The sequence below is a fragment of the Pelobates fuscus genome, unplaced genomic scaffold (assembly GCF_036172605.1).
Source record: "Pelobates fuscus isolate aPelFus1 unplaced genomic scaffold, aPelFus1.pri H_4, whole genome shotgun sequence".
Classification (NCBI taxonomy): Eukaryota; Metazoa; Chordata; class Amphibia; order Anura; family Pelobatidae; genus Pelobates; species Pelobates fuscus.
Genome location: NW_026961993.1, coordinates 197577 through 269665, shown reverse-complemented (window position 1 = coordinate 269665; position 72089 = coordinate 197577). Strand labels below are relative to the sequence as shown.

At 42.7% G+C, this 72089-nt stretch overlaps 1 protein-coding gene across 1 annotated transcript; it reads right to left on the bottom strand.

Annotated features, from left to right (window-relative positions):
* Positions 1 to 12077: 12077 nt before the first annotated feature.
* On the bottom strand, positions 12078 to 44459 carry LOC134585326 (probable G-protein coupled receptor 142). Its single transcript, XM_063440736.1, has 2 exons — positions 44321 to 44459; positions 12078 to 12955 (listed from the first exon to the last, which is right to left on the bottom strand). Exons 1-2 carry the CDS (start codon positions 44457 to 44459, stop codon positions 12078 to 12080), a joined length of 1017 nt encoding a protein of 338 aa, XP_063296806.1.
* Positions 44460 to 72089: the final 27630 nt, after the last annotated feature.

The following is a 72089-nucleotide window of genomic DNA, read 5'->3' as shown; positions in this document are numbered from 1 at the left end:
ACTGCGCTGTGCAGCGGGCACTAGGACCATGCAGAGAGTGAAGCGCTTTCTCATGGTCCTCTATATAGGGGGCTTTCTGTGAGACTGGCATATTTGACTCCAGGCTCACATTGTTCCTTCAGGTCATTATGTGCGACGCCCCCTAGAAAGACTCACCCCCTGCTCTGTTATTAGGGGACACAGTATATGCCCCTGTAAGGTATTTAAAGCAACAAGCAGGTGTTTTATTTACACCAACTCATACAATGGCTACAGTTTACATTCATATTACTGTGAGTTTCATTTCTGTGGAGCTCTGTGATACACTCATACATTCAGCACAGTGCTGTGAGTTTTCTTGCTGTGGAGCTCTGTAATACACCCATACATACTGCACAATGCTGTGAGTTACACCAACCATTCCAAGCTTTTACAAAGCTCTCAAGCAATTTGAATGTTGAGGAGAGATGGTCCGTCTGTCTATCTACGTGTCTGTCTGTCTGTATTAGTCGTACGATGCTTTCTGCGTGTCATTCACCATCAGCAGTTTCCAGGAATTGATAGCAGTGAGCCCTCACTGGGATTGGTTACCAGGCTACCACAACTAGGTTTCATAGTTACATGGTGTCAAAGGAACACTCCGACTGAAAATACATTCTAGATATATTAATTGGAGGGATTCATCTTATGGTTAGATTTCTTAACTTCTGCTAAGTTCTGCATTGAAAGGGTTAATGTGAGATAACCTCACTGTGATTCCATCGCTCAGAGAATCTCCTCACTGCAGCTTCGGTCTGTGAATTTATCATTACGGATGGCGTGTTGTACAGCGCTACAGAATGTGATGGCGCTATATAAATACACTCAGACACATTACTGGGAGTATTATTGCTGTGGAGCTCTGTTATACACTCAGACACATTACTGGGAGTATTATTGCTGTGGAGCTCTGTTATACACTCAGACACATTACTGGGAGTATTATTGCTGTGGGGCTCTGTTATACACTCAGACACATTACTGGGAGTATTATTGCTGTGGGGCTCTGTTATACACTCAGACACATTACTGGGAGTATTATTGCTGTGGGGCTCTGTTATACACTCAGACACATTACTGGGAGTATTATTACTGTGGAGCTGTTATACACTCAGACACATTACTGGGAGTATTATTGCTGTGGAGCTCTGTTATACACTCAGACACATTACTGGGAGTATTATTGCTGTGGAGCTCTGTTACACTCTCAGACACATTACTGGGAGTATTATTGCTGTGGAGCTCTGTTATACACTCAGACATTATTGCTGGGTGTATTATTGCTGTGGAGCTCTGTTATACACTCGGACACATTACTGGGAGTATTATTGCTGTGGGGCTCTGTTATACACTCAGACACATTACTGGGAGTATTATTGCTGTGGAGCTCTGTTATACACTCAGACACATTACTGGGAGTATTGTTGCTGTGGAGCTCTGTTATACACTCAGACACATTACTGGGAGTACTATTACTGTGGAGCTCTGTTATACACTCAGACACATTACTGGGAGTATTATTGCTGTGGAGCTCTGTTATACACTCAGACACATTACTGGGAGTATTATTGCTGTGGGGCTCTGTTATACGCGCAGACAAATTACTGGGAGTATTATTGCTGTGGAGCTCTGTTATACACTCAGACACATTACTGGGAGTATTATTGCTGTGGAGCTCTGTTATACACTCAGACACATTACTGGTAGTATTATTACTGTGGAGCTCTGTTATACACTCAGACACATTACTGGGAGTATTATTGCTGTGGAGCTCTGTTATACACTCGGACACATTACTGAGAGTATTACTGCTGTGGAGCTCTGTTATACACTCAGACACATTACTGGGAGTATTATTGCTGTGGAGCTCTGTTATACCCTCAGACACATTACTGGGAGTATTATTGCTGTGGAGCTCTGTTATACCCTCAGACACATTACTGGGAGTATTATTGCTTTGGAGCTCTGTTATACACTCAGACACATTACTGGGAGTATTATTGCTGTGGAGCTCTGTTATACACTCAGACACATTACTGGGAGTATTATTGCTGTGGAGCTCTGTTATACACTCAGACACATTACTGGGAGTATTGTTGCTGTGGAGCTCTGTTATACACTCAGACACATTACTGGGAGTACTATTACTGTGGAGCTCTGTTATACACTCAGACACATTACTGGGAGTATTATTGCTGTGGAGCTCTGTTATACACTCAGACACATTACTGCGAGTATTATTGCTGTGGGGCTCTGTTATACGCGCAGACAAATTACTGGGAGTATTATTGATGTGGAGCTGTTATACACTCAGACACATTACTGGGAGTATTATTGCTGTGGAGCTCTGTTATACACTCAGACACATTTCTGGGAGTATTATTGCTGTGGAGCTCTGTTATACACTCAGACACATTACTGGGAGTATTATTGCTGTGGAGCTCTGTTATACACTCGGACACATTACTGGGAGTATTACTGCTGTGGAGCTCTGTTATACACTCAGACACATTACTGGGAGTATTATTGCTGTGGAGCTCTGTTATACCCTCAGACACATTACTGGGAGTATTATTGCTGTGGAGCTCTGTTATACCCTCAGACACATTACTGGGAGTATTATTGCTTTGGAGCTCTGTTATACACTCAGACACATTACTGGGAGTATTATTGCTGTGGAGCTCTGTTATACACTCAGACACATTACTGGGAGTATTATTGCTGTGGAGCTCTGTTATACCCTCAGACAAATTACTGGGAGTATTATTGCTGTGGAGCTCTGTTATACACACAGACAGATTACTGGGAGTATTATTGCTGTGGAGCTCTGTTATAGACTCAGACACATTACTGGGAGTATTATTGCTTTGGAGCTCTGTTATACACTCAGACACATTACTGGGAGTATTATCGCTGTGGAGCTCTGTTATACACTCAGACACATTACTGGCAGTATTATTGCTGTGGAGCTCTGTTATACACTCAGACACATTACTGGGAGTATTATTGCTGTGGAGCTCTGTTATACACTCAGACACATTACTCTGAGTATTATTGCTGTGGGGCTTTGTTATACACTCAGACACATTACTCAGAGTATTATTGCTGTGGATCTCTGTTATACATAATTGCATAATGTCCAGTATTTGTGTTTTATCTCACCGTACCTTTTATTTCATGCTTAGTAAGTGGCTATAATACCGAGGTCAGAGAACTCCCTACTTTACATGAGATGTTTAATGCCCCTGTATGTGTAAGAGAAGGAGGGGCCGCTAAACACCAGTCTAGTAACAGTTCGAAGTGAAAACAATGGCTGATATATTTCTGTATTTTTTCAGTTGTGTTTATTCAAGGGACGGGAAATGTTAAGAGAAAAACTCAATGAAAGACATTGGATACCAAATCCTATTAACACTGTAAATATCTATACAGTATGTAACTCGATGGCCCACACCGCCAACGCGTTTTACTTCCTGTTTGCCAGCGAAACATCCCAGAAATCAACCACTTCGTCCACAAAGTCCCCTTAGCAATGCGGGCCCGGGGAATAAATGGTTAATCATGTATTACTTATAACATGCTAAGGTGCACATTGGTGTGTTAACATGTCACACATTAACATTCCTTTATTTGTACGAATATGTATGTCTTTCGATAAATCCGTTTAAGTAAATATTAGCTATCTGATATTAGAATCTTTAAATAGATTTTGATTGTTCCTTATGAGTTGTAAATTCTGCAGCTAAGGTTTGAAATGTCTAGGTTTGAGGAGGATTCATATAACGCAAACGTATTAATATTAGGTGATTTTTAATTTTTTTCCCATCAGTTGAGGTTAGTTTGTTATGTTGCTGAAGATGAATATCATGAAAATTTACTTTTTTGCATATACTGTATCTGGTTATTGTCAGTTCCAAAAAAATAAAAAAATAAAAAAAGTCATTGAGTTTGTTTTGGTGCATCCTCCTTCATATTGTGGTTTAAAACTGGTTTAATTTGTAAAAAAACAAAACAAAAAAAATCTCCCACAGCTTTATGTGAGCCCTCTTGGATGTCAGGAGTTAAAGTCACAAAGTGTTACGTATTGGTTTGCAATCCGCGATCTGTCCAGCTTGTGAGTGCTGTGTGGCCCATGGTCAGTGTGCGAGCAATAAACGTATGTGTGCATATCATGGAGGCTGCAAGCAGTGCACTATGGCGGCTACCTGTCTGTGTCTGTGCTGCCATTTTGGGATCAGTTTTAATGGTATTTTTATTTTATTATTATACATTTTTTCGGCATGATTGCTTTATTCATTATTTATATAAAATCTTAAAATGGAATGAACACCTGTCAAACGTGTCCTTTTTACCTCATATTGTAACGTTAATTTAAAATGAAAAAATAGGTCACGCATTTGTTTAACCAGTAAAACAGGTTTTCGCGCAAAAACAGGATTATTTACTAAAGTGAGAATTTTTGGAAATTCAAATTTAACACCAAAACACCCAAAAAAAAAACTATACTTAAAGTTTGGCTATTTTTGGAATAAAATGTAAAATTCACTTTGAATTCCTGACACGTATCACTTTTGTAAATAGCCCTGTAAGTTTTTGCTATAAAACTAACAATCCCTAGGCGCGAGACTAGAGATCGGTCCATTTAATGTGCTCATTCGAAGCCTCCAAGCAATTAATTCATTAACGAGCTCCAGTTTCCGATATTATCGCGGCTGAAGTGCTGCTGAATTGGTTTAAGATAAGAAGTTGTGTGTAACCTAAAACGCACTCTCTAACCCTAAAACCACACGAAAGGACGTGATATTTGTCCTGCAGCCTCAGATATGACTACGAAGGGACTTTTATCACTGGGTGCAGTCGGAATTCAGAGCGACCTTTCCAAATGCTTATTTTACTGGGGGCAGCCATCTTGAAATGGCCTGCAAGATTGTCCCACCTCTGCCTTATACCATCATCATCGACGTAAAGGCATGGCCTGGCATCTTCGGGAAGAGTTAGCATAAGGCAAAGCTAAAGAGTGCGAAAGAATTACAGCAAGATAATGACATCTCCAAAATAAATTAATTAGTCTTAAAACTAATAGCACAAATGAGAGGCAGTTTCTTAAATAAATTTGATTACACAAATATAAAAAAAAAATATACACAACTACAACCCGATTTAAAGAAATACCTTTACTTTCAGTGCCTTAGCTGTTCTTTAATAACTGGAACAGAACATTTCATACATTTCATCAAGTCGCCCCAGGGGACTTCTGACCTGGATATCCAAACCGTGCTGGAGGGGTGGCATGCCATAACCCTGTGATCAGATTTACAAAAAGCATAAAGAAACAAGCAAACAAACGACACACACAGCATTGTCGCACTGTCCCCGTCCCGCTGGGGAAATTAAAAAACAACAACATTTATTTAGAGAGTTTCTTTCCTTGTGTGCAGCATTAACCTTCTCATATTTACCAAAATGGACCAACGAGCGTAGCAGGGGAGCCGACCTTGGGTTCTGATCATATGGGAGCGAGTCAGTGAGCTATGCCTTCCACTGCCCGGAAAAAAAGCTTTCTGGCTCTTATTTCTGAGATATAAATACTGGTGAAAGGGATGTGATGGGATTTTTTGGTTCCACCAGCTCCTATTCCCCTCTTCACTAAACCGATTCCCCTCTTCACTAAACCGATTCCCCTCTTCATTAAACCGATTCCCCTCTTCACTAAACCGATTCCCCTCTTCACTAAACCGATTCCCCTCTTCACTAAACCGATTCCCCTCTTCACTAAACTTATTTCACTCTTCATTGAAACCGATTCCTCTCTTCATTAAACCGATTCCCCTCTTCATTGAAACCGATTCCTCTCTTCACTAAACCGATTCCCCTCTTCATTTAACCGATTCCCCTCTTCATTTAACCGATTCCCCTCTTCATTTAACCAATTCCCCTCTTCATTTAACCAATTCCCCTCTTCATTTAACCGATTCCTCTATTCATGTAACCGATTCCTCTCTTCATTAAACCGATTCCCCTCTTCATTTAACCGATTCCTCTCTTCATTAAACCGATTCCCCTCTTCACTAAACCGATTCCCCTCTTCACTAAACTTATTCCACTCCACTAAACCGATTCCCATCTTCATTAAACCGATTCCCCTCTTCATTTAACAGATTCCTCTCTTCATTTAACCGATTCCTCTCTTCATTAAACCGATTCCCTTCTTCACTAAACCGATTCCCCTCTTCACTAAACTTATTCCACTCTTCACTAAACTGATTCCCCTCTTCATTAAACCGATTCCCCTCTTCATTTAACCGATTCCTCTCTTCATTTAACCAATTCCTCTCTTCATTAAACCGATTCCCTTCTTCACTAAACCGATTCCCCTCTTCACTAAACTTATTCCACTCTTCACTAAACCGATTCCCCTCTTCATTTAATCAATTCCTCTCTTCATTAAACCGATCCCCCTCGTCACTAAACTTATTCCACTCCACTAAACCGCTTACCTTCTTCATTAAACCGATTCCCCTCTTCATTTAACCGATTCCTCTCTTCATTAAACTGATTCCCCTCTTCACTAAACCGATTCCCCTCTTCACTAAACCGATTCCCTTCTTCATTTAACCGATTCCCCTCTTCACTAAACCGATTCCCTTCTTCATTTAACCGATTCCCCTCTTCATTTAACCAATTCCTCTCTTCATTAAACCGATTTCCCTCTTCATTTAACCGATTCCTCTCTTCACTAAACTTATTCCACTCCACTAAACCGATTCCCCTCTTCATTAAACCGATTCCCCTCTTCATTTAACCGATTCCTCTCTTCATTAAACCGATTCCCCTCTTCACTAAACCGATTCCCCTCTTCACTAAATTGATTTGCCTCTTCATTTAACCGATTCCCATTATACTATGCCAATCTGCCAACTGCCATCTATGCCAGTTTGTGCCATTATTATGTAACAGTCTGTGCCATTATACTATGCCAGACTGTGCCATTATACTATGCCAGTCTTTGCCATTATTCTGTGCCAGTCTGTGCCATTATACTGTGCCAGTCTGTGCCATTCATCTGTGCCATTATATTATGCCAGTCTGTGCCATTATTCTGTGCCAGTCTGTGCCATTATACTATGCCAGTCTGTGTCATTATTCTGTGCCAGTCTGTGCCATTATTCTGTGCCAGTCTGTGCCATTATACTATGCCAGTCTGTGTCATTATTCTGTGCCAGTCTGTGCCATTATTCTTTGTCAGTCTGTGCCATTATACTATGCCAGTCTGTGTCATTATTCTGTGCCAGTCTGTGTCATTATTCCGTGCCAGTCTGTGCCATTATACCATGCCAGTCTGTGCCATTATTCTGTGCCAGTCTGTGCCATTATACTATGCCAGTTGGTGCCAGTCTGTGCCATTATACTATGCCATTCTGTGCCATTATTCTGTGCCAGTCTGTGCCATTATACTATGCCAGTTGGTGCCAGTCTGTGCCATTATACTATGCCATTCTGTGCCATTATACTATGCCCTTCTGTGCCATTATTCTGTGCCAGTCTGTGCCATTATACTATGCCAGTCGGTGCCAGTCTGTGCCATTATACTATGCCAGTCTGTGCCATTATACTATGCCATTCTGTGCCATTATTCTGTGCCAGTCTGTAGGTTGGTTTAGAGGCCAGAGTAGTTGGTTTAGAGAATTTTCCCAGTTCACTAATTTGACCTTAAAATGTAATTTACTTTGAATTCTCCCTTTAGTGAATAGCCCTGTAATGTATGTAATATCTGCCCGTTTACTGGAATGGGACTTTTATTATAAAATAACGTTAAACTAACATTTCCATCTATTCTGTTCCAGCTCTGGTATACCAACAGACGGTAAACTGACCAGACGTGTGCTTAGTGCTCCCCCTAGTGGTTATTACACTAACAATAGTAAATAACTACAAATAGCGCAAATTCAGTGGGGCACGATATGTATTTTCACTATGAATAACATTTTAACGGGCATTCCAGTACAAATTGCTCTGAAAAGAGATCATTCAACAATGGCGGAACAATGTGCACAGTTTAAGAAACAGCAGCTGTAGGAAGTAAGTAACACATCGCTCGCAATAATGCAGCAACTGGTAATAAAACCTACTAAAACCACTTCAAGGGCTACAGCGGAGCTGGGTCTAAGGGTATCACGCATGTTAAAGCTTAGTGCACACACTGCGTTGGAGGCGGAGACACAGAAACTCCGCTGATTGGCTGACCTTAGAACAATGACACAATGGAAGTCTAGGTCACGGCTCAGACATCCGTGATGGAAGAGAATGAGTAACAAAAGTAAAAAGCGGAAAGATTCAGGTTATTTTTTATTATTAATAATAATTATATGAATGCATGACAGGTGTATAGTCGCCATTTTGGGCAGTTGGAATCCAGAACAAACCAAACCCATATCCTAACCCAATAACACGCAGACACTAAGAATATGGGGAAATTTGTCCACAGCTTTATTAACCAATAATAATAATAATATTAATAATAATAATAATAATAACGATAATAAATTAACAGATAAACATGCGTCATTGCCCCCCATACTCCGCCCCCTCGCATCCTGTTCCTTCGGCTACCATACAAAAGGCAATGACCCCCATATAATAACACCTATACATATTCATAACATATTTATAACATACACCAACATTCCAAAGTGCCAACCAACCATTAACCACGGCAGGGGTATACCCGGATACCCCTGCCCCACCAGGTTCTGAGCCACCTCCAGGACTCGAAACCTCTCAACCACCGATGACCACAATCTGTTTATTCCACCGCACATTCATCCAGGGGAGCCTATTTCCTCTCCTTCAGCTCCCCGTCCCGCCGCTGTGAAAGAAACGGGTAAATAAACACATAACAAACAAAGGGAGGGTGGGTGGGACAAACTCAACCAGGTAGAAAGTTAGAATGACTCACCTAAAATGGCTGCTCATTTAAATAGCCAATCCTACTTACCCATAATTCCAACCCTTGCTTACTTCCTCCTAAGCCCGCCTCCTAACCCCTGTCAAGGCCTTTTTCCGCTTAGCTGCGCTCTAGCTACATGGGGCTACATTATTTCTGTATTCCTACAATGCACGGTTACTTCCTCCCCCGCCGTATACAGGGGGGACATGAGATTTCGGGACAATCTCTTGTATTTGAATTTATTAGATTTCCGAATGGATTCGCTTTTTATCTCTCTCTGTCCTCTACGACCGTTTTATCACATTCTTCATAATCCAATCAATGAATTCACTACACTTTTTAATCAGCTGATGGAGCAGAAATGCTTTATCAAATGAGCAAAAAGATTAGGCTACACCAGTGGATCCCAAACCTTTTAGGTTCGAGACGCCCTTAATATTCGAATATTTCTCCAAGGCGCCTCAAGTTAAAACAATTTCGAGGTTGTATATATGTGCAGCGCAGCGACATATACTGGGCCCCTGTTCGGTAGAAATGCTTGCCGTTCAAGCACAGATCCAGAACCTAATCTTGGGAGGGGCACTGGTAGATTATTTAAAGAAACAATACAGGCACAATAACCACTACAGCACTTTTTAGTGGTTATGGTGTCAGTAGTAGTGTAGTGTCCTCCCAGAGTAAGTAGTCAAACTGTTTAAGGACAATTTGCCAACTTACCTCGGATCTGCCGGGAGAGGGGCTTTAGTAGGGGGTAGAGGCAGTAGTGTGTCTGAGGGGTGCAATATGTGTGTGTGTGCGTGAGTGGTGGAGTGTGTGTGTGTGAAGGTGTGCAGTGTGCATGTGTGTGAGGGGTGCAGTATGTGTGTGTGTGAGGGGTACGGTGAGTGTGTGGGGGTGCATTGTGTTTGTAAAGGATGTAGTGTGTGTGAGGTGTGCAGTGTGTGTATGTGGGGCAGTTTGTGCGTGAGGGGTACAGTGTGTGTGTGGGAGCAGGTTGTATGAGGAGTATAGTGTGTGTGTGAGGGGTACAGTGTGTGGTTGGGGCAGGTTGTGTGTGTGGGGGGCAGTGTGTGTGTAGGGGGAGTTATTGTGGGTCTGTTGGGGTAGGAGTACAGTGTGTGTGTATGGGAGGGTAATGTGTGTGTATGGGGGGCAGTGTGTGTATGGAGGGGCAGTGTGTGTATTGGAGGGTAATGGGGGGCAGTGTATGTTTTTCGGGGGCAGTGTATGTGTAGGGGGAGTTCTTGTGGGTCTGTTGGGGTAGGAGGGCAGATAAATATATACTTTTATATTTTTTTAATTAAAAAAATTATATATTATTTTCATATCCTCCCTCCCTGCTTACCTTTGTCTAGGAGAGGGGTCAGTACAAGGCAATCCCTGGTGGTCCGATGGAGAAGCCCCGGTGGTCCCTGTGGTAAGAGTGAACTCCAGCAGCCTCATGAGCTTAAAGTGATTCGAAGTATTGCTGTTGTAACCGTGGCAACGCTCCGGGCTCACGAGAGGAGAACCCGGTGGAGCTGCAGGTTAGAGCCAGCATCACACTGCGAGCGGGCAGGAGAGGGAGATCTGCAGAGCCGGCAGGTGAGAGGGAGGCACGGTTCATAGCACCGGGATGATCATAGCACCAGGAAAATATTTTGCAGCGCTCCTTTGTTCCCATCGCGGTGCCCCAGGGTGCCGTGGCACACAGTTTGGGAACCGCTGGGCTACATGATAACCAAAACTGATAGCATTAGGAATATAATCCTGTATTCCTAATGTTATAGTTTCCCTCTCTGTAGCTCTAAATAGGTGCCCACACCGTTCTTTGGCATAAAAAAATAAAAAATGACTTATCTTGTTTCCAGCACTGAGGCACCCTGCTCCCCTCGATGAATCAATCAATAAAACATCAAAAACTGCAATATTTTACGTAGTAGGGTTAAGGGTTCATTAAGATCAAGTGGTCTGGGTGCCTGTAGTGTCCCTTTAATATTGGGAAAATTCACCTGCTCTATAACGTTGAATGCGTAAATTGCAGGGAAGGATTTGGCGAGTCCATGGAGCTATTTAGCTACCTGTTAATGGTAAAAGCTAGTTTATTGGTGGAGGATTCGTGCATCTTACAGCCTTGCGTTTTGTCATTGCGTTTTGTTACGGGTCTCGGCAGATGGTGATGTATCTGGTGTTACATGGGGCACTCACTAAGAAGCTCAGCAATGCTATGTTAGACATTGGATCAGTGTTTTATGTGAACAGCCAGCACCACAACTACTAAGAAATAATTCTAAAGACCAATACAAATCAAGAAACCCCTTTAAAATGTATTGTTTAATAATTGTTGAACATGGATTGTGCTGTGGATTATTCATCACAGAGGAGACACTGCTCTGGACTGTAATAGCTGAAGGTGAGGTGTTAATGTGGCCAGAACAAGGACCCAACGCACTGGACAAATTGCTCTCCATAAATTCTCCTGTTATTCACTAACGTTCCCATCTGAGTAAGTGCTTTTAGATGTGCCTGACACAGGTGTATGCATTGTATCTTGTGTTGCGTTCTGCCAATTTTATGAAGTTGTATACTGGCAGAGATTGTAAGCTCAGTTGCCAAAATGAATATAGATACACACATAGCATAACTGCCTTCGTTCTTCCACACTGTGTGTGTACTAAACATAGACAAGCATTTTTTTGTTTTAATTAGGCACACATGACAAACGGATACTGAATAACACTATTACACATAGAATCTTCTTCACATTTACTTGTCCAATCTCATTCTTCTCACCAAAATTGCTTTGCCCATCTTGTCATCATTCTCCTATAATAAATTAACTATACACCTTTCTCTACTTCTGTATTTTCTGCAGAATTCCAACAGTTTAACACAATTCCAAAGGAGAAAGGAGGGACCCAACTGGGCTTTCGGATTCAATTTCAGTTCTGGGAGACTTTGCTGTATTATCCTTACATGCAACAATCCCATACAGTGTCACCATGGATGGTAGATTTGTTTCTGGAGATGTATGGACTGTGCTTTTCTCTCTTAAACATGTTTTATCATGCACTGCTCAAAGTGTTCTGAGATACATAACTCCATTTGCTATAGGCGATAACATGCGTGTTCCTCAGTCTACTGTACCAAGTGGGATTTCCAGAGGTTTTAAAGAGTTACTATAGCTCTCAATCTGACCCTTTTCTCCCTCCTTGGTGTAGCAGCATTTAGGTATCCAAATAATTCCCCTTAAAGTATCTCGGAATCTTATACTCACAAAACAGTAAAGGAAGAAATTTACTGCTGTGTTGAGGAGGGCCAGCATGTTCCCAATGTCCATAGCCAGGTGGACCCTCCAGTCTTTATTGACCGAGGACACGTACATGTGGATGATGATCACAATGGTTCTCGGGGCCCAGAGCACAGCAAAGACGGTGGTGATGGACATAAGGATGGCTGTGGTTTTTCCAATGCGGAATTTGAACCTTTTGGACTCTGTTTTCCGCCTCAGTTTACAAACGATTACAGTATTGGTAAGGAGAAAAATGGTGCAAGGGATGAAGTAAATTATGAAACAGTGGAACCATTTAAGAACACGATCCATCAATCCTGGGCTCCGGGGATCTCTCCATACATCACTCCACCAGTAGAAAGGGATTCCAGTAATAAACGAAGAGAGAAACACAATGGCAATGATCTTACGTGTACGTTCTGGGTATGAGAGCGACCGATATTGCAATGGGTGACACAGAGCCAAGTATCGATCTATGGTCAAAATTACGGTGATCCAGATAGCAGCATGGTTGGAGGAGAATTCAAGAACACTGACCAGGTGTATGAAGGCGTTGGGCACCCTACGATGAAGAATGGCAGTTTGTAAAATGAATCCTACAAACACAATGAAGACCTGGGTGAGAATGTCTGAGGTGGTCAATGCCAAGAGGTAGATATAGGAAGATTTCTTGGTTTTGGATGCTAGCCTTGAGAGCACCACAGCAGTCAGAATGTTCACTGGAAGAGGAAAAAGAGAAACAAAATTTTTAAAATCCTTCTGAAATCAATGCATTACAAAGTGCTAATGTGCCAACAACACGGTATAAATCAGATCTGTTATTTGAAAAGCCATATAAACGTTTGCACCTCTTGTATCTATGTTTAAAAGCAATTTCCCAGCATGGAGCTGACCATCTACTCTTAATTTTCTTTTTTGTATTTTTAATTAAAATCATTGCAACTGTTTTAATTGGTGAAGAACGACATAAAAGAGGAAGTACAGAGACCGTTACAGCTCACTCTAGTGGTTAGGTTGCCCAGAGTTCCCTGTACTATGAATTTTAATGTTTTAATATCAAATAATCTATGAATTTTTTTATATAAAATGGGATTCTTGCTGGTTAACCCCAGCATCTCATCCAGTCGGTGTTGTCCATGTTGGATGAAACGAATAACGAGAAGTTTATATTCTGCGATATCAGTCTCCGAGCGAGAGATGCCCTGGGAAGGACCTGGGAAGACCCTTTATTATACAGTTTGATATTAAACCGAGCGAAGGTGCCCGGGGACTCTGGGTAATCTAATCACTACACTGACCTGTACTGGTTAGGTTGCTTAGAATAGTCCTTTAATTCCTCCGAAACAATAATTCACAGGGATATTCCCAAAAGTGTAAATTAATGAGAATTTAAAGTGAATTAAACCAGAATAACAAAACTTGAAAATCTTCCCAAATCAGTGTGTGTTCATTCCGGCTGTTTCGGTTTAAAATGTGAAATTCAGTTTGGATTTGCTTCTGCGTGTTAAACACATTTCTATGGAATTCATTGGATTTTATTAATTTTGAATCATTTTTAAACTTCATTTCTAATAAATTTTGAATCATTTTTAAACTCCATTTGGAATTCATTGGATTTTATTTCTATGAAATACAGTCATTTTCATTATATTTCCACCTTATAAATAATATATCTCCGTACTTCTAAATACACCACTTGGTATATACTCTGTCCACTTAAAGATCATAAATTTAAAGACACACACACCATATATTATTGTGTCATTACGTATCAGTGTTACACTGATTTATTACATCACAGGAAACAGTTTCCTATACTGGAAGGTGATTTTAATTTCCTGTTTACTAAAAGTATAGTATTTGGCGTGCACCTAATTTTATCTCGTTTGAGACAGATTTAAAGGTATACACACCATATATACAAATTCCATGTTTTCATCCTGAATTTTAACAAAGCCTTTTTTAAGTGAACCAGCTCCTGGATCCATCACACGGGACTTACAGTGTTAATTACAATACTTCGCATTTCAGACAGTTTTAGGTGAAATTTCTGTCTATATCCAGTTTTTGAGCCCTTCACTTCAAGTCAGACTCCCTCATCCCTGTGTGTTGCATTAGGCATACCAGACCCATTTGACTTTATTGAATAAGCCTGGCTGTGATACTGTACAATATCTCCAGGTCAATTCGATGAGCGCAATAACGATTACTTATCATCCATCAGTTTTTATACATTATAACATGCAACAACTGTATTATGGTTTATCAAGGATGGAAATTACAGGGAAATATTATGCATACATTGAGCACCATTTCATCAGCCAGCACAAAGAAGGATCAAGTGTCACGTGGATGTTATCAGAATGGCAAAGTTTATTATTTTTTTATTGGTTGTACGTCCTACACTCAATTGTCACAAGCGGCTATTTTTCTGTTAAATCTGGTGTCCAAACTCTGCTTTCACATTTTCTAAGAAACACATTATTGTTTGATTAAATTGTAGCAAATTCATCCCTCCCAAGTGTCCCTATTTAGGAGGGACAGTCCCTATTTATTTTCTATCCCAATGTCCTTCTCTTCTGTCCAAATATCCCTCTTTTTCTAGGAGCTCAATATTGTTGGTGTGTCTGAGTGTATAACAGAGCTCCACAGCAATAATACTTCCAGTAATGTGTCTGGGTGTATAACAGAGCTCCACAGTAATAATACTCCCAGTAATGTGTCTGAGTGTATAACAGAGCTCCACAGCAATAATACTCCCAGTAATGTGTCTGTGTATAACAGAGCCCCACAGTAATAATACTCCTAGTAATGTGTCTGAGTGTATAACAGAGCCCCACAGCAATAATACTCCCAGTAATGTGTCTGAGTGTATAACAGAGCTCCACAGCAATAATACTCTCAGTAATGTGTCTGAGTGTATAACAGAGCTCCACAGCAATAATACTCTCAGTAATGTGTCTGAGTGTATAACAGAGCCCCACAGCAATAATACTCCCAGTAATGTGTCTGAGTGTATAACAGAGCTTCACATTTATAATACTCCCAGTAATGTATCTGAGTGTGTAACAGAGCTCCACAGCTATAATACTCCCAGTAATGCGACTGAATGTATAACAGAGCTCTACAGCAATAATACTCCCAGTAATGTGTGTGAGTGTATAACAGAGCTCCACAGCAATAATACTCCCAGTAATGTGTGTGAGTGTATAACAGAGCTCCACAGCAATAATACTCCCAGTAGTGTGTGTGAGTGTATAACTGAGCTCCACAGCAATAATACTCCCAGTAATGTGTCTGAGTGTATAACAGAGCTCCACAGCTATAATACTCCCAGTAATGTGACTGAATGTATAACAGAGCTCCACGACAATAATACTCCCAGTAATGTGTCTGAGTGTATAACTGAGCTCCACGGCAATAATACTCCCAGTAATGTGTCTGAGTGTATAACTGAGCTCCACAGTAATAATACTCCCAGTAATGTGTCTGAGTGTATAACAGAGCTCCACAGTAATAATACTCCCAGTAATGTGACTGAGTGTATAACAGAGCTCCACAGCTATAATACTCCCAGTAATGTGTCTGAGTGTATAACAGAGCTCCACGGCAATAATACTCCCAGTAATGTGTCTGAGTGTATAACAGAGCTCCACAGCTATAATACTCCCAGTAATGTGTCTGAGTGTATAACAGAGCTCCACAGCTATAATACTCCCAGTAATGTGACTGAATGTATAACAGAGCTCCACAGCAATAATACTCCCAGTAATGTGTCTGAGTGTATAACAGAGCTCCACGGCAATAATACTCCCAGTAATGTGTCTGAGTGTATAACAGAGCTCCACAGCTATAATACTCCCAGTAATGTGTCTGAGTGTATAACAGAGCTCCACAGCTATAATACTCCCAGTAATGTGACTGAATGTATAACAGAGCTCCACGGCAATAATACTCCCAGTAATGTGTCTGAGTGTATAACTGAGCTCCACAGCAATAATACTCCCAGTAATATGTCTGAGTGTATAACAGAGCTCCACAGCTATAATACTCCCAGTAATGTGACTGAATGTATAACAGAGCTCCACAGCAATAATACTCCCAGTAATGTGTCTGATTGTATAACAGAGCTCCACAGCAATAATACTCCCAGTAATGTGTCTGAGTGTATAACAGAGCCCCACAGCAATAATACTCCCAGTAATGTGTCTGAGTGTATAACAGAGCTCCACAGCAATAATACTCCCAGTAATGTGTCTGAGTGTATAACAAAGCCCCACAGTAATAATACTCACAGTAATGTGTCGTAGTGTATAACAGAGCCCCCACAGCAATAATACTCACAGTAATGTGTCTCAGTGTGTAACAGAGCTCCACAGCAATAATACTCCCAGCAGAGCTCCACAGCAATAATACTCCCAGTAATGTGTATGTGTGTATAACAGAGCTCCACAGCTATAATACTCCCAGTAATGTGTCTGAGTGTATAACAGAGCTCCACAGCAATAATACTCCCAGTAATGTGTCTGAGTGTATAACAGAGCTCCACAGCAATAATACTCCCAGTAATGTGTCTGAGTGTATAACAGAGCTCCACAGCTATAATACTCCCAGTAATGTGACTGAATGTATAACAGAGCTCCACAGCAATAATACTCCCAGTAATGTGTCTGAGTGTATAACAGAGCTCCACGGCAATAATACTCCCAGTAATGTGTCTGAGTGTATAACAGAGCTCCACAGCTATAATACTCCCAGTAATGTGTCTGAGTGTATAACAGAGCTCCACAGCTATAATACTCCCAGTAATGTGACTGAATGTATAACAGAGCTCCACGGCAATAATACTCCCAGTAATGTGTCTGAGTGTATAACTGAGCTCCACAGCAATAATACTCCCAGTAATATGTCTGAGTGTATAACAGAGCTCCACAGCTATAATACTCCCAGTAATGTGACTGAATGTATAACAGAGCTCCACAGCAATAATACTCCCAGTAATGTGTCTGATTGTATAACAGAGCTCCACAGCAATAATACTCCCAGTAATGTGTCTGAGTGTATAACAGAGCCCCACAGCAATAATACTCCCAGTAATGTGTCTGAGTGTATAACAGAGCTCCACAGCAATAATACTCCCAGTAATGTGTCTGAGTGTATAACAAAGCCCCACAGTAATAATACTCACAGTAATGTGTCGTAGTGTATAACAGAGCCCCCACAGCAATAATACTCACAGTAATGTGTCTCAGTGTGTAACAGAGCTCCACAGCAATAATACTCCCAGCAGAGCTCCACAGCAATAATACTCCCAGTAATGTGTATGTGTGTATAACAGAGCTCCACAGCTATAATACTCCCAGTAATGTGTCTGAGTGTATAACAGAGCTCCACAGCAATAATACTCCCAGTAATGTGTCTGAGTGTATAACAGAGCTCCACAGCAATAATACTCCCAGTAATGTGTCTGAGTGTATAACAGAGCTCCACGACAATAATACTCCCAGTAATGTGTCTGAGTGTATAACAGAGCTCCACAGCAATAATACTCCCAGTAATGTGTCTGAGTGTATAACAGAGCCCCACAGTAATAATTCTCCCAGTAATGTGTCTGACTGACTGTATAAAAGAGCTCCACAGCAATAATACTCCCAGTAATGTGTCTGAGTGTATAACAGAGCTCCACAGCAATAATACTCCCAGCAATGTGTCTGAGTGTATAACAGAGCTCCACAGCTATAATACTCCCAGTAATGTGTCTCAGTGTGTAACAGAGCTCCACAGCAATAATACTCCCAGTAATGTGTCTGGGTGTGTAACAGAGCCCCACAGCAATAATACTCCCAGTAATGTGTCTGAGTGTATAACAGAGCTCCACAGCAATAATACTCCCAGTAATGTGTCTGAGTGTATAACAGAGCCCCACAGTAATAATACTCACAGTAATGTGTCTCAGTGTGTAACAGAGCTCCACAGCAATAATACTCCCAGTAATGTGTCTGAGTGTATAACAGAGCTCCACAGCAATAATACTCCCAGTAATGTGTCTGTGTGTATAACAGAGCTCCACAGCTATAATACTCCCAGTAATGTGTCTGAGTGTATAACAGAGCTCCACAGTAATAATACTCCCAGTAATGTGTCTGTGTAGACCAGAGCTCCACTGCAATAATACTCCCAGTAATGTGTCTAAGTGTATAACAGAGCTCCACAGCTATAATACTCCCAGTAATGTGTCTGAGTGTATAACAGAGCTCCACAGCAATAATACTCCCAGTAATGTGTCTGAGTGTATAACAGAGCTCCACAGCAATAATACTCCCAGTAATGTGTCTGAGTGTATAACAGAGCTCCACAGCAATAATACTCCCAGTAATGTGTCTGAGTGTATAACAGAGCTCCACAGCAATAATACTCCCAGTAATGTGTCTGAGTGTATAACAGAGCTCCACAGTAATAATACTCCCAGTAATGTGTCTGAGTGTATAACTGAGCTCCACAGCAATAATACTCCCAGTAATGTGTCTGAGTGTATAACAGAGCTCCACAGCAATAATACTCCCAGTAATGTGTCTGAGTGTATAACAGAGCTCCACAGCAATAATACTCTCAGTAATGTGTCTGAGTGTATAACAGAGCTCCACAGCAATAATACTCCCAGTAATGTGTCTGAGTGTATAACAGAGCCCCACAGCAATAATACTCCCAGTAATGTGTCTGAGTGTATAACAGAGCTCCACAGTAATAATACTCCCAGTGATGTGTCTGAGTGTATAACAGAGCTCCACATCAATAATACTCCCAGTAATGTGTCTGAGTGTATAACAGAGCCCCACAGCAATAATACTCCCAGTAATGTGTCTGAGTGTATAACAGAGCTCCACAGTAATAATACTCCCAGTGATGTGTCTGAGTGTATAACAGAGCTCCACAGCAATAATACTCCCAGTGATGTGTCTGAGTGTATAACGGAGCTCCCCAGCAATAATACTCCCAGTAATGTGTCTGAGTGTATAACAGAGCTCCACAGCAATAATACTCCCAGTAATGTGACTGAGTGTATAACAGAGCCCCACAGCAATAATACTCCCAGTAATGTGTCTGAGTGTATAACAGAGCTCCACAGTAATAATACTCCCAGTAATGTGTCTGAGTGTATAACAGAGCTCCACATCAATAATACTCCCAGTGATGTGTCTGAATGTATAACAGAGTGTGGTGGAATCTCGGTAAAAATAAATTTAGTAGGCCGAGATTACCACGTGGCATGTGTACGTGCATATGCTGACGTATCGATCAGTTGGTTGCACGAGGCAAGATACGATCAGTAGTGTACGGAGCATGTGCAAGAATACAGGATATAGTATTCCCCCTCCTCCATTGTGCTGGACAAGCCATGCGGTCAAACAGGAAGTTAATTCTTACTTGTGTTGATTGGTCAAGGGAATGTGCGGGTGGAGCTTAATATGGGAGGAGTTATATGCCTATATAAGGAGCCTGCACTATTGTCCGGGGCTCAGAATTTGCTGTATTTTGGTGACGCTAGTCCCTCTGAGTCCCGATCGGTGATCCAATAAAGAATCTCTTCCTTCCTGAAGAAACCTGTGTCCATCTCTCTGTGCTTGGCTTCCGTCAGTTTCTCCGGTATCATTTGGTGCATTGGCCGGGAAGCTCATCGTTCAACGGTAGCTGAGAGGCAGAGGCGTGAGACGGTCTATCTTTGCCCACGTTCTCTACGGCTGCACCCCTGAACTTCTGCGTGGACCTCCCTTCGTCTCGGCGCCACTGGTCTGTTGTCCAGGAGATCATCGGCCTCTACGTGAGAAGTGCTGGGGTGTCCCCGTCGATGAGTGTGAACTCAGGTTCAGGAACGAGGAGGTAAGACAACTGCTGTTTTAGACGGCAGGACCCGCTAGGGGTATACCGATTGTGCGGTAGGCCCAAAGGGGTTTTTGAATCTGTATCTGCCCCCTCTGTCGGAGGGAAGGAGCGAAGGCGCACCGCTCGATCGAACGCTCTTTAGTCAGACCGTTTGATTTGGTTAGTCAGGCAGGGCGCTCTGGTGTAAAATAAGCCCTAGCCGGACACCGGTGTCTTGTCTAGACTAGCGTTCTAGGGTGTATATTTTGTTCGCTAGGTCGGAGGGACCGGGAGACTAAGCGGCGTCTGTGTAAATCCGGTTCGCTAGTTCTCATCCTATCTGGGCTAAGTGGGAAGGCGTGTGAATTTGGAACCCACTAGACTTTTGATAGTACGACTAAGAGGCGTCTGTGTAAATTCGGTCCTCTAGCTCGTTGTATAGTGCGACTAAGAGGCGTCTGTGTAAATTCGGTTCTCTAGCTCGCTATATATGTGGTGATTGGGCAGTGTGGCTAACCAAAACGTATGTAGATTGTTTTTAGGTAGTCCATTCAAGGTACTGGCCAATAGTTTAGTTGGGAATTGTAAATGTGTTAGCGATTGTTTAGTAAAGTGTATATCTTGTTAGATAGCGCGAGCTCAGCCGTCTAGCGAGAGTGTTAATAGTGTGTTGCTGTATTATAGTGCACGGTACCATAACCCTGTATATTTACTGACATTGTATAATAAGTACTAATCATTGTCGTCCATTGCATGTTTAACATCATAACCACTAATAATTGTATTGTGACCTTAACTTGTGCTTTGACCTATGCTAACCGTACTGTAACCGCTATTTGTAAAAGACGATGTTACTGGGGTGTGTTATAGACGGGTAATTCGTATATAGAGAATTATAGCGTGGGTGACTGTATAGTTACGCCAAAGGGCATAATATTGATTATATAGTGACTGGTGTAACAGCTGTGTGTGTACGGGAATTCCCTGAGTGTTTATTGTTATTGTGTACGTTTCACTTGGTAACCGTACCACGTGGTGCTGTTGCCAGAGGAAACGGGTGTGACTGTTGAATAGTACGCGTGTATAGTATTCGTTGTCGACGACGTTCCATTGTTAAGTATGGGTGCGTCGCAGTCAACGATTCCGGATCCCTTAGGTTGTATGGTGAAGAATTTTAAAAAGGGATTTAAAATTTGTGATTTTGGGGTAAAGATGTCTCCTGTACGTTTGGTCACTTTGTGCACTAGGGAGTGGCCTACTTTGGTTGCGGCATGGCCGCCACGTGGCAGTTTGGATCCAACTCTGGTACAGCGCTTACACGTGGCTGTATCAGGTAGGCCTGAACTTTACGGCCAGTTTCCTTATATTGACTGTTGGAGACAGGCCGTAAATGACTCGCCAAAATGGCTCCAGACATGCCACGAGGAGCAGTGTCGCCTCATGGTAGCTAGGACTTGTTCGTCCACTAGGACTGGTGTTAGGCCCATTTTGGACACGCCCCCTGAGTCCGAGATCCCTTTGCCGCCCCCTTACTTTCCGTTAAGAAGAAGTGACGCAAACGCAGGAAGTCCTGCACCCCTCCCCTCATTACCCTCATCCACTTCCGCTTCCTCCTCCAGTACAGGATCCACCCCCCCTCGTACTAAATCTCCCCTTCCGGAACCAGAACCCACCCCCATTAGAAACGAATATCCTGATTTGGCGCCACTTCAGACTTCCGGTCAAGCTTCATCTAGCTCGGCCCGAAGTGTTTTATTTACGACCTTTTCCCAAAACCAACCTCCCACATCCCCATACCCTATCTCTCCCCGACCGGAACCCATGACTGACGCCTCTCTACGTAGCCCCATCCAAACCCGACAGTTGACTGGTGCCCAACAATTAAAGCACTATCAGATGCCTCTTCGCCTAAATCCCGGGTCAGCTTATATCGATGCCGCAGGTCAAATGGCACACGCTGACCCAGTCTTCGTATATGTCCCATTTACCACTACCGACCTTTTAAACTGGAAGACCCATAATTCCTCGTATACTGAGAAACCACAAGCCATGACTGATCTGTTCACCTCAATAGTACAGACGCATAATCCGACATGGGCTGATTGCCAGCAGTTACTAATGACTTTATTTAACAATGAGGAAAGGACAAGAATAAATCAAGCAGCCATTAAAGCATTAGAAGATAGAGCCCGTGCTTTGAATCAAGCTAATCCAGCAGCATGGGCCGCAACACATTATCCCAATACTGATCCCGATTGGAACGTAAATGGTGCTGATATGGTTCAACTCAGAGCCTATAGAGACGCTATAATTGCTGGCATGAAAGCCGGAGGAAAGAAAGCCATTAACATGTCGAAGACAGTTGAGGTGATTCAGAAAAGCGATGAAGCGCCCAGTGTCTTTTATGACCGATTATTGGAGGCATACCGCTTGTATACCCCCTTTAATCCGGAAGACGCAGACAATTCCCGAATGGTTAACTCCGCCTTTGTCAGCCAAGCATACGGAGATATTAAGCGCAAGCTACAAAAGTTAGAAGGGTTTGCAGGTATGTCCACCACCCAACTAATGGAGGTAGCTAATAAGGTTTATATGAACAGGGATACAGAAAATAAGAAAGAGGAAGAGCGCAAGATGCGTAAAAAGGCTGATATGCTAGCGGTAGCGATCGCAGGCGTAGATAGACGGGGCCCAGATAGAGGCGATAGTAGATGGAATGAGGAACCTCTAAGTAAAAATCAGTGCGCTTACTGTAGGGAAGAAGGGCATTGGAGAAATGAGTGCCCGCGAAGGGAACAGTCTGAGAGAGACAGACCTAGGACAGGTTACGGAAACTTTAGAGGCAGAGCGAGAGGTAGAGGAGGCCCCGGAGGGAATAATGGTTATAGAGGGAGTAATGGGAACAGAGGAAGTGTTAGGGAAGACAGGTATATTCCAGCAGCGCAAAGGTCCCGCGATAGAGAAGGTAGGGACTTTGTAGGATTGGCTGACACGGTCATGGAGGACTATTGATACCGACCGGGCTCCATCCCCCTTGGTCGAGCGGAGCCTATGGTCGATGTATCAATAGGGGGGAAAAGGAGTGCGTTCATGATCGACACTGGTGCTGAACATTCAGTGGTGACTAATCTAGTTGCTCCTCCATCTGGAAGGACTATTACTGTAATAGGAGCAACTGGAAGAAGTGCTGAAAAACCGGTTCTTAAAAGTCGACTCTGTACATTGGGAGGCCACGTAGTAAAACACCAATTCCTTTATATGCCTGAATGTCCAGTCCAATTGCTGGGACGTGATATGCTATCAAAATTACAAGCGCAGATTACGTTCCTACCAAATGGAACAACATCCTTAAAGTTTAATGGACCTTCAGGTATTATGACTTTATCCGTACCAAAGGAAGAAGAGTGGCGACTTTATACAGTGTTGACTAGCCAAAACCCTAGGAGTGATGAGACATTGTTTAACATACCAGGAGTTTGGGCAGAGAACAACCCACCAGGACTGGCCCGCAATATTCCACCTATAAAAATTGAACTGAAACTTGGGGTTTATCCAGTAAGCCTAAGACAATACCACATCCCACAGAAGGCTAAGAAGAACATCCAATCCTATCTGGATAAGTTCATACGGTATGGTATCCTAAAATTCTGTACTTCCCCCTGGAACACCCCATTGCTGCCTGTTCAAAAGCCCGGTACAGATGAGTATCGACCTGTGCAGGACTTGAGAGCAGTCAATGATGCGGTTGTTAGCATACATCCAGTTGTACCCAATCCATATAACCTGCTTGCTTTAATTCCGGGCGGGGCTACTTACTTCACAGTCTTAGATCTCAAAGATGCCTTCTTTTGCCTCCGAATTGCCGCAGAAAGTCAATGTATTTTCGCTTTCCAATGGGAGAACGCTGTAACGGGCTCAAAACGCCAAATGACTTGGACAAGACTGCCCCAAGGGTTTAAAAATTCACCTACCCTATTTGGTTCAGCCCTAAGTCAAGATCTATTGGATTTCGAGTCCATCCCAGGAGAGTGTGTCTTGTTACAATATGTAGATGACTTGTTGATAGCAGCAGTTACAAAAGAAATCTGTCAGCAAGCAACGCACGATCTACTACACATTCTCTGGAAGGCAGGATACAAGGTGTCTAGAAAGAAGGCTCAGTTGTGTTTGCCAACTGTCAAGTATCTGGGATTCCATATCTCTGAAGGTCAAAGAATTATGGGGCCAGAGAGAAAAGAAGCTGTCTGCCAAATACCAATACCCAAGAATAGAAGACAAGTGCGAGAATTCTTGGGGGCAGCAGGCTTCTGTAGGATATGGATTCCCAGCTATGCGATACTGGCAAAACCTCTGTACGCAGCTATCAAAGGTACAGAGCACGACCCCTTCTTATGGACCCAAGAACAGCAAACGGCATTTGAAGATGTGAAGAAGGCTTTGATGAGTGCCCCAGCATTAGGTCTACCTGATCACACACGACCATTCTACTTATATGTACACGAGCAGAGAAGAATGGCTGTGGGAGTATTGACACAGTACTTGGGATCATGGCAAAGACCTGTTGCCTACATGTCTAAGCAATTGGATGCAGTGGCCAGCGGACTTCCACCTTGTCTAAGAGCCGTAGCTGCAGCCGCCCTGCTAGTAGCTGAAGCCGATAAACTCACTCTGGGTCAAGAACTTTATGTACGAGTCCCACATGCAGTACAGACGTTGTTGGATTACAAAGGAAATCATTGGTTTAGTAACAGCCGTATGACCAAGTATCAAGCAATGTTGTGTGAAAACCCAAGAGTGCATTTAGAGACTGTAAACACCTTAAATCCAGCTACCCTTTTGCCACAACCTACTGAAAGTCAACATGATTGTTTGGAAGTAATGGATGAAGTATTTTCAAGTAGACCAGATCTTCGTGATTTTCCCATCCAGAACCCCGATGTTCAATATTATACCGACGGCAGTAGTTATGTGAAAGAAGGGATCCGCTATGCAGGATATGCAGTAACAACAATAGACAAGGTGATAGAAGCTCGGCCACTGGCGAAAGGAACATCAGCACAAAAGGCAGAATTAATAGCACTAACACGAGCGTTACAATTGGCTGAAGGTTTAAGAGTGAATATCTATACGGACTCTAAGTATGCGTTTTTAACCACTCATGCCCACGGAGCTTTGTATAAAGAAAGAGGACTACTGAATTCAGAAGGCAAAGAAATCAAATACGCAGCCGAAATCCTACAACTATTGGAAGCAGTGTGGGAGCCGAAAGAAGTCGGTATCATACATTGTTGAGCGCATCTGAGAGGAGATGGTGATGTAACCAAGGGAAATCGGATGGCAGATAGTGCAGCTAAGCGTGCTGCTGAATCAGGAAGACAGGAGTATGTGGGGCATATAGCTGCTCTTATACCAACTCCACTGTCCCAATGGACTCCAGTTTATACAGCTCAAGAAGAGGAGTGGTTAAAGACTGAACCGGGAAAGTATCTGGAGAACAAGTGGTATCAGCTAGAAGATGGAAGAATAGTTATACCAGCATCGCTAGCGGTAGAAATTGTCCAAAATTATCATAACGGGACACATTCTGGGAGAGACAGTACTGAAGAATCTCTCAGGAAACATTTCTACATACCAAGATTGTCCAACTTGACTCAGGCCATTGTACGCAGATGTGTAACGTGTGCTAAGAATAATGCAAGACAAGGACCAGTAAAACCACCAGGAGTCCAGTTTATGGGGGGACTCCCCATGTCCGATCTTCAAATAGACTTTACAGTGATGCCTAAATCGGGTGGACATCGTTACCTGCTGGTAATTGTGTGCACCTATTCAGGCTGGGTAGAAGCATGTCCTACTCGTACAGAGAAAGCAGGAGAAGTTGTGAGATTCCTGCTACGAGAAATAATACCCCGATATGGACTACCCTGTTCTATAGGATCGGACAATGGTCCAGCTTTTGTTCACCAGTGCCTACAACAACTGACTCATATGCTTGGTATAAAGTGGAGGCTTCATACTGCATATAGACCCCAGAGTTCTGGTAAGGTAGAGAGAATGAATAGAACTATTAAGAACCAGTTGGCTAAAATGTGTCAGGAAACCCAACTTAAGTGGAACGTTCTCTTACCTATAGCTCTATTGCGAATCCGCAGTACCCCTACCAGAAGGATGGGCCTCTCTCCTTTTGAAATTATGTATGGGCGACCACCTCCCGTACTTGGTAACTTAAGGGGGGATTTGAGTCAGTTGGGAGAAGGAATTACTCGGCAGCAGGTTGTAGAGTTGGGTAAGACTATGGAGGAGGTACAGAAATGGGTACAAGATAGATTACCTGTGAATATTTATCCCCCTGTTCATAGTTATCATCCAGGAGATCAAGTGTGGATTAAAGAGTGGAATAATGTACCGTTAGGGCCCAAGTGGAGAGGTCCTTATGTTGTTCTTTTGTCTACCCCTACAGCGATAAAAGTAGCAGAAGTGACTCCGTGGATACATCACTCCAGGGTTAAACCAGCAGCAGTCGATTCTTGGCAAGTTACAGCAGATCCAGAGAATCCCTGCAAGATCCGGTTGAAACGCACTACTCAGTCGGAGTAACGAGGAATTATTGTGGATTACAAATTTTATTGTTACAGGTGTGAGTGAGAAGGCCATAATAAAGCCTGTCCGCTTACCATCACATAGTGTATAAGCCAGGAAAGTCTCGAAGGGACACCTGTGAAGACGAGCAGAACTCCATTCCCTGCAGCCCTCACATCCTGGAAGCTGAGGTTCCATCGCACGGACGAAGACTGAGGATGACGGCGAAAGATGTGCTTTTGATTGTGTTTATTTACATGTGTTTTTATATTCAGGAAGGTAGAGGTACCGACACTCCTAGCTGTGAGGTATGCATTAAGACTACGAGAACAGGTAACCATATTTCCCAAACCCTAATTTGGCATTCACAATACGAATGTAAAGGAGAGGTATCAAGATGTAGATACCTAAATATAGACTATAGTGTGTGCCATTTAGGAGTAGGAGAACCTAAGTGCTTCAGTCCAGAGTATCAACCTCGTACAATTTGGTTGACTCTCAGGAATGGAGATCCTCAGGGGACCCTAATTAATAAGACGGTATTAGAATCCGTACATTCTTCGGGTGTTCTGCTATTTGATGCGTGTAAAGCGATATCGAGTGGTAGAAAGCCGTGGAATGTATGTGGGGATCTTAGATGGGAGAGGACGTATGGGTCTAACGATAAATACATTTGTCCCAGTAGCAAAAATAAATATGTGAGTCCTAGATGCCCAAATAAAGACTATAACTTTTGTCCATATTGGTCTTGTGTGGGGTGGGCGACTTGGGGACAGACAGTAGATAAAGACATGATAGTGACTAAGTTGCCGACTAGCCCATATTGTAAGTCTATGGAGTGCAACCCAGTCCATATACTTATTAATAACCCCGACAAGTTCTTAGATAAGTATGGAAATTTATTTGGGTTTCAGATATACGGGACGGGTTTAGATCCTGGGACATTATTGTTTATAGGAATAGAGACTGATACGGTATCCTCCCAGACTCATCAAGTATACCATTCCTTTTATGAAGAGATGAGTATAGATAATAAGATCCCCCATAATGCTAAAAACCTGTTTATCGATCTAGCTGAAAGTATTGCCGGTAGTCTTAATGTTACCAACTGCTATGTGTGTGGAGGTACTAACATGGGAGACCAATGGCCTTGGGAAGCAAAGGAGGTAATGTCCGGTTCTGAGGCAGTTGACCAACTAATATCTACACAAGCCGATTATCATTTGAGTGTTAGAGGTAAATCTGAGTGGAGATTAAAGACCTCCATCATAGGTTATGTTTGCATAGCAAGGAAAGGAATAATGTATAATACTTCTGTAGGAGAATTAACTTGTCTAGGGCAAAAAGCTTATGATGATGATACAAAGAATACAACTTGGTGGTCGGCTTCAAATGTCTCAGAACCATCAAACCCGTTTGCTAGATACGCCAATTTAAAGGACGTGTGGTTTGATCTATCCATCACATCTACCTGGAGAGCCCCAGCAAATTTGTACTGGATCTGTGGTAAGAAAGCCTATTCGGAGTTGCCACAGGACTGGGAAGGGGCATGTGTGTTGGGTATGCTCAAACCATCCTTCTTCTTGTTACCGATTGAAACAGGTGAGACTTTAGGTGTTAAAGTGTATGATGTGAATCATAGGAAGAAAAGGGGACCCATAGAGATAGGCACCTGGGAAGATAATGAATGGCCTCCCCAGCGTATCATAGACTATTATGGGCCAGCCACGTGGGCTGAGGATGGTACCTTTGGTTATAGAACCCCTATTTATATGCTCAACCGTATTATAAGATTACAGGCGGTGGTTGAGATTATCACAAATGAGACATCACAAGCGCTCAATCTTCTAGCGAAACATAACACCAGGATGAGGACAGCAGTCTACCAAAATAGATTAGCCTTGGATTACCTTTTGGCAGTAGAGGGAGGTGTATGTGGGAAGTTTAACCTAAGCAATTGCTGTCTTCAAATAGACGACGAAGGGCAAGCAATAGCTGAGCTTACTAGCCATATGGTTAAACTAGCGCATGTGCCTACTCAGGTATGGAAAGGGTACAATCCAAGTAGTTGGTTTGGTAGCTGGTATGAATGGTTTGGAGGGCTTAAGGCAGTGGTAGGTGGAGTCCTACTGATTTTACTGTTGTGTCTACTCCTGCCGTGTCTTATACCCCTAGTAGTTAGGTCTGTGCAAAGCCTGATAGGAAGTATAGCAGAGAGGAAGGCTGCTGCACAGATAATGGCGATTTATAAGTATAAGGCTTTAGATCAAGGAGAACCAATGCAGGAAGATGAGTGTTAAAAGATTCACATCATAAGATAAGTCTGGTCTGGTTCAAGGTAACTTGCGGTGTAAGCAAACCAAGGTTAAGTGATGCCTCAAGTAATTGTAAAATATCAAGAGGCATCAAAGGGGGGAATGTGGTGGAATCTCGGTAAAAATAAATTTAGTAGGCCGAGATTACCACGTGGCATGTGTACGTGCATATGCTGACGTATCGATCAGTTGGTTGCACGAGGCAAGATACGATCAGTAGTGTACGGAGCATGTGCAAGAATACAGGATATAGTATTCCCCCTCCTCCATTGTGCTGGACAAGCCATGCGGTCAAACAGGAAGTTAATTCTTACTTGTGTTGATTGGTCAAGGGAATGTGCGGGTGGAGCTTAATATGGGAGGAGTTATATGCCTATATAAGGAGCCTGCACTATTGTCCGGGGCTCAGAATTTGCTGTATTTTGGTGACGCTAGTCCCTCTGAGTCCCGATCGGTGATCCAATAAAGAATCTCTTCCTTCCTGAAGAAACCTGTGTCCATCTCTCTGTGCTTGGCTTCCGTCAGTTTCTCCGGTATCAAGAGCTCCACAGCAATAATACTCCCAGTAATGTGTCTGAGTGCATAACAGAGCTCCACAGCAATAATACTCCCAGTAATGTGTCTGAGTGTATAACAGAGCTCCACAGAAATAATACTCCCAGTAATGTGTCTGAGTGTATAACAGAGCTCCACAACAATAATACTCCTAGTAATGGGACTGAGTGTATAACAGAGCCCCACAGCAATAATACTCCCAGTAATGCATCTGAGTGTATAACAGAGCTCCACGGCAATAATACTCCCAGTAATGTGTCTGGGTGTATAACAGAGCTCCACAGCAATAATACTCCCAGTAATGTGTCTGACTGTATAACAGAGCTCCACAGCAATAATACTCCCAGTAATGTGTCTGAGTGTATAACAGAGCTCCACAGCAATAATACTCCCAGTAATGTGTCTGAGTGTATAACAGAGCTCCACAGCAATAATACTCCCAGTAATGTGTCTGAGTGTATAACAGAGCTCCACAGCAATAATACTCCCAGTAATGTGTCTTTAAACTACAATAAATGTGTTCAGCAATCAGTCTGTGTAAATAAGATACATTGCTCGTTATAAATTTACATATTTTATCATGTCATTAATAAATGTTTATAAGTAGGAGAGAACGTCACCTAAAAGGTCACCTTGAATTCCATTTAATAGGCGCATGGCACCCTTTAAATGGGCCTGTCCGATATGTTAAAAATGGCTTTAAAATAAAAGCCTAGGGGGTCAATATAAAAGCTTCTCCGAATTAAATCGAGGCCTACATTAGGCAATAATTCATCTTATTCTTAAAGATAAATTCAGATTTTTTTCTCTTTTTCTACGTTAGGATGCTACGTGCGCTTTTAATGGTCCGTGTGTTCTAATACGGGTTATGAGTCCTGTCTCGTTAGGTTTACACATTGTCCCTGTGGTGTCACACAGTGAGATAAACACGTGTCTCAGTTCTGCTCTGTAATCCAGGTCACGTCTGCTTTGCTATGGAGATATAGTGCAATGATTAGGGGAGCACTTTTACAAAGTAAACACACAGCGCGATAACCTCTGTACGCAAGCAGTTACCCATATAAAGCTGGCAAACAGCTCAACGCACAGGAACATTTGCCTAATCTAAGAACACAAGGTCTACGTGCTAAATGACCAGAGAACCCAGTGATGTCATCCGACGAGCTAAGAATTATCCAATTGGCGATAGATCCACATATAAACCGTGCCCAACCCGATTTAATTCACCAGCTGAGCATGGCATAGAAACATCATTTACATTTGCCATCATTCATTTTTTGCTATGCTTCTTACTAAAATGCAAGATTTATGGTTAGAGGGTTACTCCAAGCATGCTGTAGAGGTTATGATGCCAAGAGCACTCTAGCCTGGTTCCCCAGTAATGGGGTAAACCCTTTGCCCCCTTACTTGGGTCCCTGCCACCCCTTACCTGGGTCCCTGCCAGCTCCTATGCCCCTTTGTTGGTTAAGCTGCAGACGTGCAGATGTTGGAAGTAGCGACTGTCAATATTCATTGGCTGAGAGTGTCAGCAGACTGATCAAAGCCATTGAAAGCAGTTCTGTGCAAGGAACTCCTGGCTGGCTAATGACACCCCTGGCAGCTAACAGGTTAATATCGATATTTGCAGCGTTTCAAAGGCCTGTTACTTCCTGGTTTGGTTAGCTCATTGGAGCTAAACTCAAGAGGCAGCATTTGCCCAGAGCACCTGCCCTGTAAGATGCATTGGGAAGCCTGTGATTGGACAGCCACAGAAAGTCTGGGCGGGCTTAGAATGGAAGCTGCAGGCACAATGTCTGTATCTTTTGCAAGCTGATTTTAGATATGCCCCCAATTAAAGAAATACATAATTAAATTCATTTTTTCATTGAGGCTATATCTACTAAACAGTGGAATGTCCCTTTAAATAGGATTTACCCCAGATCTAACCCAAAACTCTTAAACTTGGCTTTATAACCTAAAACTAAAATGTGATGTCTTTCATTATCAGCATTTGTAACTCTCGTCCTAAAATCTTAAATTTGTCATAATTATCTTCAAACATACAAACAGTGTTAGGAATATAAACCTGTGGATAGAAATTGGGGGAGGGGTGAAAGTATATTTCTTACCTTCTATTCCACCGCCAAAATCATGTCCAGCAACTGCTCGTCCTTCCGCCCATGACATCACGGCTGCATTCCTAACAGTCCAATACAAAGCATCTCATAGAGGCGCATTGGGGACTAAAAGTGCAGGTGCGGCAGCAAGATGTCTACTAGTGATGTGTTTAGCCCTGCGATCTAAACAAGACGTATCTACTAAACAGCAGTGTTTGACATTACAGGGTTAAAGTTACGGGACCATTGCACCCAGACCACTTCACTTCATTGAGATTAAGACTAACTTGAAAATGACAGTCAGTATTAGGTCAATGGGGGCAATTAAGGGAAATATTAATTAAGATAATGAATTTCAGGAGAAATATGTACATTAAAAATAAGAGCATGTAAATTACAGAAAACTTTCGTATTATTCTATCCGGTACAAAGCCACAAGAGCTAACACTTCTTCTAAAAAAATAATAGAAAATACAGACATGTACGAGTCCCCCTCCTCCCTGTGTATTTAAACGTTGTCCTCCTCACCAATTAAATGCCTTGATATCATTTAAATAAGTGATATTTTATTCTGCAATATAAAAAATTAACACACAATGACATAAACTGATTTGATTTCTATGAATACACTGAGGATTATCATGATTTTACCTTCCCTACCTTCCATTATCTCCCGTTAATTATCTCCTGCTAATTCCAGTAGTGTTCATTTTAATTCACAAGATCTAAGATTGTCCATCCCTTCATATTCCTACCAACATTATATACTGTTTTAGGAAGACGTAGGCTGGGTGACTTTTTTAAAATAAATAACTCAGTAGAATTCAATAAACACGATTTGATCACTCTTCATGGAATGATATTATATGTGTCAGATCAACAGGTCCTAAAATAGCCAAGACGTTTCTAAATGGGAAAAAAAAATGTAATAAAATAAAACAGGATGTCTCCAGGGCCCAGCCGGAGGGTGCTTTACCACCTTCAGATCTGAGATGCTGGTCCGGAGAGGGTAATGTGTATGAAGGATATTGTGTAGCTGCATTCTGCCTGCACGTGCTAGTGATCACATCACCAAAGTATGTTTTATAGAGGGACATGTCTTGCCACAGGTTTCTCAGCCTCAGGCCTGTGCTGTGCTGACATATAAGTGGATTAGCTTTGATTACGGAGCTGGCCGAAGCTCTGAGACATCAGCAGGAATGATGACTTCAGAGGTGAGAAAGTCACTCACATTTTAAAGTGGCCAAACCCACCGGCTCTCCATCTGCCTAATGTGCTTCGCTGAAAAGAACTAGACAGAGCATCAAGCCATCTTCTTGTTCTCCGGTTCTGAAGGTCGTGGACTGGACACCACCAGGTCCTTTATGCTTTTATAATAACACAGAGGATGGGACTGAAATCTTATGGTCCACAGTTTCATGAATTATCTCCCCAGTCCCACCAGTATATAGTTGAGGAGATGGAGGCAGTTGCCCACCTGTATACTGAACACCCAAATCCTTGAACTTGGGGGGTAGATGATAGGGGAAGTGCTCTCTCTCCATCGTAAATAGAGGATTGTGGGTACCCATGCCATGTTTTAAAAAAGTGATACTTGTTCTTTTTCAGTTTGCCCACTGCTGGCAGCATGAAGATTTTCACATCTCGATCTCAAGGCATGCCAAGCTGCAAGCCCAGGATGAGCTCCTCAACTTAGCTCATGAAGTTGGTGGAAACATTCAAGGCTTAATGTGTCAAACTGTGTTTCAATAACGTACACCGCAACACCGCTGATTGTGACCCAGTATTCCTACTAGAGTACTTAAGGGTTAGCCTGTGTGAATTTAGCCATTTGCACTTAGTGACGGGCCAAGTGTTAGATTTTCTCCAACTAACCTGTAATGTACATCGCCATGGTCAAGTGTCCAAATGCAGTGTTGGTTGTATGTGGCATTATACTGAGATACGGCTTCATGGAACGGTACATCCGCATGAATTCAAGGTCCCTCTGCTATTCAAACTAGGACATTGATGTCTGTCAGTGCATCAAGGGGGGCTGTAGTTCAGATACGAAGAATCGCAAACTTCAGCCATTATTGAATTAAGGCCTTGATTTGATATCGCTGGAAACGTTTTTCAAATGATTTAATATTTTTGGATAAACCTTTAAAATATATATTTTTTAAAAAAATATTAAAATATAAAAAATATATATATTAAATATATTATAAGTATGTTTCAATATTAAAGTAGGTTTCCAAATATTAAATCATTTCAAAAGCTTTTACAAAAATGTTAAATTAAGGTATAAAATGGAACCACATGTGCACCTATATATCCTGCAGGTCCTTCTCCAGTTAAAGGGAAATCTCACCAGCCTACTGTAGACACAGACAAATGGACCATTTCCGTGGTCTTCACTGCTGTGCGTGGCATTAGGACACGTACACAACATTCCACAGTCTCTGTGTTATCCAATGGGGCCCTGAAACATGCATTTAGTATAAGACGCTGTGAGATCATTATATACTATGGGCATGGAAGTTGCAAGGAATTTAGAAGTTGAAGTTCTCTTGGCATAACTCCTTCGGTGCGGTTTTCTCTGGTTCACAGTTAAAAGCCCCTGAGAGCAATTCTTACAGGTTTTAATAAGGGACGTGTTTCCTGGGTGAGGGGATAAATCATCCGGCTCATTTATTCTGTCATTTCAGCTGGGTTTTTCTAACCCCCCCCCGTCCGAAAACATTTTATCAGCATCTCATAAAGGAATTAGGGCTAATGAGCTAATTAGCGGGTATCGTTCACGTAATCAGCCCACAGCAATCAGCTGCACGTTACCGCAGCAATGAGGCCGGATACGATTAGAGGATAATTACTCCGTTTTTTCTCAAGTATGCTACACACAGAGAGAGAGGTAGCCAGGCTGCCCGATGCACAGATTGCAAAAATGATTGCAATAAACAGCATTGGTCCAAGCTTGAGAGTCGAGGAGCTTTCTTTATTAACACCATATCAGGTCCGTCTTAGCTGTGGGGGTGTCAGAGTTACAGATTGGGGTATTGAGCTTTATTATAGTCTAGATTGGATTTATAGTTTACAAAGGGACAAATATTTCTATTCAGTTAATTACCGACTATGCGGTTAAACGGGCAGAATGAGCAGAGATAAGAAAAGGTCGATGACCTCAGTAAATGTACATTCTAGAAATAGGAATTAAAACCCGACATAAAGCCCACCTACAGTAAACTTTATATATTTATTGCTCTTCCCTCTCCCCCTGCTCTCATTCTCCATACACTCTCCCCATACTCGCACTCTCCCCCTACTCTCATTCTCCATACACTCTCCCCATACTCTCATTCTCCATGCACTCTCCCCCTGCTCTCATTCTCCATACACTCTCCCCCTGCTCTCATTCTCCACGCACTCTCCCCTTGCTCTCATTCTCCATACACTCTCCCCCTGCTCTCATTCTCCACGCACTCCCCCCTTGCTCTAATTCTCCATACACTCTCCCCCTGCTCTCATTCTCCATTGTACACTCTCCCCATACTCTCATTCTCCATGCACTCTCCCCCTGCTCTCATTCTCCATACACTCTCCCCATACTCTCATTCTCCATGCACTCTCCCCCTGCTCTCATTCTCCACGCACTCTCCCCCTGCTCTCATTCTCCACGCACTCTCCCCCTGCTCTCATTCTCCACGCACTCTCCCTTTGCTCTCATTCTCCACGCACTCTCCCCCTGGTCTCATTCTCCACGCACTCTCCCCTTGCTCTCATTCTCCACGCACTCTCCCCCTGCTCTCATTCTCTATGCACTCTCCCCCTGCTCTCATTCTCCCCCACTCTCCCCTTGCTCTCATTCTCCATGCACTCTCCCCCTGCTCTCATTCTCCACGCACTCTCCCCCTGCTCTCATTCTCCAGATAAGAGCAGGGGAGAGTGCGTGGAGATTCTCCACGCACTCTCCCTGCTCTTATCCTCCACGCACTCTCCCCTTGCTCTCATTCTCCACGCACTCTCCCCCTGCTCTCATTCTCCATACACTCTCCCCCTGCTCTCATTCTCCATGCACTCTCCCCTTGTTCTCATTCTACACGCACTCTCCCCCTGCTCTCATTCTCCACGCACTCTCCCCTTGCTCTCATTCTCCACGCACTCTCCCCTTGCTCTCATTCTCCACGCACTCTCCCCCTGCTCTCATTCTCCATACACTCTCCCCCTGCTCTCATTCTCCATGCACTCTCCCCCTGCTATCATTCTCCATGCACTCTCCCCCTGCTCTCATTCTCCATACACTCTCCCCCTGCTCTCATTCTCCATGCACTCTCCCCATACTATCATTCTCCATGCACTATCCCCCTGCTCTCACTCTCCATGCACTCTCCCCTGCTCTCATTTTCCATGCACTCTCCCCATACTCTCATTCTCCATGCACTCTCCCATTGCTCTCATTTTCCATGCACTCTCCCCCTGCTCTCATTCTCCATGCACTCCCCATACTCTCATTCTCCACGCACTCTCCCCATACTCTCATTCTCAACGCACTCTCCCCCTGCTCTCATTCTCCATGCACTCTCCCCCTGCTCTCATTCTCCATGCACTCTCCCCCTGCTCTCATTCTCCACGCACTCTCCCCTTGCTCTCATTCTCCACACACTTTCACTCTGCTCTCATTCTCCACACCCTCTCCCCCTGCTCTCATTCTCCATTTACTCTCCTTGCTCTCATTCTCCAACCACTCTCCCCCTGCTCTCACTCTCCACGCACTCTCCCCTTGCTCTCATTTTCCATGTACTCTCCCCCTGCTCTCATTCTCCACGCACTCTCCCCCTGCTCTCATTCTCCACGCACTCTCCCCCTGCTCTCATTCTCCATGCACTCTCCCCATGCTCTTATTTTCCATGCACTCTCCCCCTGCTCTCATTCTCCACGCCCTCTCCCCTTGCTCTCATTCTCCATGCACTCTCCCCCTGCTCTTATTTTCCATGCACTCTCCCCCTGCTCTCATTCTCCACGCACTCTCCCCCTGCTCTCATTCTCCATGCACTCTCCCCATGCTCTTATTTTCCATGCACTCTCCCCCTGCTCTCATTCTCCACGCCCTCTCCCCTTGCTCTCATTCTCCATGCACTCTCCCCCTGCTCTCATTCTCCATGCACTCTCCCCCTGCTCTCACTCTCCATACACTCTCCCCCTGCTCTCATTCTCCACAAACTCTCCCCCTGCTCTCATTCTCCATGCACTGTCCCCCTGCTCTCATTGTCTACGCACTCTCCCCCTGCTCTCATTCTCTACGCACTCTCCCCCTGCTCTCATTCTCCATGCAATCTCCCCCTGCTCTCATTCTCCATGCACTCTCCCCCTGCTCTCATTCTCCATGCACTCTCCCCCTGCTCTCATTCTCCATGCACTCCCCATACTCTCATTCTCCATGCACTCTCCCCTTGCTCTCATTCTCCATGCACTCTCCCCTGCTCTCATTCTCCACGCACTCTCCCCCTGCTCTCATTTTCCATGCATTCTCCCCCTGCTCTCATTCTCCACGCACTCTCCCCTTGCTCTCATTCTCCACGCACTCTCCCCTTGCTCTCATTCTCCACGCACTTTCACCCTGCTCTCATTCTCCACACCCTCTCCCCCTGCTCTCATTCTCCATTTACTCTCCTTGCTCTCATTCTCCACGCACTCTCCCATTGCTCTCATTCTCCATGCACTATCCCCCTGCTCTCCCTCTCCATGCACTCTCCCCCTGCTCTCATTCTCCACGCACTCTCCCCCTGCACGCACTCTCCACGCACTCTCCCCCTGCTCTCATTCTCCACGCACTCGCCCATTGCCTTCATTCTCCATGCACTTTCCCCCTGCTCTCATTCTCCACACCCTCTCCCCCTGCTCTCATTCTCCATTTACTCTCCTTGCTCTCATTCTCCAACCACTCTCCCCCTGCTCTCACTCTCCACGCACTCTCCCCTTGCTCTCATTTTCCATGTACTCTCCCCCTGCTCTTATTTTCCATGCACTCTCCCCCTGCTCTCATTCTCCACGCACTCTCCCCCTGCTCTCATTCTCCATGCACTCTCCCCATGCTCTTATTTTCCATGCACTCTCCCCCTGCTCTCATTCTCCACGCCCTCTCCCCTTGCTCTCATTCTCCATGCACTCTCCCCCTGCTCTCATTCTCCATGCACTCTCGCCCTGCTCTCATTCTCCATGCACTCCCCATACTCTCATTCTCCATGCACTCTCCCCTTGCTCTCATTCTCCATGCACTCTCCCCTGCTCTCATTCTCCACGCACTCTCCCCCTGCTCTCATTTTCCACGCACTCTCCCCCTGCTCTCATTTTCCATGCACTCTCCCCCTGCTCTCATTCTCCACGCACTCTCCCCTTGCTCTCATTCTCCACGCACTTTCACCCTGCTCTCATTCTCCACACCCTCTCCCCCTGCTCTCATTCTCCATTTACTCTCCTTGCTCTCATTCTCCACGCACTCTCCCATTGCTCTCATTCTCCATGCACTATCCCCCTGCTCTCACTCTCCATGCACTCTCCCCCTGCTCTCATTCTCCACGCACTCTCCCCCTGCACGCACTCTCCACGCACTCTCCCCCTGCTCTCATTCTCCACGCCCTCTCCCCTTGCTCTCATTCTCCATGCACTCTCCCCCTGCTCTCATTCTCCACGCCCTCTCCCCTTGCTCTCATTCTCCATGCACTCTCCCCCTGCTCTCATTCTCCACGCCCTCTCCCCTTGCTCTCATTCTCCATGCACTCTCCCCCTGCTCTTATTTTCCATGCACTCTCCCCCTGCTCTCATTCTCCACGCACTCTCCCCCTGCTCTCATTCTCCATGCACTCTCCCCATGCTCTTATTTTCCATGCACTCTCCCCCTGCTCTCATTCTCCACGCCCTCTCCCCTTGCTCTCATTCTCCATGCACTCTCCCCCTGCTCTTATTTTCCATGCACTCTCCCCTTGCTCTCATTCTCCATGCACTCTCCCCCTGCTCTTATTTTCCATGCACTCTCCCCCTGCTCTCATTCTCCACGCACTCTCCCCCTGCTCTCATTCTCCATGCACTCTCCCCCTGCTCTCATTCTCCATGCACTCTCCCCCTGTTCTGGAGTTTCGCAAAACTGCACAGGATCTCACTAGTGAGAAAACACTAAAGTTTCCTGGGCCTCAGCTTAGTGGGATATTTGAATACTTTGAGTGATTTAGTGAAGTTGTTCCAGTCATCGTCAGAATTAACCTAGCACAAACACACAAACACACAAACTGCTGCACATCCACCAAAAAAACAACAACCTGGAAATCAATCTTCTACATTTTGAAAGCATAATAATGATTATCTAATTACACCGGCCTTTTATCATCCTAAGAGGTAGCAAAGTGCATTCTCCTGAAAGTATACAGATCCTGTACTGACAAGAAGATATTTCTAGTAACCACTCAACAGTAGTCATTGTATGACATTACGATGAAAAGACCAGCTGATCTGTGAATCTGAGTCTTGAACATGATCTAGTTGGCACATTAACCAAACGAGCTATCACACCTCCAGAATGCTTTATTTCACTGACGTCCCGTACAGTCAGACTCAGCCGTTCAGGCGGGGTCTACACTCCCGATATATCTGTAATAGTGAGCGCCTATAACAAAACCCCTTTTTTCTACACTCCCTATGTGTCTGTCACTGACTCCAGGATGCATGCGCGATGGACTGATTGCATTTCCCCTAAAATCAGTTTGCGCTCGCTGTGATGCTTGGAGAGCTATGCATTATGGGTGCTTGATTATTACCGGAAAACATTATAAGCCTTAATAATTAATAATTAGAACTTGATGAGCGTTTAGCAATTCGCCTCATTTTAGCTGTGTGTTTGCGCACAGAGATTCCTGTTTATTCTGGGTTAATCTGTTTTGCAATTCTAATAACCAAGCAAATAACAGGAAGTTTTAGTAAATGCTTTTAAATCCAGATATGTTAATGAAACCAAACAGTTACTTGAATAAGCGACAAAAATGTTTTGGTTATTCTTAACCCCTTCTTCACAACCAGGCAGAACCTTTTGTTTGAAAAAGTATTAGCATAACAATATTCTTTTAAAAATGGGATGCGTTGCTAGCACATAAACATATAAAAGAACGGCAATTTGTATATCCATTGCTTTTAAAACAGAGACAATTTTTTATCATTTATCCTTTATAAACGTTTTGGGGAAGGAAATCTTTAGACAATGTACAATACTCGTTATCTCGCTATATTGAAAAAATAATCTGAAATGGCAATATAAAATACAGGATGGTAAGACAAAAATAGATAAATAAAAATGGCCAAATAGCCTTCTAATAGGTATTTGTAAGGACCTGATGACATTAGTAGCAGTACAGCTTGCGAAATATAGCAACTCCCTCTAATTAATTCAAGGAATTGAAGGGGCGATTTTATAGAAATCTAAATTGTGGAACAAATATTTTTGTTAGGCATGCATAGCAAAACTTTTTATAAATATTGTATTAAAGAATTAACAAAATACTCCTTACTGTGATTCTGCATTTTTGTTTTCATTCATACCCAAAGGTGCCATCAAATAAACTGCTCTTAAAGGGACACTATAGGCACCCAGAGCACTTCAGCTGATTGAAGTGGTCTAGGTGCTTTGTCACAGGCCCCAAATCCTGCAATAGCAATTATTGTAGTTTTTTTTATAATTGCAATAATTAGTAACAATTTTGTTTTCCGGGCACTTTAGTTTCCCTTTAATGATAAAGAACTGTTTATTAGTCCATACGGACGACTTCCATCACACGCTCAGAAAGCGAACTACTTTTTTACTAATTTCATAAACCCCTGGAAATTGCTTTAGGTTGGGTTGGGTATCCTGTGGGGTGCAAAGCTCCTACAGCTTTTCATGGTAGTGTAGCTATATGAGATAAGGCTATGTACTAGATGAACATCAATCTGTAATTTCCCAAGTATTTAATACGACATAATTAACCTAAAACAAATCAAACTGGTATTGATATAATATATAAGTAGATAGAGCTCATTGTGGAGCAAATAAGGGCAAATTCCATTAAAAGTCAAGTTTTTATACTTCTAAGGTCAATAAAACGATTACCATTAAGTTAGGCAATAATAACATAATATTAAATATTTTGATATTATTAATGAAAGCTAACGCTTTATGTTAAAACCGATGGATTGTGTATATTTTGGATTTCAGTTTAGATGGCATTGAGCTATGGGTAACATCCATAATGTTATACACTAAACTTGTGAAAATTGACAAAATCATTTTAGGCAACAACACACAAACTGGAGCAATTCTGCCACATACCCCTTATAAATTCTTAGTCCGGGTTAGTGATTAACCCTGATGGTCCACAACCTCCGAGATGCCAAGAATTACTAGTGACTGAGCTCGAACGTCAAGAATTCAGAAGTTTGCGAATAGTAGAGACTGGTAGTAGAGGAGACACTGGTGGCAGCTAGTTTGAGAAGGCCCCTTTTAATTCTAGTAATAATATTCTCTTTGACTATTTATTGAGTTGAATTCGCTGTAGAAATGTTAGCACAATGGAAAAGATACGTAATTGTAGACTGAACATGAAAGACTTGATTGTTCTTTTACAAATATAGAGTTTTGGCCTCCCGTGGGTTCTCTCCCCTCCAAGCCAATGTCGCTTTCCTCTTCTTGGTCTGAAGAGTTTTGCCTAGAACCATCCTCAGCTATTCCCTCTACTGTCCTCGTTTTCATGTTCTGGTCATTTACACTAGCAGGGTTATTCACTAGAGTGAGAATTCTGGAAAATGTCTCTCAGTCAGCTTTGCTTTACGTCTGGTTTCTTTGGCCTTTAATATAAAAAAAAAAAAAAAATCCCAGTAAATTCTCTCTTTAGTGAATAACCCTGGAAGTTTCACGTGATAGAGTCCCAATCTCAGCTCACCTGCAGAAGCAATGATTTACAATTCTCAATAGATGGCACACTCCCCCAGTTAATCTACCACCTGGGTCAAACTGAACGAGATGCTACAGCTACATGCATGACTAAAGACCACATTCAAAGTACCGCCATACCGTAATTCTCTCCTCTATTCCGTGCTTGCAGGACGGATCCCATTAGATACCTGGGAAGGTCTCATTTCAAGACTTAAAGATGGATTCTAAATAAAAATAAACAGCTGGGAGCAGATTAGCTGCTAGATCAGCTCTGGCAGAAACTTAGTCAACAGACGATATTCTCCCCTTGTATCAAGTCATTACCAACGTTCATGACAACAAGCAGATGGGCAGATTAACTGCTACGATTCATGATAGATTGATATCATTCCACTCTGGATCCAATGGCTAGATCACACAAACACTGCAAACTTTCCTTCTACCCTTTCTGCTTCTTCCTGTACCCCAAAAGACTATAATTTGCTGTTCCAGACTATGTTTCCCCTTTCACCCCACTCCCCTATGTGTGTGCCAGCCAGCACCACTCTTTCCCTTGCCCATTGGCCGCTTCAGAGAGCTGGAGTAATCAGACACCGCCAGCAGGAGTTTCCTCTACGTGCCCTGGAACTCCAGCTCGACCATAGTCAGCACCCAGCCCCGGTCAAGTTTGCCCCTTAGTTTCGAATCCTTTCCAAAACATAAGCATGGAGCTTTTTGGAGGGAACCTACAATCCATTACAGCTAGAGCTCCTGTTAAAAGACTGGGAATTGGCACCCGCCGCAAGGAATTATTTTTGGTTAAAACCTTTGTAGCGGCCGGCTAAAACTTTAGCCTGGTGGCATCTGGACAATACCCCATGGATCCGAGCGCTATTGTCACGGCTTACCTTGGTGGGAGTCCAGTGTGCAGAGATATGCTCACCCTTGCAATTAAACACAGGCCAAGGTGGTCAGGGAAGAACTCACCTGGCCTGTGAGTCTGTGCACGGGGGCTGTTCAGGATAACCAGGTCGAAGTACAGACAAGGACTAGAGCAGGAGAATAGTCGTGGGTAAGCCAGTGGTCAGAGGATGCCAGAATTCAGGATAAACAAGAACAAAGCCCAGGTCAGAAGCCGAAAACTAACAGGACAACAGGAACTCGAAATAACAGGAACCAGAGTCATTGAACTGACACTGCCTTTTGGGAGAGGCAGTGTTATATACCGAGCTAACGGACATCAGCTTCAGGTGTGCGAGAATATTGGAGCAGCCACAGATAACGGCCAGCCCCCAGTGCTGGATACAAGGCAAGATTGGACTATGGGCAATACTAGAACTGTAAGGTGGCTCTGAGGAGAAACAACAGGCCCAGGACCGCAAAGTACCCAGGTTCAAATCCCTTGTTGGGCACTTCTGGGGCGACCTCGTCTTGCAGTCTGGATGTCGCGGCGAGAACCGTGACAGTTATTTTCACGGAATGGGCACACGGATCAGACCTTCCCAAAATCATATCATATATCCACAATGTTGTTTCATGGATATTTTAGCTTTTTTTTTTCCATGTTGCGCTCTCTGTATCAAGGAGATAATTAGTTTAACAGAGAGCTGACACAAATTTCTCCTAGAAAAAGAGATGCCTGGGTGGACTTACTGTATGTTGAATAGAGACCTCATGCTGGGGTTCTGTGTATATAAACCTGTGCCCATTTTCAATAAATCCAGTTGTTTTACCCTTCATCAAGTCTTGATTGATGTTATATTATAGCACTAGAAAAAGTGCAGAGGTGGGCTACAAAATTAATAAAAGGAATGGAACAGATCAGCTATGAAGAAAGGTTAACAAATTTAAACCTCTTTAGTTTAGAAAAACGTCGCCTGAGAGGGGATATGATAACATTATACAAATATATTCAGGCCAATACAAACCATTGTGTGGAAATCTATTCACAAACTTTACATAGGACACAAGGTTTGGACTGGAAGAAAGAAGATTTAATCTAAGGCAAAGGAAAAGTTTTTTTTTTTACTGTAAGAACAATCAGGATGTGGAATTCTCTGCCTGAAGAAGTGGTTTTATCAGAGTCCATACAGATGTTCAAACAGCTACCAGATGCATACTTGCAAAAACAGAATATTCAAGGATATAATCTTTCAATGTAGGGTAATAACTGCTTGATCCAAGGATAAATCTGACTGCCATTCTGGGGTCAAGAAGGAATTTTTTTCCTAGTTTGTTGCAAAATTGGAAGCGCTTCAAACTGGGTTTTTTTTTGCCTTCTTTTGGATCAACAGCAAATAACAAATGTGAGGAAGGCTGAACTTGATGGACGCAAGTCTCTTTTCAGCAATGTAACTATGTAACTATGTAACTATGTAACTGTGTTTGGGTAAGGGAGAGCTATAATCACTTATCCTTAGCCTTATCCTTAGCCTTGTGGGATTTGGGAATTACACTTATCCTTAGCCTTGTGGGATTTGGGAATTATCTACAACGGAGGTACAATTTTGGGTTCAGGAGCTGCGTTACAGAATTTGAAAATATTACAACTATAGCAATGGCACTACAATTTTGCTTGTATAGGTCTATACATTTATTTCACTGTGATGTGTTTTTTTCCCCAATATGTTTATTTTCATCTTTTTAACTTCCGCTCTGTGTTAGGTAACAATGTATTGCTCATCTAGTTCTCAAAGCCGGTTGGTGTTTTTGAGATGGTGTTACCATATGACTGTTTACATGTGTTAGTTCTTTACAAGGAGAATTTACCTGGGAGCCCAAAGCAGAGCAGAACACTGTAATATATAATAGGAATAATCCCCAGCACGCACGGGGAGCGCTCGGAATCGTCCCCTGGCTTTCCATTCCCTACTGGGGGAAATTCGCTGACGTTCTGCGGAAGGATCATTTTCATCCGGCATCAGAATTGTCCAACTGGAAAGACATAAAATTAGGAATGTTATGTATTGGGTAAAAAAAAAAAAAAAACAACAAACCATGATAGCATGATTTTGGCATAGATTTTTTCATTAAAAAACATTTACCGATTTTTTTTCTTTTCTTTTTAATTCTTTATTTTTCGTTGTGCAGGTGGGTACAGAATTTCAACAGTTTGCCACAACAGCATATACATATGCCAATACATACACGTTGGCATGATTGATTGCACATTTTAGTTATTACATTTTTAACAAGCATCTAAGCTCCAGCCTATAGTAGCAGTATTTAAATAGCACAGGATAGATGTCTGACTGGTGTGCCTTAGTGTCTGTGTGTATGGTAACCGTGGATGTCTGGTTGTTCCAGAATGTGTGTGGTCTTGACTTATATGTGCGAGGGGAGTATCCCCTGTGATGGGGCTCAACTTCGTCTATGCTTGGGTTCGTGAATTTGGGGGCCCTCGCTGTGAGGCCAATAGACCAGCTAAGATTGTGTGAGGGACTTGAGGGATGTAGAATAGTAGGACCGCTCAGAAAATGTTGTTGTGTCGCATTAGAGGCTATTAGTTAGAAGAGGTTGCTCATGCCCTATCCGGTGTTCTAGTCTCCTAGGCTGTGCAGTTACGTGTGACAGTAGGCTCCTAGCACTAGTGATGAAGTACGCCTCTGCCGTTTCCCACGGGTGTTGTTGTGGTGCAGAGGCGGGGGTTAGGGGCTGGTTTGTCTGCGGACTAACTCCGCTTAGCAGGAGGATTAAGTAGAAAGGTACACATTAAAACTTTGTGGGATCTTAAGATCCAAACGAAAATAACCTAAGTATAACCATAAACATTTAACCAGGTAGTATGGTGCTAAGCACCATTGAGTCGGCTACCTTTAGAGAATTAAGCTGTTTGGTGGTAAGTCCTATACCGATTTTTAAATAATATATATACAGTCAGGTCCATAAATATTGGGACATTGACACAATTCTAATCTTTTTGGCTCTATACACCACCACAATGGATTTGAAATGAAATGAACAAGATGTGCTTTAACTGCAGACTTTCAGCTTTAATTTGAGGGTATTTACATCCAAATCAGGTGAACGGTGTAGGAATTACAACAGTTTGTATATATGCCTCCCACTTTTCAAGGGACCAAAAGTAATGGGACAATTGGCTGCTCAGCTGTTCCATGGCCAGGTGTGTGTTATTCCCTCATTATCCCATTTAAAAGGAGCTGATAAAAGGTCCAGAGCTCATTTCAAGTGTGCTATTTGCATTTGGAATCTGTTGCTGTCAGCTCTCAATACGAGATCCAAAGAGCTGTCACTATCAGTGAAGCAAGCCATCAATAGGCTGAAAAAACAAAACAAACCCATCAGAGAGATAGCAAAAACATTAGGTGTGGCCAAATAAACTGTTTGGAACATCCTTAAAAAGAAAGAACGCACCTTTGAGCTCAGCAACACCAAAAGACCCGGAAGACCAGGGAAAACAACTGTGGTGGATGACCGAAGAATTCTTTCCCTGGTGAAGAAAACACCCTTCACAACAGTTGGCCAGATCAAGAACACTCTCCAGGAGGTAGGTATATGTGTGTCAAAGTCAACAATCAAGAGAAGACTTCACCAGAGTGAATACAGAGGGTTCACCACAAGATGTAAACCATTGGTGAGCCTCAAAAACAGGAAGGCCAGATTAGAGTTTGCCAAACAACATCTAAAAAAGCCTTCACAGTTCTGGAACAACATCCTATGGACAGATGAGACCAAGATCAACTTGTAACAGAGTGATGGGAAGAGAAGAGTATGGAGAAGGAAAGGAACTGGTCATGATCCAAAGCATACCACCTCATCAGTGAAGCATGATGGTGGTAGTGTCATGGCGTAGGGGAATGTATGGCTGCCAATGGAACTGGTTCTCTTGTATTTATTGATGATGTGACTGCTGACAAAAGCAGCAGGATGAACTCTGAAGTGTTTCGGGCAATATTATCTGCTCATATTCAGCCAAATGCTTCAGAACTCATTGGACGGCGCTTCACAGTGCAGATGGACAATGACCCGAAGCATACTGCAAAAGCAACCAAAGAGTTTTTTAAGGGAAAGAAGTGGAATGTTATGGAATGGCCAAGTCAATCACCTGACCTGAATCCGATTGAGCGTGCATTTCACTTGATGAAGACAAAACTGAAGGGAAAATGCCCCAAGAACAAGCAGGAACTGAAGACAGTTGCAGTAGAGGCCTGGCAGAGCATCACCAGGGATGAAACCCAGCGTCTGGTGATGTCTATGCGTTCCAGACTTCAGTCTGTAATTGACTGCAAAGGATTTGCAACCATGTATTAAAAAGTGAAAGTTTGATTTATGACTGTTAATCTGTCCCATTACTTTTGGTCCCTTAAGAAGTGGGAGGCACATATACAAACTGTTCTAATTCCTACACCGTTCACCTGATTTGGATGTAAATACCCTCAAATTAAAGCTGAACGTCTGCAGTTAAAGCACATCTTGTTTGTTTCATTTCAAACCCATTGTGTTGGTGTATAGAGCCAAAAAGATTAGAATTGTGTCGATGTCCCAATATTTATGGACCTGACTGCTAGTACTAGGGGTGGAATTGTCCTCCAGCTCAGCCAGTAGGAGACCCTAGGAGAGGTTTGTACCTTTCATTGTGTGATTTGTGAAATGTCTTTTTGTGCATACCTACTAACCAACATTGTGCATTGCATTTCAGCTGTATCAGCCTAGAGACGGGATGGCTAACCGTATCACTCGGGTTTGTTAGTTGAATACTTTTTCCATGATGCACATGCAGTAAACAAGTTTTTTCTGAGTGTCGTAGAAAATGTAGTCCACAGACAGGCTGGTGCCAAGGATAACCACCACTGGTCTAGAACATAGTGTGTTTTTTGTTTTTTTTATTAAAGGGACATTATAGTCACTAAACAACTTTAGCTTAATTAAAGGACCACTCTAGGAACCCGGACCACTTCAGCTAGATTTAACACTTTTTTATATAAACATAGCAGTTTCAGAGAAACTGCTATGTTTATACAAGGGTTAAGCCAGCCTCTAAATCCTCTAGTGGCTGTCTCACTGACAGCCGCTAGAGGCGCTTGCGTGATTCTCACTGTGAAAATCACAGTGAGAGCACCCAAGCGTCCATAGGAAAGCATTATGAATGCTTTCCTATGCGACCGGCTGAATGCGCGCGCAGCTCTTGCCGCGCATGCGCATTCAGCCGAAAGGGAGGATCGGAGGCGGAGAGGAGGAGGAGAGCTCCCCGCCCGGCGCTGGAATAAAGGTAAGTTTTAACCCTTTCCTCTCCCCAGAACCGGGCGGGAGGGGGTCCCTGAGGGTGGGGGCACCCTCAGGGCACTATAGTGCCAGGAAAATGAGTATGTTTTCCTGGCACTATAGTGGTCCTTTAAGTAGTTTTGGTTTATAGGTCATGCCCCCGCAGTCTCAGTGCACAATTCTCTGCCATTTAGGAGTTAAATCCCTTTGTTTATACAGCCCTAGTCACACCTGCCTGCATGTGACTTACACAGCCTTCCTAAATACTTCCTGTAAAGAAACATCTAATGTTTACACTTCCTTTATATCACATTCTGTTTAATTTAGAATTTATTTTCACTTGCTTTGTTAATAACTAGCTACAGCCTGCATAATCCTCCTGTGTATGATTAAAGTTCAATTTACAGAGTAAGAGATAAAAACTTCTAACGCAAGATAACATCAGATTGAAAATGAAACCATATTTTTTTTCACACAGGCTGTGTCAGTCATAGGCAGGGGAGGTGTGGCTAGGGCTGCATAAAGAGAAACAAAGTGATTTAACTCATAAATGGCAGAGACATGAGCAGTGAGACTGCAACAACATTATTTATACACCAAAACTTTATTAAGCTTGAAGGGACACTATAGTCACCTGAACAACTACAGCTTATTGAATTTGTTCAGGTGAGATCTATAGCTCCCTGCAGGCAATCTAATGTAAACACTGTATTTTCAGAGAAAATACAGTGTTTACATTGATTGATAGGAATACCTCCAGTGGCCGTCACTCAGACGGCCACCAGAGGGACTTCCTATCATGTAAGGCCCTAAAAAGGCCCTGTACACGTCAGACGTATTCAGATACGTCTGACGTGTGCAGGAGAGAGAAGGCACTGTGCGCGCGCCTTCTCTCTCTAGCCTGTCAGAGAGGAGAGGGGGCGGGCAAAGACCGTGAGCTGAGCTGTCAGTCAGCTCAGCTCGCGGCCGCACACACCGCGCGCATGCGCGGTAGTACGCTCAGGACGCCCTCTGAAGTATGTGCGCATGTGTGGCGAAGCCCGGCGCTGGAACCAGGTAAGTAAAATCATCTGCCTGGAGAGTCCCTTTAATTGTTTTGGTCACTATCGCGTTCCTTTAAAGTTGGACCTCAATATGGAAATTCCATCACATGGACAAAATAACAAATAACAGTTTCTCGTTGACAGTGGTGTTTCTCTTACACAAATATCTGCATTAGCTGAAGAATCCACATTACCCTGCATGCAGTCACTAACAGCAATAACAGTTCCATCCCGACCTGTAACATATCGGGGCTCGATCGAGAGACATGATCTTACTGTCCCAGTGCACATCACACTATATCACACCCTCCTCCAATTAGTTCTCATTTGGTGAAAAACTTAAGTTATTTTTGTGACATTGCTGAATTGCCTTTTGGTGAAGATTTTGAGTTCTCATTTGGTGGAAATGTTGAGTACATTCTCATTTGGTGGAAACGTTTTCTCTTTTGGTGAAGATGTTGAGTTCTCAAATGGTGGTGATTTTTTTTCTTTTTTGGTGAAGATTTTGAGTGCTCTTTTGATGATGATATTGAGTTCTCATTTAGTGACAATGTTGAGTTCTCTTTTGGTGAAGATGTTGAGTTCTCACATGGAGAAGATGTTTTCTTTTTGGGCGAAGATTTTAATTCTCTTTTGATGAGTTCTCATTTGGTTACACTGTTGAGTTTTCATTTGATAAAGATTTTGAATTCTCTTTTTATGATGATCTCGAGTTGTCATTTAGTGACAATGTTGAGTTTTCTTTTGGTGAAGTGTAGTCTCTGTCTGTATCCACTTGTGGAGAAGACAGGCCTAAACTTATGAGTGGGATAACATTGTGCTGCCCTAACTTGGTAGAACAATAAGTGCAAAATACAATTTCTTGTGGAATTTAATCACACTATACATAGTATATAAGAATGTCCTCGATTCCTGAGATGTAGGCACATATTGAGGCTAGTGAATGTACAATTTCCGACAGCTAGATCTAAGAGTAAAAATACAAGGTATCATCGCCCATTCGGCTGATTTGCCCAGGCAAGTGACAATGAAATCGGCAGCACTGCAGCATTTAGAACTTTACTGAGGTTGCAGTAACGTTTGTCTCCACTCATAATGTATGGCTTTTGTAACAGGAAAGATCACGGTGAATGAGGCAACATAAAGGGTCATAAAAGCAATAAGCGGAGCTCGGATTGAATTGATTGAAAAGACGATATGCAGTGATAAAGGGTATCAGTAGTGTTTAGATCGAGATACGGAATAGAAAGATCTAGAACATGGGCTACTGGAGAAGAAAGAGAGAAGCCTACACACATCCCTGGCTAATAACACAAATAAAAACATCTAAATAAATAAAAAGGTGATCTGTGATAAAATAATAGATCTGTGATGTTCTCGTTTGATTACATGGAAATAGTGAACTTGTATAAACACGTACCAAATAATGTAATTTAAAAACAAAGCCATCTAATGGATTTATTTAATTGGGGAATGATGCCTATTCTTCTTAAATATACTTTTATATTTGATAAAAAGTTAGTATTAATTATTTAGTGCCGTGTTAGGAAGCCATCCTCTCCCAGATCATATCTGGCATGGCAGAAACTCTGACATTATCGAGTATTTCTGGCAAACACATACAGGGTTAAGTATTGTGATTTCTAGGTGAATTCAAAATTAATTTCACATTTTAGGCCAAAAATTGCAAAAATATATATAAAAAAATTACCGACTTGCAGTTTTTTTTCTTTTGTTTGACTGTTTTGGCCAATGGAATTCGTGTATAACCCTATCACACGTCTCATTTAGTATTGATGGTAATTGCAAGGCCGATAGCGGTTGGCAATGGTACACCACAAGTCAACTTGTGCCAGTACTTATTTACCTAGACATAGCAGTAGCATTTTGCAAAAATTGTAAAGCAAACCGGAATTTAGTTTTTTTCTTCTTCAGCGTTTGCATTTTTTCTGTTTTTTTCTCATGTGATAAGTTGAAATGTGCAGCAAAGGGAAATTAAAACACACATGTTCTGCACAAGGAAGGGAGAGGGAGCCGCCATCCTAAAATCATAATCTGAGTCTCAAAATCTGTGTCCCATGGTTCCACACTCCGGCCCATGTAACTACAAAACTACATGCAAATACAAAAAAAAAAATCTGATTTACCTGAATGTATGTGCCAATATGAGCTACTGGAGACTTATCTAGACTCAGGAGGAGCTGGGTAGTAGTAGGGTGATGGTTGCGCATGGAGTCTTCACCGTTGCAGATACTTTGCAGGTTGAACCTTTGGATTTTGGTAGTTGGAGGACATTGCTAATATCTGACATAACACACACATAGCCCCATGATGAGGCCGTATTGTCAGAGGAGACTAGATGGGTCCAAGATTGGCCGAGACAGAAGAATGGAGATAATGGCTAGCTACTTGTAACTAATACTGATGCCAGAACCCATGGATTAAATGATTAAATAAGAGGAGATAAATGTATTATATAAGTGCTTTTATGAAATTATAATCCCTTAATAAAAAAATTTATAATTTGAGGAAACTCAGCCTGAGTCAGCGGCTAGATTTTGTGAAATCGTTAGGACTTAAAAAGTCTTCACCTAGCACTTTCTCAAGTCTAGAGGGACTGAATTGAGGGAATATCACCATGCTGCTCTGAAATTAGGTCAGGTCTGAGGTGGAGACTGCACTGTGACTGCACAGTGATATTTGTCTATTCCGCTCAGGACCTGCTCCACCTGTGTTCAATCAGGATTTGTCTTGTGGCACCAGATGGATTAATAATACGTGAAGCATTTTATAATAAGGAAAACGTGCCCATGAAAATAATAATCGGTCGTTATGTTTGGTTCCAGAGTGTCCATGCTGTTGATTTGAGAACACGTGAAACTTTCTTTACCCTCCTAAAGCTGGTGGGAATCGGGTTCTTCATAATTTGAAAGTATTAGAGACTCTGATTAACAATAAGTCTGTTCATTCGTAACATCAGTTGATATCTGAAAAGGTCTTCAGTCTGCTATAGAGGATACAATACTCAAGAGAGCAGAGGAGTCTGAAAGTAACTCCTGACAATGTCTCCTTTCCAGTACCGCTCTGACCTGGGGCCAGATCCCAGTCTACAAGGGATCACAAAGTCTTATAGGCCTAAAGGACCTTTACTGCCTGGACACTGGATGATAGGATGGACATTTATTTTACCACTTTAACATCTTCTCCAGACCCTGACTCTGCCTGTGTGTCAGGAAGATATATAAAATATGCTTTACAAGTGGATACATATCTAAATTATGGACTGTTGGTGGTCACCACAGCCTCTCTGGCTCTCTCTGGTGTTTTTATGGATTTTGTCCAGGTTGGTCTTCTTCCCAAATACAGTGTGAGAGGAGTTTATCTGTCTATTGACCCTAATAGGAGAATGAAATTGGAACACAGAGGACAAGGCAGTTTGGAAGTTACTTAGGGCGAGCCGAGGATGCATGACTTCCTGTCTGGTCTGAAAGCCTCGTAATCTGCTAAGCTGAAGGGCTCTTGAGGATCACTTTGCCCAGGATGTAGCAATAGCGATGGACCTTGTTCTGCCTGAGCAGCATGACTTGATTCATACATTCCTTACAAGTATAAAGCAGGCATAGGGTGAGAGATGAACTAATTAAAATGGACCATAAATCTAGTCTCGAAAAGAGATCACTGGTTTAATAAATAAGGCTTCTGTGTTAAACAAAAAGACTTCTCTTCGACCATGAAGACTATTAAACAAGGTGTAATGTCCAAGCAGCGAGTCTCTGCACTCTGTGTAACTCAGCAGGCATCAGCCATGAATAGGTTAATTCTAAGAAGGAGGCCATGGCTCACTGATTTCATTAAAACAAAACACAAATTATTATTGATCGTCGCTCGCAGTAAATAAAGACATTAGCCATAATTGACGCTTTTAAATTGTGTATTTTCCCTTTGCTCCCAGACCCTCCCCGCAGGGGGGGAATAAAATTAATGTAATTCATGTTTTGTGTGAGTGATCAGGACTCGGAATTAGTAACCCTCTCTGTGCTGGGAGAAGTCATTTAGCTGAAATCGATGGCAGGAGTAGGAAACGTCCTTGTAGTGTTTTTTGACTCTTTCTGTTTGCAATAAAACAATATAATCCTTGTATTCTGTGTGAGTTCATGAAACATTTAGATGTGTTTATACGAAGCCTTGAGTTGCCAGAGTTTCGAGATCGTTATTGTATAAAAACACTAATTGCAGATAATTGAAAATCTAATTTCTTTGTCTTGTATCTTAAAACAAATATTTTATTCTAGAGCATTTTACACTCTGGACAGCTGTGCATCCATCTCAAACTTTTGTTAATGTTTCCTTTACTCTCCACCAGCTTGTTTGGAAGAGTCTTCCATTTATCTACAATTATTTGTATATACTTATTCAATGACCACCCTCTTGTACAGAAAATGTCAACCTATTACATGGCTTTGACCTCAGCAGTTGTCACTAAAAGTGTCAGCTAATGTGGACTCCAGTACAGTGTACCTCTAGTGGAAGTTCGTGTTGGATCCCAGTGTAGTGTACCTCTAGTGGATGCTCGTGTTTGACTCCAGCGTAGTGTACCTCTAGTGGATGCTCATGTTGGACCCCAGTATAGTGTTTCTCTAGTGGATGCTCATGTTGGACCCCAGTATAGTGTTTCTCTAGTGGATGCTCCTGTTGGATCCCAGTGTAGCGTACCTCTAGTGGATGCTCGTGTTTGACTCCAGCGTAGTGTACCTCTAGTGGATGCTCATGTTGGACCCCAGTATAGTGTTTCTCTAGTGGATGCTCGTGTTTGACTCCAGCGTAGTGTACCTCTAGTGGATGTTCGTGTTGGATCCTAGTGTAGTGTACCTCTAGTGGATGCTCACGTTGGACCCCAGTGTAGTGTACCTCTAGTGGATGCTCATGTTGGACCTCAGCATAGTGTTTCTCTAGTGGATGCTTGTGTTGGACCCCAGTATAGTGTTTCTGTAGTGGATGCTCATGTTGGACCCCAGTATAGTGTTTCTCTAGTGGATGCTTGTGTTGGACCCCAGTATAGTGTTTCTGTAGTGGATGCTCATGTTGGACCCCAGTATAGTGTTTCTCTAGTGGATGCTCATGTTGGACCCCAGTATAGTGTTTCTCTAGTGGATGCTCATGTTGGACCCCAGCGTAGTGTACCTCTAGTAGATGCTCGTGTTGCACTTGAAACTGTTAATAGTCAGGTTCATGCCTTTTATGTCTTTAATATTTCAGTTCTATTACAAATAGACTTGATGGAAGAACTTGAGGGAGATCCAAAAAGGAAAGCCTCCTATCAATATTTCCGGACCCTTTCCTGTATCCCGCAATGCTTCACGTCGGATCTATTACCACTCTCGCAGTTTGCCCATTTTCATACCCCAGGACTTTATTTCTCACTTCGCATATTGCCACATTACTTCACTCCTATTAATACATGACATCTTCAACCAATAGCACTTCATAATTGATGAGTAAATCTCGGTAAATCAGTAAATTATATCATTTTATTCTCTTCTACTTCTTACTTGAACATTTCCACCTCTTCTTCATCACCTTCCCAAAATTATTCCCCAACCGTTCCCTTTTTCTTCCATTAACATTCCATCCCAATCCTTTCCTCAAAAACATTTACATCGAACCCTTTCACCATAAACATTTCCTCCAGATAATTTCCCCTTCCTCGGCTTTTCCTCGAGTGAGCGTCCCCCTCATCCCCTTCTCTTGTTCACATAAGAGATTTCCCAAACCATTCCCCGATCTACCATAAGTATTCTCTGCAATTCCTTGTCCTGCAATTAAAATCTAAGCTTTCTTATATTGCCAACCGAGTCACGTGTTGGGTTGGGGGGCTCTTGGATTCTACTTCAGTGTTTAGCAGAGCTCCATTGCTGCGCTCCCAGTGGCACAGAGCTCTATTGCTGTGCTTCCAGTGGTGCAGAGCTCAATTGCTGTGCTTCCAGTGGTGCAGAGCTCCATTGCTGTGCTCCCAGTGGCACAGAGCTCTAGTGCTGTGCTCCCAATGGCACAGAGCTCCATTGCTGTGCTCCCAGTGGCACAGAGCTCCATTGCTGTGCTCCCAGTGGCACAGAGCTCTATTGCTGTGCTCCCAGTGGCGCAGAGCTCCATTGCTGCGCTCCCAGTGGCACAGAGCTCCATTTCTGCGCTCCCAGTGGCACAGAGCTCCATTGAGGTGCTTCCAGTGGCACAAAGCTCAATTGTGGTGTTTCTCGTGGCACAGAGCTCCATTGCTGTGCTCCCAGTGGCACAGAGCTCCATTGCTGTGCTCCCAGTGGCACAGAGCTCTATTGCTGTGCTCCCAGTGGCGCAGAGCTCCATTGCTGCGCTCCCAGTGGCACAGAGCTCCATTGCTGCGCTCCCAGTGGCACATAGCTCCATTGAGGTGCTTCCAGTGGCACAGAGCTCTATTGTGGTGTTTCTCGTGGCACAGAGCTCCATTGCTGTGCTCCCAGTGGCACAGAGCTCCATTGCTGTGCTCCCAGTGGCACAGAGCTCCATTGCTTTGCTCCCAGTGGCACAGAGCTCCATTGCTGTGCTCCCAGTGGCACAGAGCTCCATTGCTGTGCTCCCAGTGGCACAGAGCTCCATATTGCTGTGCTCCCAGTGGCACAGAGCGCCTATGCTTCTACCATACGTGGAACATTGTCATAGCACACACACAATGCCCAATCATACAAAATGTAAATCTCAGATTGCCTGTGACACCAATAGAAATGGGCCAGACAGCCCTTCAGGCAAACTCAATATACAATCCACGCAGGAGAACTGTAATCACAGAGCTTTATTCCATTTTTATGACCAAGATGTATGGCAGAAATCAAGATTTGACGGCTGTGAATGATAGCGGGATATTGCATCCCATCCCTGGTGACACTGCTGCACATTTTATATTGCGTGGTCGCAGTAAATGCAGAGTGTGCAGGAATGCAGCCAGGTCGTGTATCCCAGAACTGATGTTCCATGAAATGTATATAATGTGTAATGGTGATCACAAGCAATTAACCCTTCCACTGCCAGCGCCCAATACCAAATCATTAAACACTTTAATAGTTTGTCTGCTCTGTGTATATAATATTCTATTATTCCATATATTATTCTATATAATATTCTATTATTCCATATATTATTCTATATAATATTCTATTATTCCATATATTATTCTATTATTCCATATATTATTATATATAATATTCTATTATTCCATATATTATTATATATAATACTCTATTATTCCATATATTATTATATATAATATTCTATTATTCCATATATTATTCTATATAATATTCTATTATTCCATATATTATTATATATAATATTCTATTATTCCATATATTATTCTATTATTCCATATTATTATATATAATATTCTATTATTCCATATATTATTATATTATTCCATATTTTATTATATATAATATTCTATTATTCCATATATTATTCCATTATTCCATATATTATTATATATAATATTCTATTATTCCATATATTATTCTATTATTACATATATTATTATATATAATATTCTATTATTCCATATATTATTCTATTATTATATATAATATTCTATTATTCCATATATTATCCTATTATTATATATAATATTCTATTACATATATTATTCTATTATTACAAATACTATTCTATTATTCCATATATTATTATATATAATATTCTATTATTCCATATATTATTCTATTATTATATATAATATTCTATTATTCCATATATTATTCTATTATTCCATATATTATCCTATTATTATATATAATATTCTATTACATACCGTATATTATTCTATTATTACAAATACTATTCTATTATTACATATATTATTATATATAATATTCTATTATTCCATATATTATTCTATTATTATATATAATATTCTATTATTCCATATATTATTCTATTATTCCATATATTATCCTATTATTATATATAATATTCTATTACATATATTATTCTATTATTACAAATACTATTCTATTATTACACATATTATACTATTAATATATATATATATGTATATGTATTCTAAATAACATTATAACCATGTATACTACCTCTGCAAATCAGATATTTAAACAGGACATAGTTCATTCCAGGTGTACTATATATAAATATACATAAAACACACACAGTGGTAGTTGTCCTTGGCACTGCAGATGTTTGTGAACCACACATCCCATGATGCATTGCAGCTGATCCATGTAGTCCATGTGTTTACAGTGACTTGTTTAACCATCACTGAGGAGCAGATTGTGCTTGGCACACTGCGCTGAACTGGTGCCAAAATGCTGTGTGTGACTAATGGGATCAACGACAAATAGACCCGTTCCAGGACAATCTCTCCAAATCACTAGTTAATGGATTTCCATCTGCCGCTATTTTATCAACTGCACACCTTAACCTTAACCTTAACTCTAACATGAGTATAAAATGCCATAAATATGTTTAACTTGTACAACTGACAAAAAGAACCAACTGATAGACAGAATTAATTCTACTAAATGTTGCTAATTCCATTATATTGCTGTGAATATTTATAAGGCGCCCACATATTCTGCAGCGTTGTACAATGGGATACACACAGTACTCACAGGGTAACCCTCTAAGACCCCAAATTTAATTAAACCTGAAATGGCAAAGTTTAGGGAAAAGTAGTTGAGCTCCTCCAAGTCATTATAGTCACAGCTTGACTAGTTTAGCCTGACTTTTCCAGTTAGGATTTGAATTTGTTATAATCCAGCGTTGCACACTGAGGTCACTTCTCATTTTCTACCATGAAGCCAACAACTGGTATTTCTACCGCTGATATAACTGTGACATTTCAGATGTTAATTTCCTGCATTTCTCGTGATGCTCAGCCAGTCTTAGGCTGACTGAGAGTTGTGGGAAATGTAGTTTAGGAATGTCTGGTGGTCCTAAACTTGCCCAGTGCTGGTTCTAACATGATGTTCCATGCTAGTGGTTGCTTCAGTGCTCCCTGCAGTGTCTCAGTTTCTGAGAATGATTAAATTACTATTTTCACCCAAGAAACAGGACATATATTGAGCGTCCACATCGCAGGTTTTACTATAAATACAAAGTATTCTCCACCAGAAATCACCTAACCTGCTCGATACTTATTAAACAGCAGGAAACAATCCCTGTAGACATGTCGCTGCTAAACAGTTAAATAAAAGTATAAGACAGATTCATCTTACCTTCTATCTTGTCTGATTGCAGTTCTCGTAGTCCGTCTACGGCTGTGGGTTCTGACAGTCCTGCGTCGTAGGATTTTACAGGTATGCTGTAGGATGCACATCTCCAGGCATTCTGATCGAAGACTAACGAGGAATCCAGCCTGCTCCCAGCGAGAGGTACTGCATGAGTCAGACAGAGAGGAGTGGTGTGTGTATGTACATATGTATGTATATAGAGATTATCACATCCCATGTACAGCATCGCTGCGGTACTCTGCCCTGCATCCTAAGGAAAGGGACCCGCAGAGCCACTCTTTGGGTTTCCACCGTTGCCCGGCCACTTTAGATTTACATTTGCTGCCATTGCCAAACAGCGTGAGAGTTGCATTTTCAGAGAAAGTGGAGCAACAGTGTTGGTCCAGATGCTGGCTGAGCACAATGAGAGTCAGGTGAAGCTGACGTCATGAGAGTGGTAGTCCACAGCAGCTATCTTGACAGAGGTTTCCTCGTAATAAGCTGGAATGATGCTGAGGATGGGGAGAGTTGTTTGCAGAAACCATTGGAAGCACTAAAGTTTTCCAAGTTGTGGCTGAGCATGATAAGAGTAGCAGTCCATAGCAGTTTGAGTGGTAGGGACGGCCAGTCAGTTATAAAAAGAAAGCTCTATCAGGTTACAGTTTGGCCATTTTATTATATGTGGATTGGGATAAGGTGGGCACCAGTTTCAGGATAAAATTTTGTGTTTTTTTCTCCTCCTTTACCGAGGGAAATGGATCAGATTTCAAGGATATTACAAGGGCAGAGTGATTTAACTAGCTGAGCAATTAATCTATCCAGCACCGCAGACTATGGTGGCCTGCTGTAACAGATTATAATAATCTGCTCAACCAGGGGTCCGAACATGAGACGTGTAGAGCAGAAGGGTTAACTGGGAACTGCTGGGGTCCTGCTTTTTGGCAGCTCTGACACAGGTCCAGAGATGGAATATGTCATTGTGGTATCAGATCGTTACTATGAGATAAAACAGATCAACCTCAGAAGGGAAGGGGTCAAATGCATCAGTCTTATCTAGGGTTCTCAGACCCGCCATGTTTTCCAGGACACATATCACTTACATAGATCGATGGGCAGAGCATGAAGAGTGCTGCCAAGCAGTATGTAGATATCAAATGCCACAGGAGGGAACTAGAGTCATTCGTCATTGAGGAATCCTGCAGCATATGATTCCTCCATACAGCAAGGCAGCACTTTAACGCTCTGTTCATTAATATGTAAAAATGAGTTGAGGACATCATGTTGGAGCTGGCAGCCAAACCCTGCCGGACGCCCGTTGCAGGACTAAACTTGGCACGCACGTTCCTTTTTATTAGTCATTTACACTGTCACATTATCCGTCCCAGCAGATATTAAACATTAGGTTAATATTCCGATTAGCGTCGCCCGTGACGGTAAAGTAACCAGATTCCCTCGTCAGTTAAACCGGATTAGATTGCCAGGATAGATTGATGTGGATAGATGTACGCAGAAATTCGGGGACAATAACTACTGCTGATTCAACCTTCCCCGGATTTTTTGCCTGCATCAGGGCTGTAAAAGCAGGATGGAAGATGTGATCCACAACCACTGGAGTGCTGAAGGTTGCCCATTCCTGACGTAGAATAAAACGATTTTGCTCACAGAACTGGCCGACAAGGAGTTAAAAAGTGAATGCAGGCAAGTTAGCAACTGGTCGGGTCTGACTGGTGTGCTTTACCTTTAAACGCCGCATACAAGTCAGTGCTGTACCTTTAAACGCCGCGTACAGGGCAATAATTTACCTTTAAACGCCGCGTACAGGGCAATACTTTACTCCTGCACAATATGAGGACTTCTCGCGTTACTTTACGGAGTTAAACTGGGTGCCTATAGTGTCTCTTTAATGAGGCCAATGTCTATGAAATGCATTAAAGCTGTATTGGTGCCCGGAGTGTCCCTTTAACCGTAAATTTATTTATTTATTTATTTATTAAAAATTCTTAAGAAACGCAGTCTTATTACCCATAGGGTCTCGATGCGCATACCAGCAATAAAACAGACAAAACAATATCCAGCAAACAACAGCATTATAATCACATGCATTTGAACCAGGTTAAAAGTTTCATGTCATCCCATACGCCTGAGCAAATAAAACTGTTTTTAAGCTCCGGCGAAACTTCAGTAGATCATTCTCAAGTCTTAATGTCAGAGGCAGGGAGTTCCAAAATTGCGCTCCCTGAACATCACTCGTTCTCCCTCCGCACTTTTTCTTTTTAAAATTTGGAATCTTCAATAAGGCTAAATCAGCCGATCTCAAGGATCGACTGGGAGTATAGCGTGTGAATTTATCCTTCAGATAGTCTGGTCCCATACCATGGACTGCCTTATATACCAAACAACCATTTTTAAACAGAACCCGTTCACGAACGGGCAACAAGTGCAAGGCTCTTAATGATGGAGTGATATGGTCATTACGGGCCACACCCGTAAGTAGCCTTGCAGCTGCGTTCTGTATCAACTGTAGCTTGTGTATGATGTTCTGAGGCAGTCCAATGTACAGAGCATTGCAGTAGTCCAATCGGCTACTAATGATGGCGTTGACCACCGAGATTTGATCGGAGGGGGCAATGAATCTGAAAATAGACCTCAGAAGCTTCAGGTGGTAATTGCAGAGAATCGAACAGGTAGACTGCTACACGCCAAAACGGCTTCATTAAGTTGTGTTGGTGGTTGTAGTGGATCCTTTCCGGTGTGGTGTGAATTCTACTGACGGCTGGGAAGCACTTTTTACACATGAGGCGTTTAGCCAATAAACAATGAATTGTGGCAAATTGGAAAACCAGATGGATTTGAGAATACTTTCAATAGATTTATTGACCTAAAAAGAGGCTTTTTTTTCACTTCAGTTTTTAGTGAATAAACCATTTAGCAGCTTTAAATGAATGTATTGAGAGCAATCTGATTGGATACATTCAGGTTATTCACTAAGGTTGACATTGTATCGAATTGAAAATGAAAATGAGAAATTTAGGCCAAAATACCTGATTTGGAAAATAGTTCCAGCTCTTGTATAGTCACAGTTTGGATATTTTAGCCAAGATTGTTCGATTTTAGCTCACAATACAGGTGCATTCTGCTTTCTGTGCATGCTGATAAAAAAGCCTGTAATGAGCTGAAATAAGGACAGCAGAATGCTATGTACTCTTTATTTACTGACTGCAACCCTGAAAGAAACGTTTATTATAAGCATCCGTGAATATAATGTGAGCGGAGAAATGTCGCTGTCTGCAAATGGAAAAAATGACTGTGCTTTAACACCTTAAGGACCAAACTTCTGGAATAAAAGGGAATCATGACATGTCACACATGTCATGTGTCCTTAAGGGGTTAAAGGGTTACTCCGTGCACCATCACCACTTCAGTGATTTAAAGCATCATGTAGTCTGAATGTTCAGCGTTTCGCTATGGAAAGCTGCACATACAGAATTTAACCCCCTTGCTGCCAGAGTTGTAACTTCACCTCTGGCCGCGTCATTACGGTGTTATTAACCCGCCTCACTGACTAACATCTGTTCCGTGTAAATGGACAGAATTGCATTCATTGGCTGAGAGCGGGCACCTGCCGTTTTCCCCCAATGAATAGCTGGTGGGATTGGCGTCTGGTTTCAGCAGCTAGAAACCGAATGTCGTCACTGGAGGACAGCGGGCGTCTGGATGAGACCCCGGTAACAGGGCAAATCATTATAAAATGATTTGCGCCATTACTGGTAACTGGTACCACTACGGAGGAATGTATCTGTTCTAATGCTTGGAGTAATCCTTAAATGTGTCAGGCGCCCTGGGAGGGGTCGGCATCAATTTTAAATGCATATTTTGCCCATGGGCAGTAAAAAGTGGCAGTGAAGAGATTTCACTGCTCCAGGAAGAAAATCAGTCTATTAAACAAACAGAAATTCAAAAACAACTTCCTTGACAAGTTCATTGATTTCCCTCCTGCGGCACATGAATGCTACATATATTACAGGGCAGCATTTTCCATGTGCCCACCCAGCAGCAGGAAGAGGTGATACAAGTTCAGGTAAACATTGTGGATCTGTTAATCCTTCCTGGGTCACTCAGAAACTGATGGGACCAGGGCTCAAAATTTCAAGATCAATGTTACTAGCCAGGCCAAAATGTTACTAGCCCCCGCAGGCCCACGTCATGCTCACCAGGAGTGAATTTCTACTTGCTGGAGCTAAATGTTTACTTGCTAATGGCTAGTGGGTGAGTGGAAATCTGGAGCCCTGGAAGGGGGTAATAAACCCCTTCCCGACGCATGATGGAAATTGTCAGTCATGGCAGTCCTACCCTGAAGGTAAGTAGTGAAGTGGAAAGAGACGGATCGATGCTGATCTGTTTCTCCATGCAAAATAAAAAGTGTTAATAAAAAGTCCCAACCACCTTTACCCTATTCTAATAAAAAATAACCATTTCTCTGCCCTTTGGTCACTGCCTGCTTTGATCAGAAGGCAGATCTGATTTTTTTTTAACCCTCAGTGGATAAATGTATTTAATTTATTAATGCAATATTTTAAATTGGTTATTTAGTTAGCTAGAGTGGGTAGCAGTTAGTGGGAAATTGGTGAAGTTAGTGTAAGGCTACTTAGGGGTTAACAGTAAAAATGTGTAAAAAGTTTTAAAAAGTTTTCAAAATGTTTTACACACTAGTGCAAAATTATTCCATGCTAAGTTTCAGAATATGCCTTTTAGAATACACCGGGGTATCTTCTTAAAGAAATGGTATTAGTTTGCGGGGTAGTTTGAATTAGCAAACAGCTCAAATGCTCCATAATGGGACATGGGCCCAGCATAAAAATGTAAAGTTTGAAAAAAACTGAAATGGCTGTATCTCAAATATGCCCCTTCAACATCCACATATACCTAACAAAGATACATAAGGGAGTACCACTGTACTCATACAACATCGTTGAGTAACATATGAAGTATTATACTGCCGTAGCACACTTAAAGGGATACTGTAGGCACCCAGACCACTTCAGCTCACTAAAGTGGTCTGGGTGCAGTGTCCCAGGTCCCTTAACTCTTTTCAAATATTTTTTTATTAAAGTTTTACATATTTGTATAACAACAAGAATATAAACATTGTATTGGGGGTAGGAAGGGAAGGGGAACTTGGAAATGGAAAAGAATAACCATCCAGTATTGAAATAGGCATAACAGTGTATATGGCAAAAAATAAAAATAAAAAATAATAATATGTTTTTACATCAATGCACTTTAATAACAAATATGTCAAAGACCATATGTTGTTTTGATTTTTTCTTCCCACTTATCCCAATTGTATTTTAATATTGGGAAACCACGCATATTAGCTCTATGTGATAATTCGTGTGCCTTGTTTTCTAGAATCAAATTAAAAACTTCCCTGAGAGATGGCACATCTTGGGACTTCCAATGTCTAGGTAAACAGGATGTAGCAGCGATCAAAATGTGACCTATGATTATTTTGTCTGATTTATTAATGGACTCCGGGAGTTTTTTAAATAAGGCTAGTTCCGAGGTTAAAATGCTAATGGTTCTGTCCACTTTAATAATTAGGTCGTGAATCAATTTCCAATATTTAGTTAATTTAGGACAGAACCACCAAATATGGGCCATATTGCCCACACCCCCACAATCTCTCCAACACCGGTCAGACCAGGTCCCTTAACTCTGATCAGGTAATTATTGCAGTTGTTAAGAAACGGTAATAATTACCTGATGGGGTTAACTCCACCTCTAGTGGGTGTCTACCATATAATACAGGTGATACTCGAAAAATTAGAATATCGTGCAAAAGTTAATTTATTTCAGTCATGCAACGTAAAAGGGAAAACTAATATATGAGATAGACGCATTACATGCAAAGCAAGATAGTTCAAGCCGTGATTTGTCATAAGTGCGATGATTATGGCTTACAGCTCATGAAAACCCCAAATCCACAATCTCAGTAAATTAGAATATTGTGAAAAGGTGCAATATTCTAGGCTCACAGTGTCCCACTCTAATCAGCTAAGTAAGCCATAACACCTGCAAAGGGTTTCTGAGCCTTTAAATGGTTTCTCAGTCTGGTTCAGTAGGAATCACAATCATGGAGAAGACTGCTGACCTGACACTTGTGCAGAAAACCATCATTGACAAACCGTTCCTGAACAACAAACAATGTCCAGAGCGTCTTACCTGGGCTAAAGAAAAACAGACCTGGTCTGTTGCTCAGTGGTCCAAAGTCCTCTTTTCTGATGAGAGCAACTTTTGCATCTCATTTGGAAACCAAGGACCGAAAGTCTGGAGAAAGAATGGAGAGGCACACACTGCAAGATGCTTGAAGTCCAGTGTGAAGTTTCCACAGTCTGTGTTGATTTGGGTAGCACTTCATGCTTCCTTCCGCAGACGAGCTTAAAGGACCACTCTAGTGCCAGGAAAGCATACTCGTTTTCCTGGCACTAGAGTGCCCTGAGGGTGCCCCCACCCTCAGGGTCTCCCTCCCGCCGGGCTCTGGAAAGGGGAAAGGGGTAAAAACTTACCTTTTTCCAGCGCTGGGCGGAGAGATCTCCTCCTGCTCTCCTCCTCCGATCCGCCTCTTCTCCTCCCCGTCGGCTGAATGCGCACGCGCGGCAAGAGCTGCGCGCGCATTCAGCCGGTCACATAGGAAAGCATTCACAATGCTTTCCTATGGACGCTGGCGTGCTCTCACTGTGAAAATCACAGTGAGAAGCACGCAAGCGCCTCTAGCGGCTGTCAATGAGACAGCCACTAGAGGACATAGGGGGAAGGCTTAACCCATTCATAAACATAGCAGTTTCTCTGAAACTGCTATGTTTATGAAAAAATGGGTTAACCCTAGAAGGACCTGGCACCCAGACCAGCTCATTAAGCTGAAGTGGTCTGGGTGCCTAGAGTGGTCCTTTAATGGGGATGCTGACTTCATTTTCCAGCAGGACTTGGCACCTGCCCACACTGCCAAAAGCACCAAAGCCTGTTTCAATGACCGCGGGATTACTGTGCTTGATTGGCCAGCTGTCACGTATTCATCCGCTTATAAAAATGTGGTTAATGACATTTACTGTCCACACAGGAAAAGTTGTGCCGAGCAGCAACCTAATCTACAGAAGGGTTAATGCTGAGCAGCAATTATGCAAATGAAACCTGGTAACTGACTTTGGGGTCAAAGGCCGGTTACAGCCTATCAGATCTAGAGGAGGGGTATTTAGGCCCAGTTCTCATCCTGCTCAGTGCCCTGTCGTGGTTTCCCTTGTGGTTGTCAGAGAGCGCGTTCCTGTTTATAGTTTTCTACCTGGTTTTTGACTTTGGCTTTGTTTATTGACCTCTCTATATTCTGGTATCCTGACTCCTGAAGCCCATGGAACAACGCAGTGGGAGGAGTGGGCCTTGACAGAGCCAGGAAGTGGGCAGGTGCTAGTGTTTGGGGGTTGGATTAGTTTAATGGAGCTTGGGGGCGGAGACAGGGAGTATAAAGAGCAGCCATTTTAGAATAGGGGCCATTTTAACCAGAGCCTTTCTTACCTGTAAATTGTCCCACCCACCCTCCCTAGGTTTAGCAGTTCCGTTTCAGTCACAGCGGCGGAACAGGGCATAGTAAAAATTGGAATTTGGCGTGGAGTTTGAACTGGACAGGCCGAGGTGTAGGCCTGATGGAATTAAGGACTGGTTGGTTCTAGCTCTTCGGTGGCGACGAACCTGTGGGTGTAGGGGTGTCTGAGGTACACCCCTACAGTTAACAATATGATGTGGGGCCTCTTTGGTAGGCCGTGTTTCAAGTGAATTGGTATTTGGTTATATATTGTTCAATTGGTAGGGTCATTGTCAGGGGTACTGTGTGGGGGGTATAGTAATTTAATGTATAGTTGGACAATGACCCTAAATTATGTTAATTATGTTAATTTATGATAATTTAATTAATAATTTAATTAATAAAAGCTGTGGACTTTATACTCCAACAGAATTAACTGTGTCCGTGTCTTATTTAGTATAAGGTTATAGTGCATGACGAATAACGTCTGTACAAAGGTTTATATAAAGTTTTTGCACATGCCGAATAACGTCTGTGCAAATGTCATGGCTTTCCTCATCGCTGTGTCCCTTTCTGTGTTCCCTGACCTCGGCTAGTATTTTTGACTATTCTATGTACGTTAAATCCGGCCATTCTACGGACCGGTAATACGTTTCTTATTTGTCATCCGTGCTATACAGTTCTACGTGCTGGATCAAACAGTAATCCTGACACCAGCATACTCGCCTGACCTGAACCCCATAGAGAATCTATGGGGCATTGCCAAGAGAAAGATGAGACATGAGACCGAACAATGCAGAAGAGCTGAAGGCCGCTTTTGAGGCATCCTGGCCTTCCATAACACCTCAGCAGTGCCACAGGCTGATAGCTTCCATGCCACGCCGCATTGATGCAGTAATTACTGCAAAAGGGGCCCAAACCAAGTACTGAGTCCATATGCATGCTTATACTTTTCAGAGGTCCAATATTGTTCTATGTACACTCCTTGTTTTATTGATTGCATGTAATATTCTAATTTACTGAGATTGTGGATTTGGGGTTTTCATGAGCTGTGAGCCATAATCATCGCACTAATGACAAATCACGGCTTGAACAATCTTGCTTTGCGTGTAATGCGTCTATCTCATATATTAGTTTCCCCTTTTACGTTGCATTACTGAAATAAACTTTTGCACGATATTCTAATTTTTTCGAGTATCACCTGTATGTGTTGGTGTAATAAATAAGAAAATTGCAAATTGAAGTTTGACACAAACAGCAAAAAATGACAACATTCCTTGTTTCCTTAAGTGCAGACAAGCGTCTAAAGCTCGTGTCCTGAAGGGGTTAACATCCCAATTTATTATTTATCTATATTTATTATTATTGTTATGCTATTTATAAAGTAGCATTGCTGTACTATTGGTAAACAAAACGTGCTTGCAAATGATACAAAATGAAATTAATTTTCTTCTTCCATTCCATCGGCCATAGCCCCTGATCGCTAATTACGCTCAGTAGCAATCGCATCGATATCCACAGACGGTGATGTCCCAAACATTAAGCAACGCTGATAAGGACACACCTGGTCTGAGGCCAGCAGGGAGGGAGGGGGTGAGGAGGGCAAGTTTGGGGACAGCAATGGCAGAAGTCCGGTCGTACAAGAAGCACTTATCTTTATCTCTTACCATCTGTACCAAAAAAATACAACTCCCGAGTCCATACCACATTACCTATAAGGTTTTTTCAGGGCTTTCCATTAGATTAGGTTTCTGGGAGCACTCAGCCATATAACGCCATTATGCCTAATAGAATCTATTTTCCTGTGACATGCCGCATAATGAGATAAGATATAGGAGAGACTTTCACAAATACAGTGTCTTGATTTGAGGGAGACCGCTTAGATTTTTCTTTAAAAAACAGTTTCCGTAGAGTTATTGGCGAGCTATGTGGACATGGGGTGCGGAGTGGTAAGGATTTGCCACCCTCCATCATTGTATGAGTTATAGCTGCCAACATAGATATCATCAGCCTGGGGTCTTAGTACTTTCATTGAACTTTGCTGGAAGAGGAAAAATCTAATTATGACGTGAGTGCGAGGTGTGAATCTCACTTGGATAGATATAAATGGTTTCTAAAGGGGCAACGGAACATCCGCCTGTCTGTCTATAGCTGTCTTTATCCTGTCTGTCTATGTATCACAATGTATCTTTGTTTCCTAGGTAATCATGTCGTCAGTCTATGGCCTATGTCACCTACCTATACTGTCTGTCTGTCTGTCTATAGCTGTCTTTATCCTGTCTGTCTATATATCACAATGTCTCTTTGTTTCCTAGGTAATCATGTCGTCAGTCTATGGCCTATGTCACCTACCTATACTGTCTGTCTGTCTGTGCTATAGCTGTCTTTATCCTGTCTGTCTATGTATCACAATGTCTCTTTGTTTCCTAGGTAATCATGTCATGTCATCAGTCTATGGCCTATGTCACCTACCTATACTGTCTGTCTGTCTGTGCTATAGCTGTCTTTATCCTGTCTGTCTATGTATCACAATGTCTCTTTGTTTCCTAGGTAATCATGTCATGTCATCAGTCTATGGCCTATGTCACCTACCTATACTGTCTGTCTGTCTGTGCTATGAAATCCTTCATAAGAAATCTTTGCAAAGTGCTACTGTCATTTCTCGGTTTCCGGTATAATGTTTACTTATCGCTATATCTAACAAATCTGTATCTGTGAGATGTACAAAGTAAAACTAAAATCATGCCATAAATGTGCACTGGAGCCCCCCCCCCCCCCCCCCCCCATCTCTTCAGCCACTGGCAGGGGATAGAAGGAGGCGTCCTGTGTGGAACTAATACAGGCTTTGTGTCATGTAAATGGTTCAGATTCATACCTCTCAACATTGGCAGGTAAGGTATCAGGACACAAGTGGGCAGCGCCAATAATGGTTGTACCAATAAAGGGGTGTGTGAGGCTGGGATCAGCCTGTCTGACCCCCAATGTCATTATACTGCAGCACAGCACGGGCCTAATGATGCGCTTGCACTGTGCTGCCTGGGGACTATTCCCCGGACACCAGGAAACAAAATAGGAATGGCAGGACAGGATCCTAAAATAGGGACTGAACCACTAAAATCGGGACAGTTGGGAGGCCTAGATCAGCTACGCAAGAACCTACAGTGCAAAGCATTGCTGACTAGAGATGTCGCGAACATAAACATTTCCGTTCGCGAACGTGAACTTCCGCAAATGTTCGCGAACCGAGCGAACCGCCATAGACTTCAATAGGCAGGCAAATTTTAAAACACACAGGGACTCTTTCTGGCCACAATAGTGATGGAAAAGTTGTTTCAAGGGGACTAACACCTGGACTGTGGCATGCCGGAGGGGGATCCATGGCAAAACTCCCATGGAAAATTACATAGTTGATGCAGAGTCTGGTTTTAATCCATAAAGGGCATAAATCACCTAACATTCCTAAATTGTTTGGAATAACGTGCTTTAAAACATCAGGTATGATGTTGTATCGATCAGGTAGTGTAAGGGTTACGCCCGCTTCACAGTGACAGACCAAACTCCCCGTTTAACGCACCACAAACAACCACAAACAGTCTATTTGCACAACCGCAAACTCCCCATTTGCACAAGGTTGGATACCAAGCTAGCCATGTCCCGTTCCTTGTCCTCACTGATGTCATTGAAGGTCTCTTCCTCCACCCAGCCACGTACAACACCAAGGGTCCCCGAAAGGTGACAACAAGCCCCCTGTATTTTTTTTTTGTAAATGCACACTACTGTGACACTGTGCCCTGGCAGGCCCTGAAACGCACACGTGTTTTTTTTTTTTTTTTTAATGTACACTACTGTTACACCAGATATGAGTTGCACTGGTGTGACACTGTGCCCTGGCAGGCCCTGAAACGCACACGTGTGAAGGAAACTGACTGCTATTATATTACAGTCAAAAAAGTTTTTTTTTCTTTTAAATGCAAGCTATTGTGACTCCAGATATGAGTGGTGGCACTGGGCAAGTGGGCACAGTATACGCTGTGAGCCTGACACACACGCTGGCAGGCAGGCAACTGCAATTTGACAGAAAAAAAAAAAAAGCAGACTGATGTTCTAGCCCTAAAAAGGGCTTTTTGGGGTACTGTCCTTACAGCAGATATCAGATGAGTCCTTCAGGACTGTATTGGACACTGAATACACTAGCCTAGCTATCAATTTCCCTATTAAATCAGCAGCAGCTACACTGTCCCTCCTCTCACTAAGAATGCAGCTCGCGGGGGGCGGGGCCTAGCTGTCATGGAGGAAAGACGCACTTTGTGTGAGCTCCCTCAATATCTCACTTTAAGCAGCTATCAACAAGCGAATTTCACCCCAGAAGGGGATGACCCAGCAATGTTGCTCCTACCTGACCGACCCGACATGCTTAATAGCGGTCAGCAACTTGACAGAGTCTTACTTACCTCCGCGTGGCAAGTGTGGCCTGGTGCTCACCTGGCGGGAGAGGCGGCCGATCTCCCGATCCTGGGATGCCCAGGAGCAGCTACTTCCCGGCAGGAGCTCCGTTAACCCCCCCTCGGACCGGTGGGGGTTATCCCGGTCCACCCCTGAGAGGCTGTCTGGAGCTAATGGACGCACAGAGCACAGCCGCCCAGGCTGACATACTCATCTGCGACTCTCCCAATATGGCGGCAGCCGCGTGTCCTCCTGGTACCAGCAAAGCATGGCAGGATATTGAGTCTAAGCTGGACAGACTCTTTAATCAATTTTGGAAGCAAATAACAAGCAGGAAGCCCCAACAAGCTCCACCACAGCTAAGTGAAGCAGTCCCCATTAAAATCCACCAACGCAAAAGGCGTCGAAGATGGGACCGGAGGCACAAACAGAAATGCAGAGCCTGCCCCACGTCAAGCACTCGCCTCCACCTTAAGCCACCACAATCCCGCACCGGACGTGAAGCACCACCGGGACAGATCCGACCACCCGACAAAACAAGCTTCCACCACCTCAAGCCGCGAACCCGGCACTCAGCCAGAGACTTGCCTTTGTTGTTCCAGGTATCAGGGACTCCCAGGGTCTGCACCTGGCGCCCAGAAGGGATCGGATGAGCACAAGCAGTAAACAGCAGCCTGCCAAGCATGTCCCACTATAGCCGATCCTCCACACCATGCCTTTGATCACATGATCTGCTCTCTGCACATTAACAAATCGTAAAGTAGCAAGCGTTTAAACATGTCATTATTTCACCTCCTAAAGAGTTTATTGTCGTAGTTCCTTACATGCCTTTACCTTAACCGTTCATGTATTATGTTATTCACTAGTCTCATCTCATGGGGCGACTCACACTTGATTTATAACTAGTGGTGGAGCTGCTGATATAAATACACAGTTGATAACGTGCAAGCTACACCCTAAACATGACAGCCATCTTTCACAACAATGTACTGCTATATACTCATACCCTCCGTGCAACTAGCCATGATATACGCACGTTCAGCCTAGCATGCTCAAATATATCACACTTCTGTCTAGGAGAAAAAAAAAATAATACAAAAAACAAACAAACAATGCAGCTTCTGAATGAATCTAAAATGGATGTTGTCCAGGAGGTGGGAGAGTCTGGGAGGGGGGGGTCTGCTGCTGATTGGCTGGAATGTGTCTGCTGACTGTGAGGTACAGGGTCAAAGTTTACTCAATGATGACGAATAGGGGGCGGACCGAACATCGCATATGTTCACCATCCGTGGCGAACGCGAACAAGCTATGTTCGCCAGGAACTATTCGCCAGCGAACCGTTCGGGACATCTCTATTGCTGACCCTCAAAGATGATGGGAAGACCCATATTATTACTGGAATTATCGGGATCCTGCAGCAAGCCTGTTTGTGATATTTTGGTTTATTCACTAAATTGGCAATTTTAATTCAGAACAGCCAAGCTGGAGGTCAGAAAAATAAAATGAAACGTAGAAATCCCCATCTCTGCATTTACCTGTATCCCTGAACTGGGCGCCGCCATCTTAGCTCCCCGCCAGCCATTCTAACAAGCTCTGCAATTGGCACCTGTCAGTCAGCAAAGAGAAACGAGGAGAAATTAAACAATGTTTCCTTTAATGTCCTGTATGCCCTGGCCGTGCCAGGAATAAACTAAATTGTGATTGATACATTTTAATATCTGCTATCATGTAAAAAGTGTAACACAATTCATGGGAGATTTTTATTATTTTATACCTTTTTAAGGTGAAGTGGTGTTTCCCCTTTAAGTTTGAATGTCTGCTATGGTTCAATGTTGTGCTCTCTGCAGGGATTACCAGCTGAGATGGTCTCATATCCTCTTGGGGTCCATTACAAACGTCACCTTTCATTTGGCCGCAATAACCGAGATGTTTACTGAACTCAAAGCTTGGCGTGTAAAGATAAACAGCAGCTTTGATCTGAGTCTTTGAATAATGAAAGGTCATAATATTCA

Bases quoted from the DNA above. Each gene is read 5' to 3' on its own strand.
- LOC134585326 (XM_063440736.1), bottom strand. From the start codon at position 44,459: ATGATCCTTCCGCAGAACGTCAGCGAATTTCCCCCAGTAGGGAATGGA. The intron at 12,956-44,320 runs GTAAATTCTCCT...TTCCTCTTCCAG, and splicing joins GCTCTGCTTTGGGCTCCCAG to TGAACATTCTGACTGCTGTG.